This window comes from Pleuronectes platessa, chromosome 23 (assembly GCF_947347685.1).
Source record: "Pleuronectes platessa chromosome 23, fPlePla1.1, whole genome shotgun sequence".
NCBI classification, from domain to species: Eukaryota; Metazoa; Chordata; class Actinopteri; order Pleuronectiformes; family Pleuronectidae; genus Pleuronectes; species Pleuronectes platessa.
The window spans coordinates 10,482,844-10,550,613 of record NC_070648.1 but is presented as its reverse complement, the minus strand read 5'-3'; the positions used below and the strand labels follow the sequence as shown (position 1 = coordinate 10,550,613).

Below are 67,770 nucleotides of genomic sequence, written 5' to 3'. Positions count from 1 at the left end.
TGTGTGTGTGTGTGTGTGTGGGTGTGTGTGTGTGTGTGTGTGTGTGTGTGTGTGTGTCGCTAGAATCACAAAAAGTACGTGTAGTTTGAATCCTGATTATGATTTGGAAGTCATGTGGGAGTCTGCAAGGTGGTCTCAAAGCCTCATGGTGTGACTGACAACACACACACACACACACACAGTCTCTAGCTGTCTGAGCAGTCATTTCCAGGGGTATTAGAGGCCCTATAACATGGTGGGCCATTAACAGCAGAATAATATCACAAGTTGACCCTTGACATTCCCAGCAGCTTATATCTCCTTGCTGATAGATGCAGGCCCTGTGTATCGCCGTCTGTACTGGAAATGAACTGACACGGAGGGAGAGGAGGGCAAGAATCCCTCCATCTTAAGCCGCGCCGCAGCGAATAGCAGAGCAGCTTAGAGGAGGTGGGGGTCGCGGGTCGGCTAGGGAGCGAGGAGACAGAGACGCTTTGATAGAAACTGCAGAGAGAGAGAGAGAGCGAGTGATGATGGGATAATGAGAACGGAGAGCGATTTTTTTTTTTTCTTCTTCTTTCCCCCACCTCGTTTACAAGGCTGCAGTTACCCCCCCCCCCCCCACCCCCCCTCGCCGAGCTCAACCCCGTCGCCCCAAACCGGGCATGACAGTTCTGCATTCATCCACATGACATCACCTGTTGATTTAGTGGCTCAGCCAAGGTGATATATTACACCTCTCATTCTCTTTTGTTCCCTTGTTTATGCTTTTATTTTTATTACCGCCTGTGCATGCCAGTCATCTCCTCTTCATTCCTGGGACATTGCTCATCTGTTCTTTTTACCTTTTAGCGCGTTGCTTACCAGAATTTCCCACCGCTTTCATGAAGGTATCTTTTATTTGTGCTCCTGTCGTTCCCCGCGTCTCACGCACACCCACGTCTCACCAGGCTGAGTGTTTAATAAAGTGGTGACGCTGTTCATTTGAGTCTCTCACTGCTGTGCCCTCACATCGTGACCTTTCACCGTCTCCATTCCTGCCTTGCTTCTCTTTCCCACATCAGTTTGGTTTCCTCCCTCCCTGTTGGTTTGCCCTTGAGCGTCAGTGGAATCCGTTTCCCATGAGGCTGAGTGGCAGCCTGACCGACAGTCTACCCCTTCCTAACTTCATCTCATCCGCTCCCCCCTGAATTTTCCACCAATTTCCCCTCTATACACCCCCCCCCCCCCCACCCCAAACACCCCAGATGAGTCAATGCCCACCTGCCCCACAGCCATGATCTATCAGTCAATCTGAATCACACACGCGCACACACACACAATGGAGCTTTGTGTGTGCTCCATGGACACGCGCGTACAGTAACTGCTGTGAAGGACCAAAATGACAGCTTCAGCCCTCGGGGAGAGGCTGAACTTCTCCGTGCACGTGTGTGTACGTGTGCGCGCACATGCTCAAGGGTGTCCGGTGTACATGTAAATGCAGTTATCTCTATAAATATGTATGGTAATGCACGGGTGGAGGCTGTGAATAAAACATGGGAACAGGTGATGGTAGCTCCACCGTACTCTTTATGGATGTTAATCTCCGAGGCCTGGGATTGTGAGGCCTTCACAATATCCTGTTCAAATGTCACCGCAATCTCGGTTTAACTAAAGTTATTATGCACTATATGTATTTTTCTTAGTTCCATTAGAATAGGAATAACTGTATGCATATTCTGACTGTATAAGGGCGAGATGAAAACATTCCACAGTTTACAGTAATTTAACGAGCACCATAAAAGGTTTTGCAATAAAGTTTCACTATAATTAAAGGGCATGCACAAGACTTTAAAACTTTGCTTTATATGCTACCCAGCTATTTATGGTTCTGGAAACCACTCATTTTGATAGCCCGTAAACTCTTTTTTCCCCAGTTTATGAAAAAACATGATTTACATTTAGATAATATTATCTAACTTGAATATCGAGGTAAATAAAGATCATATTACTGAAACAAAGCTGGGGAATAGACTTTATCTCAACTTAGTAGCATGCTAATAGTAGAATTGATTGTCAAAAGACATGAAATTACCTATTATTAATGATTATATAGAACTAAATGCCTGATGAGTAAAGAATAGCCAAGAAAATCTCCTTAAATAATAGAAAAATTTAATTTGCTTCATATGAGATACGTGTATACCCTTAGGAAGTGAGTACCCCCATTGATATGTATGCTTATCACTCATAGTCAGTTTTCTGCTTCTGACTGATCATTTCCAGAGGGACATTTGAGGATTTTAGCATTTAGCTCAGTTGCAGATAATATGCTGATGTTTTCAACCCCTGTCCATACCTTTTGTTTTTCAGCAGAGTTTTGTAAAAGCCACAGAACAGATTTCCAGAGAAACCTGCTTGAAGGATGAGTCACGGGCCACAAAAGAACTCCGGAGAAATCGGTGGATCAAGGACTTTTTTTTTTTCAACAGTTCAAGGTGAGGTGCTTTGTTGGCTGTTGTTTTTTTATGACATTTTAACAGATTTCCCAGGGAATCGTTCATTGATCTTGATGAAAAAAAATCTAGGAGTGTGTGCCGTTTGGTGCAGATCCAAAAAAGTTTCATAAAGGGACTGTGGGGCCTTGGCGGAGGTATGCACTCTATTAAATGCCATTCTATTTCCTCATTATTTCTTGTGACTTAATGATGTCTAAGGATTTCCTATAGGGAACCAAACGGAAGCGATAACTTGCCAGGTTTGGTGTAGCAGTATTAACTTGTATTCATCTATGTTTACATGAGATTGTCCTGTATAACCGTTTGAAAATAGAGAATTATACTAGATGCTGGGATTCAAGGCCCATTTGTCTTTATCAGGCACTTGGCTTTACATAAAGAAACCACTGACCTTCATCAGTTTCTATCTATGTGGCCATTAATTCTCACAAACAATGACTCTTCTTATTACCAAGCAAATATTGTCTGGTGAGGAGACATACAGAGACACACACATGTTCAGTTTAGTTAATTATGATAGAGTACTTTAAAATCCAGATCAGAAAGAGCTCCAGGAAAACAAAGACGTCCTGTAATCTAGCGGATTGGATGAGGGATGGCGGAAACCCTCCCTGCGGACCCCACATGAGATATAGTCTAATGAGTTGCCAGGGTTTGATACAGTTTCCCCAACCGCTCAACAGACTGACAGGGGTCTTGCTAATGCATTCTGCTGTAGACACTTTACCAGCTTGCCTCCCTCCTTCCCTCGCCCCTCGTTCGGCCTCGTCTCCGTCTCTGTCTCTGTTCCAGCCTATAAGACATGACAGTACCAGCTGGCTGCTGGCAAACCCACAGCCAGAGGATACTGTTTAAGCTCTCTGTGACGAGTGTATGTGTGTGCGTGTGTTACCATATCCGTCTTTTGAAGGTGTGTGTAGTTCTCCTTCGTCTCTGGTGCGTTTGTGTGTGTGTGTGTGTGTGCGCGGTTGCATGTTGAGGCACATTTATATAGGAGTTTTGTGGGGTTCAGTGGGATGCGTCAAAAGGCGGACACGTTGATTTAATGTCATGCAGTCTGAGTGATCTGATTCACAGGTGTGTGGCGGTTTACGCTGGGTGCGGTTGGAGACCAATATTTAATTCCTATAAAGATAGTTGTCAACACTTGCTCGAAGCAGCTGTGTCCTCTGCGGGCGCTGAGCATTTGTTTTCTTTAGTCTGACTCACTGAACACATTAAAAGCCGCTTATTTGCATTTCTTGCCGCGTAGGTACGCGTACCTTCGCTTTCGTGCTCCTGTGCATTTCACTGAAATTTATATATATTTGGAATTTATAGAAATGTCTAATGGGGGGGAAAAAAAGGTGAGACCACCTATTTCTTCAACCCACCCCACCCCCGTGGCAGTTCTGTACACTTTCACAGGGCTGCAGGGAAACGTTTAAAGCTTACTGGGAACACTTGGGGCGAGCAGCAGATGTGCCTGTGATTCTGGCATGGCTCGATGTGTTCACGCCGACCCCGGCCGCCAATGCCCCTCCTTACCTTTCCCCGCTGCCCCCCCCTCTCTTCCCTCCATTGATTGAACACACATATTCCCTTCTTTTCATCTGTCCGCCCGTATACCTCCTGTTGCCGCGCAGAGTTTTGCCCTAGATTCGAAGTGGGGGGGGAAACAGCATCCCAGTGGGGGACACTCATCCCCCACTCCCCAAATCCCAGCCAAATGTGTATTTTTAGATCTTCAGCAAAGAAGATGTAAACATCCCTTTTCTGCTCTGATCAGAAATTAATGCTTTATACCTTTGTCCTATTACTTTCCCTTTAAAGCCCTTCCTTTTCCTCAACTGATTGTTATCAGTTGATTTCGATTGACCTTGATAATACAATTGTATTTTAAAGGTCAGGTGTTGGTGACTTTCAAATACTCCTGTTAGACAGATATGTTTATAAGGTTTTTCACAAGACGTCCAGCCAGATGAAGTAAGGTTAAAGGTAATGTTTGGTTTAACAGCTTTGCCAGACTTCAAGTAAGAGCTTTAATTTGAAAAGGACCACAGTGGAACTTGATAAAAACCAGCAGCACCCCGAGGACCTGTCCAGATGGGGGTCTCAACGAGCTCTCTGCTGGTTTTAAACGGGGCCGAGCTGACGACAGACACGCAGGCCAACACTGACAAGAACGGGAGCTCAAATGTTACACGCTGTTTGTTCTGTACGGACTCCAAAAGTCTGTGAGAGGCAGAGGGATGGGGTGAGATTTAAACGGCATTGGAGGAGGGAGGGAAATCGGAGGAGAGATGGGAAAGGAGTAGGAGTTGGGCGAAGTAATGAGAGGAGGTGAGAAGTGGAGAGGAAATTGGTTGGCAGGGACTGAGAGGAGGTGAGAGATGTTGCGTCAAAAGGTGGCGGTGGGGGGGGACATTTTCACATATTCATGAGGATAGTTCAAGTTTTTGTTAAAGGTACATTTTTCTGTTAAGGACTTTGTAGAAGTGTACCTTCTTTTTCACAAAAGAAAAGAGCAGGATATATATATATATATATATATATATATATATATATAAATAAAATGATATATACTGCATGTGTATGTGTGAGGATCGCCTAGAGCTGGGTGGGAACTGCGGAAACCTCAGGCGCCAGTGTCATGGTGGGATGGATACAAAAAGAGAGGGACAGAAAAGGAAATGAAGTCATGAAGTGAATTGGAGTCTACGGAAGCCGGGCTAATGTAGTATGAAGTGAAATATCTCATTGTGGGGGGGGGGGGAGAAAGGCAAAAGGGGAAGAGAAGGATAGAATAAAATAAACAGTATAATGTGTGAGCCAGTGAAGGTGGGTTGAAGCGAAACAGAGAGAAGTTGAGATCAAGAGTGGGGTATGGGGCGAGTGGATGCAGCTCGAGGCCAGTTGGCAGTGGCCATAACAGCTTTTGTTGCAAGGTGTTGATTCGTTCTGCCGAGCCCTTGAGCCACGCTTGTTTTTTCTTTACCTCGATAAGAGCCTAGACCAGCAGCTAATAGCCACATAAAGAGATAACGTGTGAGGTGAAATACAACAGTCACTGCCTAAGACAATAACATCTGGAGCTGGATCACGGGATCGGTGCTGGAGCCTCGGACGAGATGCAATGAGGCGAGGGCAAGGGGAGCAGGGTGCAGGCGGCCCGGGGGGGGCCAGGGCAAAAGGAATGACATGGAGGTTCGGGGTGGGTAAAGTGCAGTCCTTTTACAAATCCCCAGGTACACAATCCACTGAGCGAGCATCTTCTCAGGTTCCAGACCAGTTCCCCAGGGCCTCGTTTTAACCGCAGTGCGAGCCCATCTTTTTACAAACCACCTGCATTGTCGTGTGTGTCACTGCTCATTACAGAGGAGACAAACTGTGATGTAGAGCGTTGGGGGGAGGGGCCGGTGACTCCTCTGGTGAGGGTCACGCCCTCTGAGGTCGCACACGTCGACTCACCACCACTGAAATGTCCCCTCAGCTTGTGTGTGCGGCCTTTAATGAAAGTCTGCTCTCGTGTGTGCACTGTTGTCGTTTTTTTTTTTTTTTTTGCATGCCCCTGTGATGTGATTTAATGTTCGCTGTCGACGTAGTCCGACACATCCTGTTTTCATACTTCTCTTTGCAGCGTCCAGTAATTAGATGATGTGTATCTTGTTTCCACAGAAGCCTGATAACTAAGTGCCTGCTAGGTAAACGTGTGTGTGTGGGTGTGTGTGCGCTTGCAAAAGAGACAGAGAGTGAGAGTGGCAGCGAGCGCAGTGCGCAGTGTGTGTGTTTGTGCCTTCTGCTGTGAACGTGTTGCAGATAGTGCTGTAGATGGCTATCTTTCGGAGAGCGCTCTATTGATTTGACTGGGGTAAATAATTGGTTGGGTCTACAAGCTGTCATGTTCGGCCTGATTGCTGAGCATTGGTGGTCTGGAGCTGTTATCTTCCTCCATATCCCTCTCTGATCCTCCTCTAGCCTCCTTAGACTATCTCTACATGTATTGATTAGGACCCTATATGACTATTCTCCATCCTTCAATATGGGCAACAATCACAGTCCCAAATCCGCATGTGTAACAAGTTATCTTCTCTCAGCTTCTTGTTCTGCTGCAGGGAGAGGAAAGGGACAATTTAGGGAGGTGAATAAAAACCCCATAGGAAAATGAGGAGAATACAGAATGAGGACATTTGAAGGGGTCAGACGTAATACAGGCTTGCATAGTCTGCCCTACTTTTCCTTGACAGTGGACTACATTATTGCCTCTGCTGCATTGTGAAGTGAGCTTGGTGTTACCTTGGACAGGGAGTGTGTGGGGCTGTCCCCTGCATATTAAATGTCAAATAACCACAACTTAAAGAATCATTCACCTACTTATTCTACAAAGATCTGTCTGTCTGTGTGTTTTATAAGTAGAACGCATGTCTCGAACCAATCACCTACATTTGATTGGCCTGAGGAAGTACGGTCCAATACTAACAGAAATTGTATAAACAGGCAACAAGTGCAGTAGGGTGGTGGGGCAGCATGCTAACTGTGAGTCTGAAGACTGAGGTGAAGGTGTCTTTTTCTACGTCTTTGCATAAAATACGTCAGTGGGTCAAAATCAAAGCCAGATCATTTTGATAACTTGATTATTTTGATTTCATCATATCGGATTGACAAACATTCACAGTAGTCACAGTTGCCGATGTCCATCTTGGCAACAACATTCAAATAATGGCTTTTCACAATTAGTTTGCTTTGTTGCTGCAATGCTTATATATGGAGGTGAATTACAAAGCTTTTATTTTGAAGAATTGTGAACTTGGGAAATCCTCATTGCAGATAGACTAGGTAGGATGAAAGTTTTCTTACTTCCCTCTGTACCATAGACTGTTAATAAAAGCTCTGCGCACAACTTCCAGCACACAAACAATAAAAAGTAGAGCTGTGGGTTGTACATCAAGGAATAATCTTTTATAATAATAATTCATATAACCAATTAAACAGCCCATTCAGAACAGGCACTGCACAAGAGTATATAAACAGTTTGAAGACTAAAATCTTAATGAAAATAAATAAATTCAAATGGATCATGCTCCTTAACTAAACCAATCACAGTGCTGGCTCCGTGGACGTCATCCTCTTCGTCGGTGTCAAAGTTTGGGAGGCCCTGGGCCAGCGTGCTGCTCGCTGAGCTGGGGGCGAAGAGAAGAACATTAGCGACCCCCCTTGAATGGTTTGGGGAACTGCAGCCCCAGACTGCTCCATGGACAAGGGGCTTTATTATCCAGAGCTTTATTTTCAATGAGAAGTAAATCACTTCAACAGTTTGAAAGAAGTATAGATCTGCTCAGTTATAACCCCACCACATATTTAGTTGATTTTAACTAATCTGCTTTTTTCTGTGCTGATAAAAGCACAGTTGATATATTAGTATATAATAGTGAAGAGCAATTTAATCCTGTTTTAAGCTCATATTCCCGGTGTTTTTTAAGCCTGCGCCTTGGAGCTGATTCCTCCAGGGGAAGTTCCGGGTGGGCAGAGCCAGAGAGCTGCCCGGTGGTGAGTGCCGCTTTCCCGGTAAACTTCCTCCTCCGTGCGCTGCCACTTCGGAGCTCCAGCCCCCGGCCCTCACTTCCTCCGGAGCCCGCAGCCTGCAGCGGCGGACACACAGCAGCCCGAGCGACGCCCGTTAGAATTAATTCACGGTAAAATAAAATAAAAATCCAACAAACTATTTTTCCTCCTTCGCTTTCCCCTCTCTCTCTCTCTCTCTCTCGGCCGAGGAAACCGTCTCCGTGTCGGGCAACAGATGTTCCCAGTCGCCGCTGCCACCGCCTCGACGAAATCAATGAGTCGTTCGTTTTTTTTTCTCCCTCATCCTGTCGTTCAGTCCCGGATTTTAAACGAAATAAAAATAAACCGGATCTTTTTTGAAACTTTATTAAAGTGATACGTCACAGTGGGTGAGAAAATAACCAGTTATCGTGCAGGGAGGAATGTACAACTTTACTGGTGAGGGGAAGACGGGGCGTCTGTTTGCACAAAGCAGGGGTCTGACATGAACACTGCTATAACAACATGCCTGGTTACCACACTGGAAAAACATCTGCCAAAATGTTTCTAATCAATAGTCTTATGAAATCCTCTCTGGCTGTTTATCTTTATACCAATCTCTGGCAACAGATTCTGCATGTGAATATATAATGTATGATTCATTTGTCCCGAAAGCCTTCTTACTTTTCAGCATGTTTAAGATGCCTGCAGGTAAACAGTTATGTTTATTTTCTCTTTATTTGAAGAGCAGGATTTATTGATTTCCCGATCAGATAATGTCCCGCTTTCACTCGAGAACCGCGCTCACACTCGAATACACCCTGCCTGTGCTGATTCCCTGAGCTTCAGCTCTCCTACTCATTGGGCTCGCACTGCTCAGATTTGTCTTCTGTCGGACGTTTGGAATAAACCCCATGGGAGAGCAAAAGAGGCCTAATGCAAAATCTATATCAGCAATTGATTTCTTTTTATTTTACAAAAAAGTATCATTGTGTGTGTTTTGTTTGAATTGTGTGATAAAAGAATCCAGTCCGAGTGTAGACGGTGTATGGTGAATGGAAGACAGAGTTTTGCCCCCTTGTCTACACCAGTAGAACCAAAATATTGCCAGAGACTGTCTTTCTACTGACTCCCGTCCTGTGCTTCCTCCCCAGATCTGCCATGTCGCCCAGGCTTCCTGTCTATCTCCTCATCACTTTGCCAGTTCTCCTGGCGCAGGGGAGCACCACCAGTTCACCTGGGAAGAGCTCTTCTCCCCCAGCCAGTCCCCCACCCCGCCCGCCTCCTCCCCTGGGCGACCCCAGCTGGGCTCTGGGTCTGCGCCTGTATCAGGCCCTACGCTCTGAGCCCAGCTCAGTGAACACCCTGTTTTCACCTCTGCTTTTAGCCTCCTCACTTGGAGCGCTGGGTGGAGGAGCTGCAGGCTCCACCGCCAACCAGCTCAAAGACCTCCTCAAGACTCCCACCCCCTCCAAGGCCGGAGCCCAGGCAGGGGAGCTTCTGTCCGGGGCGTTGAAGAGCTTCACCAAAGACAACGCGACCGCTTTTCACCTGCGCACGTCCTCAGCCGTGTTTTCCAAGCAAGCCCCTGCGATCAGTCAGGCCTTTGTGAAGGACAGCCAGGCCAAGTTCGGGCTGCAGCATCAGCCACTGGGGAAAGGAGACTCCAAGGCTGACCTGAAGCAGCTCCATGACTGGGCTAAAGATGGGCTTGGGGGCCTGGAGGCAGCTCCTATGGAGGCAGAAATCAAGGCCAAGGCCGGAGCCTTGATACTGGCTAATGCCCTCCACTTTAAAGGTGAGTATTCATAGTGCACACTAGATACACGGGTGGTAGACTTATTTTGGTTTGTAGTTATGCGATTGTGGAAATATGACTGACTGTTTGGTAATGGGAAATGTTTTTAATTAAGAACACATGCAGTGTCCTACCAGGTTGGACCTGCACACACGAGGTAGCAGCATGGCTGCACTGAGAAGAAGCTCAGAAGACTGGTGTGCTCTGTAATTGTACAGTCATTTCAAATGATGCAATGTCTCTGTACTGTAGATGCATGCTGCTTCGGATGAGAAGTCGTAGAATATTAATACGGCGTGCACGTGTTCCATTTTCAGTGTTGGGGCTGCGCACAGAGCCTGGGCGGCAGTTTGCCCACCCCACTGTGTGTGTCAGCGTCCCCACCTGTGTGCAGAGTGCATGCGTGTCTGTGTGCATGCATGGTGGACTCCAGCTGGTGGACACAGCGGATAAAGGATGATTCCGGGGTCCATCACTGAGAGCGCATTCATCTTCCATTGGGGGGTGATGTGTCATCTTAAATAATTGAGTAACAAGTGTCCAGAGTCTCTCCCTCAGTGTCATGCCTAACATCTGTGCGTGGAGCGCTCCAAGTCTGCGGCGGCACAGCTTGGCTCGGATCAGTTCTTTGTGACGGGCTGCCGGGGCCAAAGCTAGTCAATGTTTCGATGTGTGTTCGAAGCTCCATCTGTGATTTAACAGTTGCAGCATAAAACACATCCATCTCGTCATTCTGTAAAAGGATATAGCTGGCTTCATTTCCCTTTTATTAGACTGTTAAATACTGTCAGTAGTTTCACGATGGGGTTTTTTGTTCATAATGAGTCACTGAAATAGCAAATAGCTTGTTTTTCCTTCTCATGAATGCGATGTAATGTTATTTCAGGAATGTAATCGCTCGTCTCTCTCTCGTAGCACGGCTGACGTAGAATCTCATTTTTGCTTGCAGTCGTCTCAAAAAGACGAGGATGTGTTAAACATGTCCCTCTGCTGCACTTGGTCTTTTCTTGTGTGTGCCATTTGTCTCTGTTTTTGTGCTTTTGTCATCGTTTATCGCGCGTCTAATCCACCCTGTGTCTCTCCTTCCCACGTGTGTCTCCCGTTCACATCCTTATCCGGGTCCATCTGCCTCCTTTCCTTCTGTCTCCTGCTGCAGGTGTTTTTTTCTTTTTTTTTATTAGGTGCAAAGAAGGCAAGGCAGCCGAAGTGAAAACAGGTTGCCGACAGACAGAACCCCGCAAATACCATTCCCTGACAGACTATATACATCGATAAGCCATTCAATTAATTTCCTTTGTTTCATGTTCTCACTTCATTACAAAATTAGGTTTCCTGTGATACCACCCTCGTTTTTGCGCAGTAAATATACAAATTAGATTATACGGCAGATTACAGTTTACAAATTAGATTACGTTAAATTGGATTCCTTTTGTTTGGATTCATAATTTGAAAGTGGTCGATAGTTTGCCTCGTGCTCCTACTAGCCGCTTCTGGTTTGTTGTATTTTTTGATTTTATTTGTCTTTGATTTCAGGGTCCTTAGGCGTCTCGTAGCGTGTGATAGTGTAATGGTTTCAGAGTCGCTTCCTTCCTCGCCTGTTTGTTTCATTTAGTTGATTATTCAAGGGAGGGGATTAAAAAAGCTCTTTGCTGACCCTCCTTCCCTGGGCTCAACACAGCATCCAAAGAAAGGGAAGGTCAGGGGCAATTAGTAGTGGAACATGTTTATAGTAGAGCGATGGTAAAAGCAAAGAGGGCTGGGGAGACGGAAAACAGCGCAAGGGAGTCATTTCTGGGTGGGCAGGGGACAAAGAGAGGCAGAGCCAAAGAGACGGCAGAGAAGTAAACAGCGACAACCGAGGGAAGTAAAGAAAGAGAGGGAGGCCTGCTGAGACGGTGAAAGAGATTGACAGACATAGCGGAGCGTTGTAGAAGGCCTACCTTGGGAGTTCCAGTCCACACCAGTTAATTAATTCAGGCTTTGTTCCTGTTTTAGACAAACAAACACTGGAGACGGAAGAAGAAACATAAGATTCTGAACCACAGGAAAAAAGAAAAGTACAGAGAGAGAGAACTCACACACGAGACAACGCCAACAACATGGAGAATGAGGAGAACAACAAGTCCCTTCACATTTAACCTCTATTAATAGCTCGTGGAAGTACTTGTAATGTGACTCCGGAGAAGTGGATGGAGGAGGAGAGGGAGCCGGTCGCTCCCATCGATCCTCCCGCCTGAAGTTTACAGTAAAGCCCTTTTTTCAGACATGACCTGGAGAATTGGCTACTGGGTTTACTGGGCAGTCTGCCTTTCACACATGCACAGCACAGCAGGAGGTTCTCTGCACAGGCCAATTCACAACAGCATCAAATCCTCTGCATTATTCAGGGAGAGAGGTGGAGGAGCCGAGCGCAGCAGACAGAGGCAGGAAGTGATGTAATCGACTCGGCTGTGGAGATCATGTGATTTAAATTGACAACTCACGGACGCTGGTGTCGACTCTTATCAACGCAAACTCTCCGGACATCTTCGTCTGTGTCGTCACTGTTTGCGTCACCGCTTTTTCACGGGAAGATATTTGTTTCCTCTTTTCATTTGTGCGTCTGTTGTGTGTTAGAGGCATCAACCCCCCCCACACCGGCTCATGGTGAATCCAGCGGGGGGATCCCCTGCTGTGCTCTCACATCAAACTCTCCGGGAGTTCCACAGACATTATATGAGGAGGCCAGGGGAGAGAAAGTCTATGGAAAACTGCAGAGCGTCTCATTTGGACACGGAGTAGCTGCTGAGTTCAGTGCATGTCTGAGAGCAGCTTGTGTCTTTCAGTGGTCGATGGACAGCAATGGATTCGTATTTCAAATGATCTCTCTGCCGCAGCACGGTCCTGTTAAGGAGAATAATGTAGTGCAGGCCCATCTCGTGGAGACATGAGAAACACAGAGATCAAATAGAGTCTGGTGAGCTCATCGATTTACCCCCCCCCCCCCCCCGCTGCTTGATTACGACTTCTTCGTATTTACACAGAGACTCCTCATCATCGTGACATCACACGCACAACACGGCTGCCACTTCAGGTAACCCTCAGCCGGTTGTTTTGGGATTCCAGCGCGATCATGTTTCTGGCTCTGATGTTGACAGGAAGCGGAGCGAATGTCTGTGACCTGTGCTGGCGCGCCCGGGACGGAGAATCACATGTCGCTCTGCGCTGACTTCTGATTGGCTGGGGTCCAGCTGAGGCTGGGAGGTTCTTGGGAGAGTCTGGCGCTGGAACAACAAGTAGATCAGTTGATCTGCAGAATCTGATGTGACACCAGTTTTGCTATGGTTCCCCCCCCCCCACCTATCTTTCAAGAGTGTGGTCTTTCAGTTTGAGAGCAGGACTTATTGATTTCACGTTCAGATACTGTCTCTTCATTCGTCATCACTGCAACAGATTAAGCTGATTTACATGTCTGACGGGGGATTTCATGATGTCTTTCATCCAGCACCACTGCAGGTTCGGAGTTTCAGTCTCCTGCTCAGTGATATGACAAGAATACTCAAAACATCCAAGTTCTGAAGCAACATTTTCTCAGGGTTTCCCTAAGAATTTCTCTGGAAGGCCGCGGTGAGTCCTGACTTTTGATTTTGGCCTCCAGCATGTGACATTGCTGATTCTTGAGCTGGATGGATGACCTCTGCTGGAGAAACAGATGTCCCCCTCTGGATAACTGGAATCTTCCCTCAACATCTCATCGTCACAATCATCCAGGTTTAAGCTTCTGTCTGTCCAGTCACTTGGTTTACACCTGCAAAACTAATGACCTTCCCATCAGCCTCGGTGGTGTTCAGTGCTTGTTAGCAGACATGCTGACACGCTAAAGTAAGATGTTGAACGTTGTAAACCTTGTACCTGTTAAGCCTGAACGTGTAAGCATGGGCATTGTCAGCAGTTTAGCATGCTGATGTTGGCATTTAGCCTCACCGAGCTGCTAGCATGGCTGCAATCTGCTGGACCAGTTTTTAATCTGTTGCAAGCTCCCCCATCTTGGTGGTCGTGCAGTACTTCATCCAGAGCACCTTCTTAAAATCGTCCATCAAGCAAATCACCGTCAAATGAGGCAATTTTCTGCTTTACTCTGCCTTACATCATTTTAAATAGAGTATTGTGTCGGACTGTTGTTGTGACCGAACACACAATCTGAAGATGTCACCTTGAGCGCCGGGGGGGGTTCATCATTCCCTGACATTTTATAGACAAATCAATCGTGAATACTTCAGAAAAAAAGAAGAGTGGTCACACTTTGTGTCCAGTGTGAGTTTTTAATGATAAAGCCCGAGCACTTGGTCTCCGGACTTTCAGCAGAGCAAATGAGGCATTAGATTTCTCTTTGACCTCCTTGCACCTGAGCATTGTGTCACGAGTGCATTGCTCCCTTTTGAAAATGATGAATCAATAAAATCATCATCAGCTTGAGCCCCGGCCGGCCCCGGGTGTCATTCAAGAAGTGCAACTCATAATCTGTCGACCTTCTCGCTCCATCCACTGTGTCCTGCTCTATTGAATGGGCCATCAGCTTTGGCTTTGTGTTGTGAGGTTATTACAACAGTAATTCCACTACACACAGACACCCCCCCGCACCCTTAAATGGACAGCTGTCAGGGGGTTAGCGGGGCCAAGAGGGATGTGGGGAGCACTGGAAGGCCTTAAGGATCTCATAACCGGCTGACAGTGGCACTCCAGCTCAGCCACTTTGGGGAGAGAAGACATCTTTTTAATAGGCCGTACATATTGACGATTTATGAGCAGTGTCATCGCGAATTGGGTCCCTATATGTATTTTACGAGCGGGTATTGTTTAAGCTGGTGGCCACCTTCTAACCTCTGCCAATCATTTAGCGTTTACTTACCTCCTGTCTGCGTGGTGCTCCCTGCATTCAGAACGTCTCTGTGCATGTTTGTCTGTTCAGGGCTGTGGGAGAGAGAGTTCAGCGAGGGGAGCACGGATCCTCGAACCTTCCTGGGGAAGAAATACACCAAAGTGGTGATGATGCACAGAGCAGGTAAAAACAAACCCCAACACCCCCCCCCCCCACACTGTCTTTGGCTGCTGTCCTCCTGCCAGCAATTAAATGCAGCGAAAGGGAAAAATGGCTTGAACATCTGTAAGGTCCAATACACTTCCCTCCTATTTATCACTGTGTACCTTATCATTTATTTAACATGCCTTTCATATTTTATGCATTGTCTTAAAACAACAACAAGGCAGAGTGAATTTCTGCCTTGACAGCAATAAAAGACACACCGTGCTTTATTTGATCTTATATTATGAAGTCATTTACAATTCAGGGTAAAGATAATGCCTTAGTGTGATCTCTCCGAGCGCATTAAAAGGCAAGGACACCAAATGGCTGCTTAGCTAAATAGTGTGACCCAGCTTCCGAGAGAACAGCCGTCGAGAACATCTGCTGAACCGGTGACATGATGGCGAAGATTCTCCTTCTCTCCTTGACTCTGCGCCCCGGCTCCTCCTTTGCCCTCTTCTCCAGGTTTGTACCGTCACCATGAAGACATAGGAAACATGGTGCAGGTCCTGGAGGTGCCGCTGCGGGGGGGCAAGGCCAGCATGGTGCTCCTGCTGCCCTTCCACGTCGAGAGTCTGGCTCGGCTGGACAAGCTGCTGACCCTGGAGCTGCTGTCCACGTGGCTGGAGAAGACCAGCGTCACCAGTGTGTCCATCTCTCTGCCCAAGGCCAACATTTCCAGCACGTTCAGTCTGCATGTGAGTACAACAAACGGGTTTTATTGAGGAAGACGAAAATTACATCTGTGGGAAGTTTATGATGTAACCTGAAACTTCACATTCACCCCTCGCACCCTCACACCTAATGACCGTTTGGGAAGCAGGGCTTTCACCACTACTGCATTTTAGTAGTTGTCAACTTCTTCAACCAAATTTTACAGGCGATGTGTTTTATTTAATTAGATATTTTCAGTAATCGGTAAATTAATGGGATTTTTCTTCATGAGAATAAAAGTAAAACTAAAAGCTGGCCTCCCTGGTTACACTGTTCTAACGTCCTTCCCCTTTTCTCAGATAACTGTCTACCCAATATGACAACACATAATGAACACACATAATTACTCATAGCAACTTTAGCTCATTGAACTGGGGTAATCTGCAGAATTAAATACATGTAGTCGACCTCATGAATTACAATTTAACGTAAAATACAACTCACTGTCTTTTATGGTGTGCTGAATATTCTTCTCTAAAACCGTGAGTTGTAAGTATGGAACATTATATTTTTTTATTTTGGCCTTTAGGAAGAATGTAACCTAGATATCACCATTTATTTTTGGTCCAATTTAGTATTTTCTTAGTTTTTCTTCTTGCCAAACAAATGTATTGGCGGGACATTCCCTTTCTCTGCACTTTACTATTAAATATCTTTGTTGCCTCTCAAGGATTTTTATAGTAATATTTCAATATGAGCAAGTTATGTGTGCCATATGGAAAAAGAAGCCAACTTTGCTTTTAATTTTCTGTGAAACCCCTGGTGGGTAGTATTTAGTCTGAATGATTGTGTCAGAGAATTGAGGTTAACAGTATTAGAAGTACTGTCACTACTTTGTGTAAGCTTGTGGTTTTGAGTGTTTTAGTATTCAATCATATCTTATTCTCTTTTCTTTCACCGCACCGAGTTGTGAGTGTGTGTAAGTGTGCATGTGTGTCAGGGTTACACTTTTCTCTTTGAAGGGGGCTCTTTAGAACCAAAGCAGGAGGGTGAGTTGCTCTTTAAATGAGGGGCTGATCTTCTTAGGTTAAGTGTTTGTAATTTTACGTTACACCAGGATACACTCTAGTTCTATATGAATAGTATTTAAATGTTTTACAATCACTGTTGAGTCTATTTCAGGCTAATGCATTCGGATATGCATGTGTACAAAGGCAGGAAGGGTTGTCTGGGTAATAGCCTTGGCTGATGTTGTGTTCTTCAAGTGATGAACTCATCCGTGTTTCCACGGTGGTGGACATGAAAAGGAAAGAACCCAAATATGTATGTGGCTTCTTCATGCTTTCCCAAAATCCTCGGGTGATGATCATGATTCTTCATCTCCACCAAATCCAGCCCACCCTGAATGAGTCCAATTTCCAGCTGCCTTGGCAGGGACGATTCTTGTCTTTCCTTTCTGAGGGAGGTTGCAGAAGTAGTGCTGGATTCTTCTTATGACTTTGTCTTTTGATCCATGTTATCGGAATTTGCCCCGAGCACAGTAGACCTAAGGTGATTTGCTCATACAGTACAATGCAAGGCATGTGCGCCAGAGAGGAGGTCGCTCTGTTTTTCTTTTTTATAACACTGCAGTGCAATTTAAAAGAGTGGATCCCTGCATTCAGCCACACTTGTTGTTTGTTCTCTTAGTTTCTGTTTTTCATTAATTTCCTCTACCCACACACACCGCATCATTTTTCACCTCACCTGATATAGTTTTTCATATCTGAAGTGTGTTCATCATTCTAATTGTTCCTTTGTCGCCTTCATTCTCGTGTTTGTGTTTTCCATGTCTCTCTTCGTCTCGGTTCTTTTCATCTGCTTTGGTCACCTCCTCTTCCTGACATGCGTTTCTTTTTCTTCCCTTTCAAGTTATTTTTTTCTCCATTCATACTTTCTCTCCTCTTCACTTGGCTCTGCTCGTCCTCTCTCTCTCTCTGTCTGTGCTCTGCCTGCATGTTGTGCCGTGTGTCTCCCTCGTCATGTATTCCTCATCTTCCTCCAAATATTCTTCACCCTGCGACCTCTATCTCTTGCTTGCTTTTCTGTCCTCTTCTTCCCCTGACTCATTGGTGCCTTTAGTAACTGAGGCAGTGGCCTGGCTTAGCCTTTCCAGCTCAATGCAGACTCTGACTCAGGTAAGTTCAAATGTCACCCCTTCCCTCTCCTCTCCTCACTTCCTTGAGGTGATAGCTGTACTTACAGCTGCGGACTGCAACAACCTTCAGCAGGGAATCGAACCCTGGCTGCTAAGAGGATAGAAGGGCCTGAGGACGACCACGGCGCGCAGCTCTCTGGTGGGCTCCCGATACCTCCCACAGAACTCTTTTTGCAAGGTCGTGCCCTAGCCCAGGTGGTGGTCCGGATCTCTGCCCCTGTTCCTCCCAGAAGCAGCATGAATCAGGAGAGAGGAGACTGCAGAGAGTTTGGGAAGCGCTGCCGGCCCTGTTTCAATTTAAAAACCCACGGGTTGTGTCTTCGTGTGAACAGGCTGAGAATGGAGACTTAAGGGTAATATGACTCAGTCTCCATGGATAGCAGGATTCCAACTTCTGACCTTATTCAGGATAAGAGCGTTCTATTATGACGTTTACATGAGTTCCTCATAGAAATTCCATCTGTATTCCTGTTCACATGTTACAGAGCATATGGTCCTGTAGGAATCTATACAAATGGGTCTGAATCTCAAAAATCAAAGCTCGAAGTGCTATACCACTTCTGACCAGGCATGTTGATAAGTGGCAGCAAACAGCCACAGATCACTGGCTGCCTCTGCGGCTGATATGTAATGATTTTTGACTTGCAGTGTTTTAAATATATATTGTAAGGCAGGATCTTGATACACATGAGGCATGTGTTGTCAAGCAGTTGGTAACCGCTATACAAAGACTGATGTGTATGTGTTTACGTCAGAGTAACTGTGTCAGCTGGCGGCGGCGGGATATGAAGCCTCGCCTCCTTGGAGACTGCCGCCTTAATCCAGCGCCTCCACCACTCAGCCACACAACCAGTAAAGCTATGATTTGAGCAGTAATAATTCTGGATCTGGACAAATGAAGAAGGCTATATTACTTTCAGTTTCCCAGTAACACCTCATTTGGTCACTATGCCATAACAAAAACAGATAACCCCCTGAATAACTGTTACATTAACATGGAAAGCAATATTTTTGAATTATTGACCTTATACATTGAATAGTTAACTATTAAGATGATTACATGAGATAAACCAGGCAGACAGGCAGCAGGTTAGTGGCTGCTGATGCTAATGCGAGTGCATGGGGGTTGTTCGGGTTCACACAGGCCAAACCGACGGCTGTGTCAGGCTGCTGACTGGGAGATCAGAGAGTTGTCAGGCCGGTGGAAGAGCACGTATCTGACCAGGCCACAGGGTCCGCAGCGCAGGCAAGGGCACAGAGAGAATCACACCAGATCAGTCTGCTGATGGGGGGGCAGAGTGCAGAGAGTTAACCTTTTTTTCATTTCCAGTTGCCATAGAATGTACTTACTAAAGATTTCAGGTCTCCCTTTTTTAAGAGCCTATTATTCATGGGCTACATGAGATAGGACGTAAAACTTTGGTGGAACTACAGAAACACTTGTGATCTGACGGGGGTGTTTACAGAGTGGAGGTTCCTCCCTCATAAACAATCCCTGGCGGAGTTCAGACACCTGCCTACAGCACACAAACCTGACCTGAATCCAGTTTTAATTTTAGTCTCTTATCAAGTTGCTTTTCCAGAATGAATGTAAATTCACCCTCCAAGGTCACTTTGATGCAATTTAAACGGGCAACAGAGATGTTCAGCGACAGCTCCAAATTAAAAGCTGCTCCATTTATGTTTTTGATGATGGATGACAGAAATGACTGAAACAAGATTTGTTAGCTCATTCCCATACGCAAGCAAAGTGGTCACACCGAGGAGCTATAGTTGTAATCAAGTTAAGGAGGCTGAGGTGAACGTAACACGGTTAACAAAGAATTGAAATTCAAGGCCATATACTTTTAGATTAGATTTAAACTTTATTGTCATTGCACAGCACAAGTACATATACAACGAAATGCATTTAAGCATCTAACCAGAAGTGCAAAAAAAAAGGCATTAAAAGTGCAGAGTATTGTGCAAAGTGGAATATGTAAATACTACATATACTGAAGTATTCCCAAACTCTTGGAGGACAAAAGCTCAACCTGGAGCTCAGCAAATCTGTCCCAGCGACAACATTTCTGAGTGTTAGCGCAGAGTTTGAGCACAAGCGGGGGCTATTCGAGTGTGAGTGCAGGATTTTGAGTGAAAGCATTCCAAAATTGAATCTGAAAGACCAAACTTAAGTGGAGATAAGAACAAAATTAAGCTGGGCTCATCTTCAGTGCTCACAGTTACTCATTCTGAATCCATGCAGTGCAGATGATAGCTGGATTGTTTTTGCAGAATGTGTCTATTCACCCTAAATTGCCTGTGCACTGCACGGCAGCTACTTGTGACTTGTTGCACACACCGACTGCTATGTGGAGAGTGTCTTTGTGCATGTTAATGTGTCCGCTCTTCTTCTCCATTGTCTCTCTGTATGATGAGGTTGACTCCTACAACCTTGGGATTAGCATAATTTTTTTGCATCGAGTTAAAACATTTTCAGATGGCACGGATGCATCTTCACCTCGGCTCCCACGGCCCAGAGGGAACACACAACTCTTTGAATCCTCTTGTATCTTCCCACTGACTTTGTACAAAGTCGCTCCGCTTCTCAAATTTGCTTTGTGCTCAGCCTGAACACACACTTAGAGGGATACAGTAGTCGCTGGTACAACAGTTGTGGATGACTGAGAAAGAAAGACGAAGAGAGAGAGAGAGAGAGTGAGAGAGAGGGGTTAGTTGAACCTGACAGATACAGAGGGCATGCAAGAAAAACCCATTTCCCCAGGGCATGCTACGCTGACTGGAACGTATTACCATGTCCTCTTTAGATGTACATTGTAACCTCATCATGGACTGATGAAATCCACTTTGGCCTCTTTCTCGTTCAACAATCCTCTCTGCAGAGTTGTGCTGCCATGTTATTTGGGTAGCTTTACCCTGAAGAGCCAACGTTTGACATGAACATTGTCAGGACTCTCTGGGGAGGAGGCTGTAATCTACGACTAAAGCTTGAAACAACTGCTTTTGATGTGACTGTGACTTTTCCGGTGAAAGGGAAACCATTCTGTTGCATGAATCCTTTTATCTCTGCAAGAGTCTGAACAACTCACTCTTGTAAATACCCAAAAGAAGCTCTATGCTGCTCTCATTATTCACATAATTATGGATAAACACTTAAATGTTTTGACGTCCGATAACGTCCTCTGACTCCTCACTCAGTTTGCCCTCTCAAGAAACATAAGTGCATTTGAGGAATCATTACGAGAGGGCTCAAGCTCTGAACAAACCCTCGGCCCGATCCAGTCTCATTTCATTTGTCACTCCAGCCCCTCTGGCCGGTGATAGCCAGCCATGTCTCCTCTGACGACCATTTTTTCCAATTGGGTCGGGCAAATAATTGCTTGTCGCCGTGCGTTAATACTGTTTACTGCGCTATCTGTCAGGACCTCGGCCCACCATGGACTCCTGAGACTAGAGGGCAGCATCTGGACAAACAGAGGATCATGGCAGTGCGTGTGTGCGTGTCAACTGTAACACTCATGTCCTCTCTGCGAGGCAAATGAGATCAAACCAAATCACGCACCTCTCCGTCACGTTGCACGGATTTGCCACATCCAAATGCAGCTATTCCCTCCTTCACCTCTGTCCCCTCTCTCTCTCCGTCATATCAGGCCCAGCGATCTAATTCCCTTTTTGTAGGTCTCACATGTGCCTCTAATACGCCATCACTCAGCAGCCGTACCTTGGCACCGCCGACCTAAATAGGAGTGACACTCGGCGGGGCGGGTGAACTGGAGAGGTGGAGGAGGACGAGGGGGGGGTCAATGATTGCTCGGGGACATGGTGGAAAGTGTCACAGGGAACTATAAATACCTGCAGAACTCTACCTTTTTTCCCTCCGTCTGTCTGCCTATTTGTGGTGTTCTCCTCTGTTGAAGGGCACACCGAGATGGAGAGCCCTCTAACTAACCTGGTCCGGGGGTTACCGAATAAACCCCCCCCTCACCGCTCTCTCCCTCCCTCTCTCTCTCTCTCTCTCTCTCTCTCTCTGATCCAGTGCTGACCAGGCCACACACACACATCCAGACTAATGGCCGAGCTTGAGCTCCATCCTGGCGGTATCTCCAGTCGCTGACTAAGACATATGAGTGTGCACCGGAGAGCTCACTCAATCATGGCTAATGAGGTCAAAAGGCCATCAAATATTTACAAGAGCACACTCGGCAGTGTACAGGGGCGGCTGCAGCAGCCCTGCATCACATGAAATGATCAGATGCATTTCATGGTCATTTGTGAAATATATTCTCGCTAACAGCTCAGGCTTTTTTTCCCTCCTTTTTATGTTTGTGGTAAAATGTCCTTGTGGGATAAAAACCCAGCTCACATATGTAAGCAAGTGAATGGGTTGCCGAGTCTATTGACCGTGCTAAAGAGGTGAAAGCCCATGTAAATAAGATACCAGCCGGAGTGTTGCTGATGAGGCTCCATAAAGAGATGGAGATGCTTTGAAGCCTTAAGAGCCGATGTGGAGAGAGAGAAAGAGATGTGTGTTTTTTCTTCTCTTTGTTAAGCCTGTATTGAATGGGTTTGTGAAAGGGAGCTCTGATGATGCCAGTGCCAAATACTGCACGCTCGAAACCACCCACACACGATGTTAGGGGGCAGTATTGAATTCGGCGGATCATGACTGGGGTTGTTTAATTTGTCAACGGCTTAGAAGAACCATTTTGTGGCTTGTATTGGGAGGGGATGGGGACTGTAGGTGGGAGGGAGATTTTACCTCTTACCGTTACTGTTGGACAGTTTTAGCTTGTGTTTTGTCGGGATTCGAGCGTCACAGCAAGTTGGACCAAGTTTGCTATAGGTTGTTTAACTTGTGCCAGAGGATTCAATCATACAGTGTTCAGCATTTAAAGTTGCCCTTTAAAAAATATCTAACTTTTGTGATAAACATCTGCATCTGCATTGAATCAGTAACCTTTTTTTCCACTGGTCAAAAACCCACTAACACCCACTGTTAGTGCATTTGTCTGCAATGGAAACGGATTCTATCGGCGTTCACTCCCGGGTCCAATCCACAGTGATGACCCCCCCCCTCCCCCCCCCCCCCCCCTCCCGTGGGGACGTACAGGGGTACTCCATGCCTGAAGTGACCCGGGGCATCAAAGAAAACTTGTCGTCCCAGGCGAGACAGGGTTGAAAGTTAAAATCCGAAAGAGCAGTTTCCCCCTGTTTTTCATTGGGGTTAAATTGAATCATTTGTGTCCTGATGCAGCTCAATATATTTCATTGAAACTCCTTTTGATTCTGGCCTCCAACAAAGTGTTTGTTTGTTGATTAGCAACACATTGTGAAAAGATGTGTTATGATTCAGGGAAGACCTCATTAAGTCGTGGTCCAGATCTGGATATGGGAGCCGAGCCAGGATCTTTTTTTCAGATTTTGTTTTATTTCTTCCAATTTCCCAGAGAATAATAATTCATGTTCTTTATCAGACATATTTAAGGAACTGATGTCTTTGAGTACTTGCGGCTTGATGGAATTTAAGAGGACTGTTGACTCTTCAGCCTTTGCAGAGCAATGCACTGTACTGATTGCTTTTCTAGTTAAAACTGAAATTTTAGCCTCTTGAACCACATTACAGCCCGTAAGTGTTGAGTGATATTTTCAAATTAGAGATAAAACAATTTATTGAATAATCAGTTATCCACTCAACACTTAAGTTTGTTGAAATTTTATTCTCAGCTTCTCAACTATGAATGCTCTACATTTTTCACGACTGAATAAGATTTTGGATTTGTACTTTTGGTTCTTTGAGCTCTCAAAGCTCATTTCTTTTGGACAGTTTAAAACTTTTAAGAGAAATGAATTCAGGAATGAATCTTTATATTAATTAATAATGAAAATGGGGTTGCCAGTCTCAGTTACTCCTCGGAGACGGAGCTGTGACATGTCCACATGTGACCGGCTGCCCCCACGTACGCCTTTAAAAGCCCCCACAGTTCAACAAGCCACTTAGTGAGCTCAACCATCAAGCTGAAATAATGTGATGCAGAGTGCTGCACGCCTCGGGGTTGATGCCATCCTTCCTCAGGTCTGGTTAGATTGCACTGCTGTAGGCCAAGTAAGCTACACTCTCACACACACACCCACACACACACAGAGGAAACCACCGGCTGACAATGCCTGTGGCTCCCACTCTCAGACAAATAGCTCATTGATGCTGTGTGTGAGGCATCGGCAAAGTCGGCCCAGTGCTGTTCCATCTAAGATTCATGCGGTGCTTCAGAGAGAAAGGGCAGCCAAAGAGCACCTCCCCGAGGTTTCTCTTTCCACATAATGCAGTGCCACACCTCTGCAGTGCACTAGTCCTTCCTGGGCTTCTCTAACACCCCTGGCCCGTTTCCCGGCACGCTGCCACGGGGTCCCTTCATTTTTAAACACTTTACAGCTTAAAAGATATAATTAAACAAATGCTTTCGCCTCCTCATGCATAGCGGGTGATCCAGAGAGGAAGGCTGGGTCACGTGGGGGTTGGTTGTTGGTTTTTCATATGCATCACGGTGGCACATGCAACACTGCAGACCAAATGAACCCGAATGAAAACAGATGGACGTGTTCTCAGACTTGTATTCTGGAAAACCTAAGAGTTTGTCTTTCACATATGAAGAGGGCAACAGGAAATTGTCTGGATCCGGTGAACGCTCAGGCGGGGGGGGGCGACAGCCGGGTAGAGCATGCAGGAGGCAGGACACGATGCATAATGTCCGCTCTGGAAATCATGTGTTTTTGTTTACGGCATATCAACAACACGGTCGGCTGTTATTACCAAGAGCTCATGGGTCTGGTTGTCTTTCCAGTTTGACATCTTTGTCTGGGTCGTCTGCGTGTACGGCACCTCCTTTTAATTTAAATTTTTTTCAGTTTTACATTTGTCACGTGTATGAAATGCTATGAGCACGCCCGTTTTGAAGTTGTTGAAAAAGTCTTGAGCAACTGACGCAGACATTTACATTCTCACAACAGCCCCTCACCTCAGTGTATGACTGAAAGCGGCTATATAATAGAGAAATAGAAAAGGCTTATTTTTTGTCTTTAACCATTTGAGGAACCGGTAAGTTTAAGCCTGTCTCTGTTTCCTCTTCAGATAAGGAGCGAGAAACCTTGAAAACCACCGCCGGCGGTGACGGAGAGGTCGAGAGAGAGCGGCGTATAGCGAGGCGCGTTGGCCTGTCGAAGAAAGAGAAGGATGGGGGCGTGAGGGAAAAAGACAGAGTTAGGAGCGAAAAAAGCGAGTGAGCGTGTGCGAGAGAGATGAGATAAAATAAAGGCACGTGGGGCTGATGAAGGATGGGGATGCCAGGCGAGTGGCAGAGCGGCAGTGGGAGACAGTGATGCAGTGGTAGCAGGTGGAAGAAGAGTGGAGGAATAATGGATGAGGACAATAGAAGTGCATTAGAGCAGGAGGTGGCGTGTGTGGGGAGAGGGGAGGGGGCGCTGCGTGGAAACATTAGAATGGGAGTGACAGATGCCTACAACTGTATATACATCTACTTATATCATGTTTGGCTGTAAGCCGACATGATCCAGTTCAACTTCCTCTTGCATGCACAAGCGCAAAAGCGGACGTTCCACAGGGATTATTACAATTGTCCATTAGCAGAAACCCAAAAGTCAGGCGAGGCAGCACCCAGACGACTCATCCGAATGATTTAGTGTTCTTTCTCCTGCCGTCGGAAGATATCTCCTTTTAAAAAAAGTCTAATCAGCTCAAGTTTGGACAGCGCTACAGTAGAAAACAATATTGTCACCCGCTCGTCTGTCTCCGTGGCCTCCTGCAGATCCACACACGAGCCGGCACACGCTCTCCTCTGGCCCCGGGAGAAGCCTGTCACTGTGAGAGGCCCTCTTGCCACGGGAGGATAAACTACCTGTCATGACGACGCCTTCCCGCGGAATTCATATCAGGCAAAACAAAGGGGGGGGTGGGGGGTGGGGGGGTGCTGAGGTCATGGGGCATCACTCTTAAATTATTCATCCTCTGCTTCCTCCTTCCGTCTCCTCTCCGCCTGTCGCCCACTTTGTTCTGCCAGCTCGCAGCAAGGGCAACTCTCAGCCCCCCCCCCCCCCCCCCCCCTTCTGTGATTCCTGCCATAGAAAGTAAATAAACATGGTGGGGGATAAACTCCCCTCCCTAAAAAGTTAATGATTGCCTGTTTGAGGGGGTGTGCGCTTATGTTTACGTTAATCATGTGGCGAGGTCCCGGAAGGCCAGAGCATGTCTCACACTTTTTGAACACCACAGCATCATGACATTTTGAAATGTGCCTTTCCTCCATTGGGTTGTTTGGTCTCTTTGTGTGCATAATTGACCGGTGCTCCAGCAGTTGTGCGTTTGCATACGCTTACGGGACAGCCTCAAGAACCGGGAGATTCCCCATTAGCCCTCTAAATTCCTCCCCTCTCTTTTTTTTCTGTTCCAGAAACCTCTGCTCGCTCTGGGCTTGACCGACGCCTGGGACCAGAAGGTGGCCGATTTCTCCGGCATGTCCGCCAAGAGCAAAGGGAAGCTTCATCTGGGCGGGGTCCTCCACTGGGCGTCCCTGGAGCTGGCTGCTCAGGCCGGGACAGGGGAAGCAGATCTAGAGGAGGAGATTGTAAAAAAGCCCAAGATGTTCTACGCCGATCACCCCTTCATCCTCTTCGTTCGAGACAACGCTACCGGAGCCCTGCTGCTGATGGGAGCTCTGGATCACGCAGACGGGGAGGCCCTCCATGATGAACTGTAGCGCCCTCTACCATCTTTCCCTTTCACTGTTTTAAAAATCTCCCTCACAAACTTTCTTCGTCAAGACATTGCCCTTCACCATGGCACAGTATCACATCAAACTACGTCTGTCTGTCATACACTGACACTGCATAGTCTGGAACTTACTGACTGACACTGACACTGACACTGACATTGCCATACCTGACGCCTACTGACACAGTTTCACACACACACACACACACACACACACACACACACGGAGTGACACCTACATGGCATACATAAATGACAAATCTGTGTAAGACAATACGAAAGTTGACAGTTGCAGCAAAAACACTAACTTTGAGAGACGGGTTGCTTTTTCTCTCACATGCACACACACACACACTCTCAATGATCAAGCCTACACAAAAGACAAGAGTGCACTGACAAACACCAACATGCTGACAAGCGAAAGTGGCTGCACTGACACGACACTCACAGCAGCAGCTTTTTTAGCGGACACAAGCTCACACTGACACCAGGACAGGTGAGAGTGTGTGTATGTGCTGTGTCTGTGTGTCTGTGTGTCTGTGTGTGTGTGTGTTTGTGTGTGCGTGGTGACCAGCATGTTAAGGACGCCCATGCAGCCTGTCTCAGAGCTGGCAGGGACCTGTGGCGGGGTCTCCTGGGCAAGATCTGAGGAAGACTGATGGATCGGCCAAGTGCTTATTGATGAGCCAGCTTAATGCTAATGGCCGTAATGAGTCAGGACGCGTGTCCACAACACGGAGAGGACAGGGAACCTTTTAATCTCTTAATACCAGCGGAGATCAATTTCACCGCGATGCCGTTGGAAACAAACATGACTGACATCGCTTGACTTAAATGTAACGGCTTAATATTTAGGACGATTACATCAGAGGTATTGATTGTCGCTTGTGTTTTTGTCCTTTATATCGAGCTCCATGATGGATGGAGGAGTGAGTCGACTGAACAGTGTGCAAAACGATTTTTAAAAAATATTCTAAAGATACATATTCCTGGGCGGGTTTCTCCTGGCTTCTATTCTTTTCACTTCACCTTCACTTTATTCATCAATGTCTCCGCTGATCTCGATACAAACCGATCAATCAATGCTGTGCTATTAGTTTATAATACACGAGGCGCTGCCACAGCTCCATCTTTCGTGACAGCACTTTCTTTTTCCTTTTTTTTCTTGTGGGTTACTTTTCCCCCTGAACTAAATTGGCTGACATTGAGCCTCAAGGGTGTATGGAAGCAGATTTAAAGCCCTGAACCAGCGTCATTTATTGGATTTTAAGGGCAACACATGATAGACTCACAGTGCCTGGAAAGTGCAGCAGCAACTTTGTCACCTCGCTCACCCAAGGCTTCCAAACAAGCAAAGGTAGGATGTGTTCCTACTGTTTCTAGTGGTTAATGAGAAGTAAAACAGAAAAAGGAATTAGTCTTTTTTCTATCCCTCTTGAAACAGTGTTACCTTGGCTGTCCATGTGTTTTTCTTCTCTATGTGGGACAGAAGTGGTGCGCTGAAGGTAAAATGGAGACGTGTGCTCCATCAGCCCTGTTATAGAGCTAACTAACACAGTCTAGACACACAGCTGGTGTGTCACACAGTAGCTTTGTTCCTAATTTAGCCCTCTGCACAGGTCTGCTCGGCAACAGCGTGTGTTGTGCATGTGTGTCGGCGTGTGCGTTCGTGTGCGACTAAAGCTCCTACGCTGACCTCTCCGGAGCGGCCTCCTGTGCAGCAGAGGCTTGTAAAGGGCGCCATGCTGCAGGTCTCCCCCTACGCCGAGCAGAGCCCAGGCCAGACAAGCCGATGATGGAGCCGGGGCCGTCCGCTGTGAGCACATCAATCCAGCTCGTCCCGACACCAGCCCCCCCGCTGCCTCCCCTTCACATTGTGTTCAGTCCAGAACACTGATCAGCACACGCACGCCCACATCCGCTCGCAGGAAGCCAGACAGAACCTGACAAGGAGATCGCGAGCCAGCCACCTCTGTGATGTGGAGCAGCTGCATGTGCAGTGTACCCGACAACGTGGGGTAAATAACACAACAATGTGTGTTATCTTTTTCTCAGAGGATGAGAACTTTCTCTGCACAAATGGCGAGTTTGCCAGATGATTGTTTGACAAGTTTGGGAAAGGGTTTCTTTTTAATACGCACTAAAACTTTAACATATAGTTTAAAATAAAATAGACTAAATTGATCCCGCACTGGGGAATTTCACTTGCTGCAGCAGCCCATGGTCAGTTGGACCACGTGAAAGTGTAAAAAATAGACTTACAAAGGCATTTAAATCAAATAATCTAAAAACTAGAATATATACATAATATACAGCTTTTACTACAAAGTGAAATTTGTAGAGAGTTTTACTTCAGTAAAGTGTAGTGACAGGATGTTTGGGCGAAGATGTAAACTGAACTTGTGCATAATATGAGGAGATATTGAAATAAATGTATACATTTGTTCACATACTGACGGTTGAAAGGAAGTTATGGTACATAGTATGAATATGAGTATAAAATACAGTGTGCTGTAAATTCAGCATTGTATTCTAAATAGAATACTATATATAGTGCAGTATAAACGGGTAAATTTCCCAATAGGAGGCATACATTTAGGAATAATAGAATGGGTATACGTTCTACAGATATAAACTCAATTATTGTGTACAAGGACACTACTGTGCCAAATTACTTTTTAATCAAAATAGTGCAAGTAATGGTGAGAAGATGTGATATGTAAACAATGAAGCATTCATTTTACATTCTGAATAGTGTTGTGGAGCTTTCTAATTTGCAGCCATTGTTCAGAGCGGTACGGTGCTAACTCACTGCCTAAGTCTTTAGAACTCATGTGATCAGCGTTAAAATAAACACCAACCTTGTATTGGAGGCAAGTTTCTCTGGTTCTTAATGTGTTTCTTTCAGAGGAACACAAGGCTGTTTATTAGATTTCTTAATTGTGAATTGCAGTAGAGGAAATGGGTTTTCTCGGTGATAGAATTTTTGAAAATCAATTAATTACGATAAATAACCAAAGTAGCAAGACTACAGGTTTAAGAATATAGTTATCCACAATAATACATTTAATTTGTTTTCACAGGAAGTGACACAGTGTCACCACAATTCATTACTTTATAAGCGGGAAGTTGTACTCACTGTGCTTTTGGAGAATGCCTTTTTTTATATATTTTTGTGTATTTGGGTTTTTCAGTAGACTGTGTCTGGAAGTGCTCTTTGGCAACAGCCGGCAATAATATTTTGAAAAGGTAATTGAGGTGAAATGTTCTATATGAGCTGCGAGGACCAGCAGAGCTTCTCCTCAGCCTCTCGCAGGAAAAAAAGGTGTGAAGGAAATTTTAGGTTTCATCTCTGTTTTCAGTGAAAAGATGCTGCTGAACCTCGCCGTCCTCTCTGCCGCTCTCCGTGGTCGGTTCAACCGCCGGACACACTGAGCGGCTGAAAAGAGTGCGAGGCAGCAAAAGAGCACTCGGGGCAGGGTCATCCCGGTTGCACTGCAGCACCTCCAGAGGAAATGATAAAAGTGGCTGTGCTCAACCTGGGGGTCAACCTGCTGATGGGGCCGCTCCAGGGGCCCCGCCGTTCTCACCCTGATCTTTTTTAAGCTTGTTCAAATAGTAAGAAACGGCCGCGTCATACATGAAGCACAGCAGCGTGTCATGCTTGTGTTCGACCACAGGGAGCACTTCACTGACCAACTGATGAAGCCACATGAACACCCGGTCTTCTCCACGCCGCTTTCACTCAAACCAACAAGGAGAACAGACGAGGAGCATTTGACTCGATTTTAATGGAGATGCACTTCCCCAGCTATTTAAATAACAAAATGGCCTTCAGACATAAATTTAACTAACAAGTGTTTACATGGCTGTAGCAGGAGTTCGCATCGGGCTATATCTCACAAGGCTGCGATGTGCTTCCCTGGGACTGCTGATGACTCGGCAGCTAATTAGCTAATTAAAACAAACCACGTTAATTTTGCATGACTGTATAATTTTAGGCAAATATGTAGCGCTGAATTTAGAGCCTTGCATAAAAAGATAAGATATAGGAAAAGTAAACCAGTGCTGAGTGAGAGAGCGTTAGCATTGACTTAATGAGCATTGCCTGAAAAAGAAGGTTTACATAAACAGCCTAAAATAATGATGGTCTTACAATGTAAACACTATCAATCTCAGATGACATTTTTATTAACTAATAAAAAATGAAGCGCAGTCATAATCTACCAATAACAAACCTGTGTGCCGGAGCCACAACGTGAGAATACTGAACTATTATACAGAATTTTTCTTTGCTTTATTATTTAGCATGTGAAGTTCTTATTTTTCTTTTTGTTGAAAACAAATTATAGAGTTAAATGAAGTATAAAAAGATTAAAATCCCACCCTAAACGAGTTGAAATCAAGCAAAACTATATATTTCAAACAAATTTAACAAATTTCTACAGTTCTTTGCTTTACTATTCTTCCATCCATGTAATGTTTTAATATTGTGTCTGATTTCTATTTTGTGTTATTGTTCGCGTGGTTTCTTTTTCGTCCATGTGCATTTGTGAACATAGCATATCCTATACAAAATGAAAAGTGTCCAAATAAAGAGACTACAAACATTGTGATTTTTGTCATAAGAAATATATTTCTTATTTTTTTCCTGAAATAATTATTGAACCCGTCAATTTCTTCTCAAAATCTGAATGTAGAAAACATTTGATTTACAGGAAAAATCCAAAGTATTAAGTTGGTAACACAACATGTTATAAAAAGCCCATGATCTGTGTTTTCATCTTCGAGAAAAACTCAAAGGGCCTCTGAGCTCAAACCAGTGTGTGTGTGTTTGTCCCCTCTGGGCTACTGTACAAACATGCTGGGGCAATATGGCGGACTCCATCGACTCAGGAGCTCCTGGAATGAAGACATGAAGCTCTCACTCAAAGGTAACACAACGATAATCATTTTCACTTTATCATAACTACTGAAAAGATCATTATGAACATCACATTTAACGTTTCCCACTCAGAATCAGACAGTTGGTTTAGAAATGTCCATTTCAAAGACATGACGCTAACATTTCATGCTGAAACTGTGTTAGGTGCTAGGCAGACATTTTGGCTCCTGGTGCACAGGTGTAACTAATTGAAATATTGATTATGCCAATTAAAATAATACCCAGCATGCACTGCTACACCTTTTAATAGCGGCCATTTTGTGTCACTGTAAGAAAGGCTCCTGTGTAGTGATAATAATCTTCTGTGGGGGTGTGCCACTAGCAGGGAGTTGGTATTTAGCATGCTAGCTAACTCGGACACTTCCCTTTAGCTTCCTTGCTAGCTTCATCTGTGCTGCGGAAAGTGAAAGTCCCTGCTGGTAGAAGTGCAGCCATTGTTACTGTGTCAGTGCAGCTGCCGGTTAAACATCCAAGAGAAGGTAATGTAGAGGGGCTGCTGCAGAAAGTTCTTCCTCCATGTTGTTAACTTCAAAGAGGAGGTCAATATTTAACTCAATTCAATTTTATTTGTACCATGGCACACTAATGAGAGAGATATTTATAGCTGTAATGATGTTATTCATGATAGCACCTCCAGTTAGATAATATTAATATACGCAATAATAATAAGTTTAGAAAGTGCTTCACAAAAAATGAATGAACCAAAATTAAAGTTTCAATTTTAGGGGGCAAATCATAACATATTATGGTGGAGAATTTAAAATGTTTAAAGAAACCCACCAGTTCCCACTATGAGCAGCACTGTGGAGAGAACAAACTCCCTCTTTAACTGGAAGGAACCTCCGGCTGGTTGTTATAATGAAAATAATCATTTTCAGTTGTACATCAGGTGTTTCGGCCTTTTAATAGCCAGCAGTGTCAGATCTGGACCCTGTAGCTCTATGAGAGAGAGAGATCAACTTTATAGAGAGAGAGAGAAAACCCCCACAAAGTTAGTGATTAATGTGATATTAAATACGTGGGGAGAGAGAGAGAGGTCGTGCTCAGTGCATGATGGGAGTTCCCCCACCAGTCTAGGCATGGAGCAGCATAACTTAGGGATGGGACTAAAACAAGAACCTGTGTTTGGTATAACTCTTTTCACACATATACAGTGGCTAACGTTACTTATCTTGGATTGAGCAGCGTCAACACATTTCTCATGGTTAATACAATTTGCTCCATTATGTTTGCTAATTTTTGGGGAAACCACAATATTTCCATGAGCGTAAACCGGAGGCTTCTGGTTTGTTTTTACAGTATCAGTGACCGGCCGAGCCAAGCTGACCCTCCTGGTTTGGCTTACTGTCAGCACAATTCCTTCATAAAGTGTCAGGAGCAATTTGCACCTGTAAATCAAGGGTTTCTTTTTTTTTCTCCATGTGACACAGTATGAAGTGTTTGGTGTGTATAAAGGTGTGTAACGTGGTAATTAAAAAAGCGGGATCTCTCTGCATAAGAGGAACCTACAGAAACTATTGAAGGCTTAATATCGCACAGTAGCTTTGATTTGTCGCTACTGTCTTTTCCAGAAGCTGATAGTTGCTCTGCCTGAAGCAGGCTGTCTGCAGCAGCCCATATTAATGTTATTGATCATTGTCAACTTTTGTGCTTCTTCCTCCACTCCTAGTATGGAGTTTATTTGCTTCTTTTTTTCCCTGGCTAGTAAAGGTTTCTTTTTTCATTAGTCCCTCTCCTTCTTTTCCCCAATAACCCGTCTCCTTTATTGCACACAGCCCTTAGAAAGTGACGACTTGGGAAACTGAATCAAAGTTTCAATAAAGCCTGGACTGCTGTGGGCTTTGACAAGTGAGGTGGCTGAAGTGGAACAGTACAGCAAGAGACTGAAGGAAGACATATCGGTTCCAGAAAGATAAATAGTTCATGAAGCTGTTGACTTCACCATTTTATTACTTTTGTCTCCGAATTTTCCGCCTGCCTGCAGCTCTTTGCTGCCCGCAAATTATTCATGGTGCTCCCCACAGGCCCGAGCTGTCAATCGCTGCATCAGGAGTTGGTAGGGTAGATGGGAGTGATACGTTTGTCATGAGCTCAGGTGCTTGCATAGTTGCTAGGCTATTTAACATTAAAACAGCTGCCATGATCCCATGCAACCGTTTAAGCTTTACTTAAAAAAACACAAAGCTGTGGCAGTGAAGAGTCTGAAGTTAGACAAGCCTTCTACGTACTTTTTTATTTTCTTTGACCTTTTTCTACTTCCATGAGTTTGAGTTTTTTGTATCTGCTGTGTTTTTTTAATCTGATCCAGGTGCTGTGGTCAGGATAATGTATGCTGCAGCCACAGGAGGCCCAACCTGAAGGTAAACACTAATGATGGCTACACATACAGACATGCATGGTCCATTTGTGAAAACATTACACACACACCTCGTAGTTCAAAAAGTGACTGTTTTTATTTAAGCATTAAGCTTTCAGTTAATGTTGACCACTGAGTTTTGAAGTTCCAATAAACTAGATATGTTATGCTCATAGTCAGGTTCATGATATTCATTTGGGTTATTACTCTTACATGGTCTAACACATTTCTGTCCTCCTACTGCCCAGTGCTGCAGCTCCTCTTTCCAGTCTGTCTTAAAAGCTTGGTTTTAGCTCCTGTCTCTTTAATACAGTGGATTCTCACACAAGCGCTTTAACAGAAAACATGAATGCAAAAGACACAACACAACCACAACAGAAGTGAGGGACAACGGACATGGACCATAAAATGAGCAGTTAATAACTCCGGTCCAGTGAGCCGGCATTTGTGAAAACCTGGACAAAGCAGTTGCCACTTGACTTTTGATTCTTGTCTTTTTGGGTTGTCACACTACAGGTGCTTGGAGCACCCAAAAAGGAAAAACCCAACCTGTACCGTGGCCCCTCAAAAAGACAAGCATCACATTTCCTGACCGGTTTTCACAAATGTCGGCTCACATAACTGCAGCAAGAAACAAAATAAATTTGCTTCAGAAAGTAAGACCTGCTGCTGCTCACTTCCTGTATGACTATGTGTCTGTTGTCTGTAAGGAACTCTCTTTACCACTGACTTTGGGCTTTTTAACATTGCAGAACTTTAGCAGACACAAAAATACATCAGAGGAAAGTACCACTTTGACTTCAGCCATTGGTTTGTGAGCTGCTGTCTTGAAACCTCAAGTCTGGTATTTTATCCAGCACCATCTTGGTATTTTTAAACCAGAAGTAACCATAATTGGAAGACCTGGGGTGCAGCCATTGGACAATACTAGCTTTCAATCGTATCCACGACCCAATGTATACCTAGCTTTATTGTGTATTTGACTCTAAATGAATAGAAAAATATCATCACGATATATTGAAGACTTGACACTAGAAATTGACATAATAAACTACTTAAGAAAATGTTTACTGACTTTATAAATCAATTGAGAATTGGAGATTTGTAAAGAAAAACAATTGTGTATGCCCTCTGTTGGTCATTCAAAAGAATACAGTTTCATTGGCACTTCACATTGCCTTGACAAACAAATAAAAACAATTGTCTCCTTTAGGAGAATTTGACATGATTGGATATAAGGGTATTGCACATATTTAAACCACGAGTGAATGCTCTTGGTGTATTGAAATGAACGTTAATACAATTATGTCATTTAAGATTATGTCATCGTGCAATTACAAGGTGATGCCTCTTCTACACTTTAACATTCCATGAACATTATTTCTATTTGATGTGGTGTCCAGTGATTCTTTAAATTGACTAAGACCTCAGGTAATTATTCTGTATCGTTCACTTCTAAAATGCCTAATTATATAATTATGTGATTTCCTCAGGGAGGAAGAAACCTTGTGAATTATTGTTTTTTTCCTCCTGAGGAGTTTGACGTGCATATTTCCATTAATACAATAGTGGGTCTCAGCACAATTACATGAACCATGAAGTCCAGACTACTGTCAAAAGTAATGACAGTGCTCAAAGTAACCAAAGGGGGAATAGTGGGGTGAGATTATTCTGACAATGTGAACCAGATGTAATTATGAAAATTGGTGTCCTTCAACATATTACTGTATTTCAAATGTCTGTTTAATGTTTTGTGCATATGTCATTGCATATACAGTACTATGTGTGCTCACATGCTGTACGAAATGGTTGATAGCTGTGAGAAGGCTTTGGTGGAACAAGAAGTGCCAGACTCTGCCTGTGCACCAGTAACCTGCTAAAGTCATCAGTTGAATGGAAACCCTGTCAGCAGTGAAGAATTGATGGTCATAGTTTCCCAACCACCGAGAGCACTCTGCAGGGTTAGAACTACATTATCCACGTCGCAGACGTAAATTAAACTGGTATATCGTTCAATTGAGGGTCATGTTATCCTTATGTTCTACAACGACCATGTTTGTGAACATGCACTGCTCTCATCTGAAGCCAAAGAAAAGACTCCCAGGACTCCGCTGCCATGTCGTTCAGACTGTCTCAGAAGAATGAAGAACGTTTTTTTGAGCTACCCCGTGTTTGTTTAAGCTTCTGGACCGAGATATTTTGTAGTTCTGTAGTGATGATAGCAGAACCAGAACATCTGGCCAGAGGCCTGGGCCACACTGGATACAAGTGTGTCACGGAACGTCATTCTTTTCATTTCGGCGAGCCATGCTATCATCTCAGAGCGGCCATAATGTCTGCGTGAGCTTTCTACAGTGTCCGGGTCTTGCCTATTTTCCGCCCCATGCGGTTCACAGCTAAGCATACATGAGCTTTTACCACAGTTTCAATGTCTATATCTCTATCTACCAAACATAAATAAATGCAAAACTTCCTGTCCCCAATTCAAATTTAAAGCACTATGGTCTGTTGAATGAATATCCATTTGTTTTAACAAGGACTTTATTTTTATTATCGCAGAACCAGAAGATGTACAGCTTCATACTATGGAGTCCTGGCTTTTACTCAGTATATAGGTCTAGTTTTATTTGAAGAAATACAGTAGTCATGCCAGAAACCTCACGTAGCAGCAGGACATGCTGTGAGAAACACGCTGCACATGCTCCCAGTGTGTTCCAGGTGTTATTACTTGACCTGTCAAAGATAATTCTTTTCTCTCCTCTCCCAATAGAGTTTTTCCATTTGTCACCTGACCTCTAAGTGAGACAGTCTAAACCTTTCTGTTGCATAGGACCAACATATGTGTTGAATCTTGACACGAAAGAAATTCCTGCCTTGGAGATTGATTCCTTTGCTCTGGCCTGGTTTCAGTGTGACACCAGGTTATTGGGTCGAGGCTGGGAGTCGGAGAAAGCATTAATATGTAACAGCAGCTACCCAGCTACGATTTGTTTAATGGTTAAACTTTATATTTAATAAAATGAGATTCAACACAGATGCCTTTTTAGTTTCAGTGGGATTTTTGACTATCAGAAATCCAAATGACACTGTGCCCCCAGCACAATAGCTTTACAACCTGAAGTTAAGAGTTAAGTGTATACAATTATATTATTAGGTGTCTGTTCCCACTGTGCTAACTTGGGTCTCCTTTATCTTTTAATCTGATGAAGGAAACTAGGTTTTTCTTTTCCCATGCTGCTTTAGATGTTTGGCGACAGCTGAACGCTTGGACAAATCTGTTTACTGAAGAACAGTCACTGCCTTACAACAACGTGGCAAAGTAGTTTTCTTTCAACCGTTTCTCTGTCGTTCTTCCTTTTAATCTAATTCCATTTAACTCTCTTTCTTACAAAGGCATCAGTGCTAACGAATGTCAACGCAGGAAAAAGGCAGATTTTGTAGAACATGGCGAGCAGGTTGAGATTGCCGGTGTGCACTCGGCTAACCTGCACCGTCACTGTCATCTCATCAATTGAATTACTAGAATTAATTACCGCTCTCTGCCTGGGAACACACTGCTGACATTTACATGCGGTGACCCATACTCTGTTCTCTGCAGTGTTTATGTAAGTGTGTGTGTGTGTGTGTGTGTGCATGAGTGTGTGCGCGTTCACACACTCCCTCCTGAAAATAACAGCTGCTGAGTGTGGGACATGATCACACACACACACGCACAGAGACACACACCTACTATCACACACATTTTGCTGTACCTGCCTGTTTGCATTATTCGACAAGACAGCTCCCGGTCTAATTTGCATAGTGATATCATTTGGGTAATATTGGAGGTAACTCAGGCACCACCTGCTTGTGTGTTTTAAATTGCTGGTGAGGAATGGCGCCAGGTGGGCTGGGGGATGGAGAGGGGGGGTCAAAGAGTTAGAACACAGCCTTCTCCAATTATGATATACATCGTTATAATTGGGGGATACATGTCATTGGGTGTAATTGCACTAACTATTCTCCCCATTTCTCTTGGGTGTGGCGTGCCCAGCAGCACGGCGACACTCTGGCACTGAATCACCACCTCGCTCTCTCTCACCCGTCCTCGCACCCACCATCCAGCTGAAGTTATTAGTTCTATGGCTCATTCCTCGTGTAACCAAGGACTTTCGGATGGAGGACACAAAGAGGAACCCGTATAATTCCCACGAGGACACCTCCATCACAACCACGGCAGCGGGAGGAGTCCTCTTGCCCTCGCAGGTGCAAGCGACCTCTCCCCACTCCCCTCCCCTCAACCCAATGTAGCTGCAGTGGGGTGCTGCACCAACAGATAATGATTGAGCCCCAGTGAGACATATGTTATGGAGCCCTTAATGAAAGAGTTGTGCCCCATTGAGCCCTATAATGAATGTTCTGACATTGAAACTCCCAGGGAGGGCTGCTTAATTCCTTTGAGTGGGTTCATGCAGTTAACACATTTTAAAAGTGAAAATAGTAGCTTGAAGTAATGAAGGACCAGATTATGTTTTTCTTCTTTTTTTTAATAGGTCTTGTGTAGTGAGCTGAGTGTGCGTGTAGCTGCATGGCCCCATCAGAGAGAGGTGTTGGGGTGCCTTTGTTCAGGCTGTTTGTGCAGCCTGGTCCAGCTTGTCTGATACCTGCTTAGCTTTCATTCGGACTAATGGAAAAGTCAAAAAACCCTGTGAAAAAGCTGGGCTGCCCATTCTCCTCAGAAGCCAAGAGATGTGAGGCAGAGATCACTGCTAACCACACACACACACACACACACACACACACACACACACACACACACACACACACGCTCTGTGCTTTGCAGCATTATAACTGATAAGAGCTTTTGTAGATTTTGGTAATGATGTCCCTGAATACCAAGTGAGCTGCATCCAAAGAGGCCCACAGGAATTAATAAAAACATCTACCATTCCGTGGCTGCAGTGGTTTCCTGCCTTCGAGAGATCACAAAAGAGAATCTCTGAATGCCACAATGTAATTATGCATTTCAGGGTGTGTATTGTTCTGCGTGTGCTGCGCCTTTTTGAAATTTTGTATCCCCATTATGGTCCTGCCCTTTGTCCTTTCCCGGTCTCGCTTCTCCACTCCACTCCTTTCATTTCTCTCTTTTGCTTTCTCCTTCTCTCGACACACATTCCCATTTCTGCCCCTTTTCTCATTTCAAATGTCTTTTTTCATCCAGTCCTTTCACCCCTTTCCTGTAATCCCCATGTCCTCTTTTATATCTCTCCCTCTCTCCGCTGCCATCACCACTCTGATTAATTTTCTCGTCCGCTTCATTCTAATACACGGACAGGTGGCAGAGCAGCTGGCCTACTACGTCCATGTGAAGGGGACAGTAATCACAGAGGAGACGTTTGATGTGGCCGAGCAGTTTGGCTCTAGTGCGGGCCGACCTCACCCAGAGCCGGGCGGGATGACCTGTTGGCTTGCCCCCTTTGGTCGACCCCAGCACCTACTGGGAAAAGACCATCAAGGACGACTACAGCGCCAACATGTGCTATTACCTCGCCGGCCTCACAGGTGGGTACTCGAGTCAAAGAGAAGGAGACCATTGACCGTCAGAAAACACTACACAACGCCTTGTGACTCCCGTAACGAGGACGTGTGGGGGTCTCCACTGTGCACATTAACTAACAACAGAAATCCATCACCTCCATTAACATTTGCTCAGCTCCTCCTGATGTTTTGCTCTTTCCTGCAGTCTTGTCCACCTCTCGCTTTCCACTGTCTGGCTTTTTCTATGATGCACTGCTATGCAAAATGACTTCATGATTTTTCAGAGATACCCTAGTTTTAAGTTAAATGTTAAGTTGGAGCTCCATTTTACCCCCAGCCCTGGTTGGTTCCAAACCCGTAATGCTAGCCGAGGTTCACCGTTTTACATTTTTCTTTGTCACAGTTCTTCAGAAGATTCCATGTCTTAGCCATGACCTCCTGTAAAGGCAGCACATTTAATCAGTTTCCCTAAAGCTACCTAAAAATGATCCTGTCGTAAGTGCCGAATGTTTCCGCTTGAAAGACGAGCGTGCGTCACAATAAAGGTTATGGCGCTTTCCTCTCTGACAAAATGTCGGTTTGACAGCCAGCCATTGATCTGCTTCATGAGGAACAACAAGCGCCTCTACATTTTGGACTAGTTCTTTCATGTGGCAGCCAAAGAGATGCTCTCTGTTTGCAAAGGCAGAAAGGTAAATGCTGACAGACGAGTTGAATTGAAAGATACACAACGGTAATCATACAGCGTACTAGTGCATTGTGATGGTTCGATTCTCATGCTAATTATCTCAATCAGCGTACAAAATACCACTGCTTTTCAAAGGAGCAACACACACTCACGCACAGGCACACTTTTGGCATGTGCACACACTCACACTGGTTGTAAACAGAAACTGCGCACCCACAATTACAACCTCCTCTACCTGACACAGCTCCATGTTTCCCCGGATAATCAGACAAAGATTGGATAATCCTGACAGAAATCCTTTTCATTCCCTCTGCCCCCTCTGCAAATTCACATTTTTGCAATATCGTTCTCAGTCAATACCCCAACAATCAAATGCATTTCAAGGATTTAAAAATCCCTAGAACCTAAAATCTCGCCTGTGCTTTTTTCTCTTTTTTAACTTTGCCCCTAAACTTGCCAGATTCAGTAACAATGAGGTCCCAATGATCGGCTCCTTCGTGACTGTAGGTGGGAGGTTTATAGCATAAATGTGCATGTTAATTCAGATGACACACATCGAGGTTGTATATTATGTGCTCGGATGTCTCGCTCACCTTCTCTGCCGCTGAGTCGCCTCATTATTTCTCTGTTTTCCTCCCATCGTCTTCGGTCCTTGTCCCGTTTAGCTCTCCTGTTTAGAGGCTAATGGAGAGCTGCATGTTACAGCCGTTGGGTATGACAGTTTCCTTTGATGACGCACAGCTCTCTTTTTCATCCAGAGTCCATAGCATAGCAAATGGCTTCACACATGAACTCCAGAAGATGTTTACACAACTGGGTCTGGACTTTTCTCCAGAGTTTCAAATATGAAGAACACGGTAAGAGATTATCTAGTCAGACGCATTCACAACGCAGAAACACAGAAATGACCGGAGCGTTCAGGTGAGGGGTGGGGAAGCAGGAAGAGGGAGGATGCAACATATCAGTTCGGCTGTGGAGATCATCAATACGACCAATTTTATTTGTATAGCCCATATTCACAAATCACAATTTGTCTCATAGGGCTTCACAAGGTGTGACATCCTCTGGCCTAAACCATCAACAAGGGTAAGGAAAAACTACCATGAAACCCTTTTAACAGGGGAAATACGTAGAATCCTCAGAGAGAGCCACATGTGAGGGACCCCTCTCCTGGGGACGGACAGAAGTGCTGTAGATGCCACGTGTCACTGAGAACATCAGCAAAATAACATTATAAACAAGTTTACCTGTTAACGACACATCGACACTGCCGTCTGCCCTTATCATTAAAAACTCTCTTGACCTCTTTTTCTCTACTCGGGGGTGTGGCAGGGAAAACTCTCCGGAGTCTCTCACTCGGACATTTGCGTTCTCACATGCAGCCCCTCCGGAGAATGTCCAGGGACTCTTCAGAGTTCAGTGCTTGTCTGAAAGCAGCTTTCTGTTCCATCAGCGAGAAGCTGTGGTCTCACCATAACCTAATAAGGCCCTTATTATTCATCATAGTCTTGCACAGTATACCGTCTGTTTTCATTCATGTGCTTGTTTTTCCATGTCACTATATGATGTTATTTTCCACCTTGTGCTTTTTTATTTATCAAATCCCCAGTGGTGCCTGCTGCACTTTGGAGGGAAGTATTTTCTTGTTGGTTCTCTCTAGTCCGTTGCTGCTGGAGTTGTAAACACATATGATTGATATCCATTTGATCTCGGTGCAAAGAGCGAGTTGCATATTTCATTCCATGTATCTTAACAGTGAGGAAAGCACGACTGTTTTCTTGCTTTGTAGAAGCAGAAAACCTAAAAGTGTGCTACTCTCTTGATACTCGTCACTCTTTTATGCAGTTCCTATTCTTGCACTTTGTCGGCATAAAAACCTCAAAGAGCAGTTCTCTCTTGAGCTGATATTTACTGCATCTGCTGTGTTTTTACAGCAAGTCCAATCGTGGGTTTTTCTGCACAATCCGCGCTTTCTCACTCAAAGGTGGTTCAGTGTGGTTGCCTGATTTGTTATGTTTTCCATCATGCCGTTTTTGAACAGATAATGTTTGCAAGAAGGTGGCCAACATAGTGCTGTACATCCCAAATGAAAGGCCGGCAGCGCAGCCCTGAGGAGGCCAGCGAGGACAAGACGCCAGTACAGAGGATGGAGAGTAAGCCTAAAGGGTTGTGTGTGTGTTTGTGTGTGTGCGTGTGTCTCTCCATTTGTATCTCCGGGGATGCTGCCTAAAAGGTCACACAGACTTTATCTTTTGATCTGTGATTCTCTGTTCAAACCACCATTGAAGCCCCAGCACCTGCTTCCTGACTCTGACTCTTGAGAGTTTTTATTTAATGAGGCACCGGGCTCTCAGCCTCTCACCCTCACCTATCCACATCCTTTGTCCTTTATTTTTGTCCTCGCCTCCTTGTACCGCTTCCATCTCTCCCCGTCCATTTCCAAATAATCTCTTCCATTCCTTATTTCTATTTGAACCTGTCGTGTCCTGTTTTTATATAATTTTTGGCTTTTCCGTAGCTCCCTTTATTATGTTTTCTACTAATGTATCTTCTCTTCCCTCCATCACTTCAGACCAAAGAGCTACTGAATGCACACGATGGGATTGAAAGATTCCGGCAGCAGGCTTTCTGTAAGAGATGGGCTTTCTGGAGAAGCTGCTGTGCCCATGTGTTGGGCACATCAGCCAGCAGCTGGAGCAGCCAGAGGTGAAGCAGATGGAGAGAACACATGCAGATCTCTTTTCTGGAGGTACAGGTACGGAAAGTCTGCAGAGCCATGAATAATTTAACTGTGTCTTTGTTGTAAGGACGGTTTCAGAGCTAAAGAACTAAATCGTTTAAATCTATGCATAATCATTTTGTTGTAAGTTTCACATTTAGATTAAATGGAGCATGTATAAACATGCAAATACACTTATATCATACTACATAAACAAAGTGGAGTGCAGGTGGTTGTTTAGATGTTTGTGCAAAAATGCATCTGTCATGTATTGTATGACTCATATCTGCACTGTGCAGTGTGACTCGCTCGTAGCTTAGGCCAATGCAGTGGGCTGGCTGCTATAAAGCCGCCGGAGAGGTACAGTATGATGACTAATGGGCAAACAGAGAATATTGAGGCTTTATCCACTGCGCTTTACAGCTCAGGGTCGGCTTAGCCTGCTAAACAATCCATTTAACACTGTAGGGCCAACTCTGCCCAACAGAACAACTTGTGTGGACTTCAGGCACTGCATGACTGATGACATTGGCTAATGGTCAAATCACGCACAGTCCCCTTGCTGTACACCTAAAGAGTGAAACCTGTGTTTCCATTGTTTTAACTCTCATATTTAGATGGTAAATGAAGGATCTGCGGTGAAGTCTCAGTATGTGATCATACGGGAGCCTGAGCAGGTTGTGGGGCAGTGTTTCTCCTGCCACCAGAAGTACAGCACAAAATGTTAGTGTATGCCAGGGCTGGGCAGTAAACCAGTATCATAGTCATCACCGCTATGAAAAAGCACCCTGACCTGGATTGTGCGATACCGTCATCACCCTGATAAATCAACGGCCTTATCATATTAACAAGTAAATCGCTGTCAGTTACAGCCTCGGTGCAAGGTGCGCCGTAACAAGCGAGCGGCCCGTCTGATCAGAGTGATCTTCATGCAGATTATCTCACAACACAGTGTATATCAATACAATCCTAAATATAAAGATCAGATCAATGTGTGAGTGATTAGAAAAGAACAGAGGAGCAGAATTGCCCCTCAATGCAGTGGCCAGGGGTGATCAGGTTAAAGTAATACTGTCACTGATATGTGTGTGTCTTATCGCCTCCAGTGTATCGCCTGTAACTGTCCATAGGAAAGAGTGTGCTGAAAATCGTAATGTTGATGGAAATGGATTGTTTTCCTGTTGACTCTTACCTCCTGGTGTGTAGGCAAACACTCAGCTTTTAATGCTTTTCTCTGCTATCCCCAGAACTGCCCAGTCAGACACATCCTACCCATATTGAAGAGGTCAGGTGACAGGCTGCTGCATCATCTGAATCTACTCCCACCACTACAACTGTACAGGTATCAACGATCACGGTTTCTTCCCCTTGATTTGTTTTGTTTTGTTCAGTTTGTCTTTAGCTCTTACACAGATGTTCAAACCTACGACTACACAGCCTCGTTCAATGATCCAGCATTTCTATTTCAAGCATCTACTTCGCAGATAATTAAATCATGTGCCATCGCAAAGTCATTTACACAAGCAATCATGTATTCAGAAGATAAGTCAGCGGAGCAATGTGAGCGGATACAGTCTGAAACCTTTCCCTGTCAGAGTGTCCTTTCATTGGTTGATCAGCTCTCCACATGGATCAGTTTGGTTTTGTCTTGCTCTGATAAGGCATTGTCATCCCTGAAGCCCGCTCCCACTCATCGAGGCTGTTCAGCCATCAGAGCTACAATTCCCCTTAAAACTTGAATGACGAATGAAAGTAGCCATCACTGTTTTCATTACCCCAAGTCTTTTCATTTCAATTGATAGCTCCACAGACCAAAGGAAAATGTTTAACCTCAAATGATTAATTTCTGAACCTCTCATTTTTACAGTGGTTCGCTGCCCTGTTGCTTGACTTCACTTTTACTCTTGGTCTTTTATGTCTGCTTCCATTCCTTCCACATCTTCATCCCCTCTGCCCCGTCTCTTTCTCTCTTTTTTCTTTGATAATACATCAAGGCCTACTGGCTCAAACGAAACATTAGGTATAATTATTTTCAGGCTGCAATGATCCGACAGTCCAAGCACTCTGAGGGTGATGCCATTAAACATTTTCTACTTACTAAATGTGCAACTTTAACAATGGAAGTTCTGCCACCATGCACGTCAGAACCAGTGGAGTTGGATGGGTTGTAGTTAAAAAAAAAAAAAGGGTAAATAAGCTGAGTGCTGTTATGGTTTGGAACCTGTGCCAGGACCTCACATCTGGTTACATCTCCATGATCGGACTTGTTCTCACATTTTCCGGTGCTCCTCAGTCTGTTCTATGTCCCCTGAGTCCTTTTACTCACTTATTTATTATTTCTCATACCTGAGGTAGAGGAAAGCCATTTTACAGCCACTGAGTTGCCCTGCTCAGACTGTGCTGCCAGATAAAAGCATCCTGTCTGGATGGATCAGTGCATGTATGTGTGTAAACTTGTGGGTGTGGGCACAAATGGGCAAGGTTAGGAATAAGGTTTTGGTTAGGCTCTCCACAATGAATGCAAGTCAATGTAAGGTCCTATTAAGGATAGCTGCGTAAACTTGTGTGCGTGTGAAAGAGAGAGACATGTTTAGTTTAACTGTTTCTACTTGTGTGTCCCATGCACTGCTGCAGTTGCTCCCTGCAGCAGTGCATGGGAGAGATGTGCATGTTGTCATTGGCCGTGGAGGAAGTCGGACACCTGTGGTTCACGATGTTTTATTCAGCTTCGATGGCTGCAGCCTTTACTGCAGAGCTGCTCGCCTAATGGTTTCCATCTCCTCTCATGGTTCGGAGGCTTTCTTCTCCCTCCAGTTGTATGAAATAATATTGACGGAATACGTCTTGTTTATTTTCTGCAGAAAAAAGGGATTCGGTCAGACCGCGGTGGCCCTCTCCTCCTCTTCTGGAGCAGAACCAGATCACTGATGTGGTTTCCATTTGTGTCTGATGTTCTTTGGCTAATAATTTCTAATCAGAGTCCATTTATGTCATGGGGGCATGTGTGGTTGTCTGCCTCCTTTTTCATGTGCGTGATGTGTAATCCCTGCACTTTGTGTGTTCCGTGTGTGTTTCACATCTGCGACTGTGCGAGCCTGCATTGTACTCCAAGTTTGTGTGTTTGACTTGCCACTGCCCCCACTCTTCCCTGCAGGGCCTCAACCATTTTCCTCATTTGTTGCAGCTTTGTGTTTCTTTTCTTTTCCCCCCCTCCTCTTCTCTTTTTGCACTGGGGAACACAATGTCTGGTTTAATATCATTTTCCAATCACTGAAGGCTGCAGGGCAAGAGCTTTTGACTTGGCTGTTTCGTTCCAGCTAATACCAAAGAGAGGGGAGAGAAAATAATAACGCTAGTGGTTGATAATAGCTGCAGTGATCATTCTGCAGTCATTTGCTTCTGGTGCTCTCGGTGGCTGCAGCTGATGTTGTCTTTGTTGTGTCGCTGCCCGCTACATGGAGCTACACCACTATTACAAGCTGTCCAATGCTCTTCTTCCCTCGCTTGTCCATGTGAGATATAATCAGCACCATCTGGTTGTTGTCTTTTTTACAAAGGGGAAAACAAAAATGGGAGAGGTTTGCAGTGAGAAAAGAAAGGAGAACAAAAGTCCAGTGGACGTGTATTCTTAATTCAATACTGCCTGTCGTTATGCACGTCTCTTTTTAAAGAGGTCCAGATTCTGAGGAAACTGATTATACAAGAGCTTAGGGAAAGATCTCTGGCGAGTTGACATTCAGGGACATATGTTGTCTTCATCTTTACCCTCCTCCCTCTCCTGCCCATCCTTCTTTTCTGAGAGAGAGGGAGGGAGTCAGACTGAAAGGGGAAAAAAAGGGAGGGAGGAAAAAAAAAATCATTATTAACTCATAAGCTGGTTAATGCTGTAGCACTCTCAACCTTCAGCTCAAATGAGAATTTCCGTCATTTACATATCAATTTAATTTCCTGTGTTTCCCGCTCCTCTCTCCCCCTCCTTCATTAAAAGCAGCATTTGCCTGCCACTGCAATCAGCCTGTTCAACACATTTTCCTGGGCGGTGAGCACTTGCACACACTCACGCATTGTGCACACACACACACACTGGGCACACAATTACACACACACAAAAACAAACAGAAAAACACATAGGCACACGTGAGATCCAGTGGTGCCTTGACACAGGCAAATGCAGAGATGCGCACACTTACATATATTTTGTGTCATCCTGTCACAAGCACACACAAGCACACACATATGTACACACATCACACTCACACAGACATTGAGGCAGTGTGTCTGAGCCCAGGCAGACAGAGCAGCTCCGTGGCCTGCTGTAGCTCTGTCAGGATTAAACCAGTGATCAGAGAAATGAAAGGGAAGCTGTCATTCCTCATAGGCCTCTATACACATCATCCTCAATAATTACACCCTCTCCTTCCTTCGCCTCGCTTCCTCCCCGCTTACAACCTCCTACCTGTGTGTGTGTGTGTGTGTGCGTCACAGGCAGCATGCGTGACTGACACCCTGTACATAAAATAGGAGCTTTTATGAAATGTGTGCCTGCTTGAATTACACTCACTTTAAGCCTTATTTTTCCCCCTCTGTGGTACACCTGTGCGTGCGTGTGTGCGTGTGTGTGCCCCCACACGAGCATGCGTGTGTGAGCGTCCCCCCCCTGAATTGATACAGATGTGCCTACCCCTGCTCGGCCCACATCTGGCAGTTAGACTGAACCTGCAGGGGATATACGCAGCTAACTGCTTCAATCTGGGACTCGAAGCTTATGAATGTGATCAAATATTCAGTTCAAGCAAAGTGTTACACAGCAAGGTCTCCAGTGTAAAGTAAGTATAAGGTCTGTCATTTTAAGTCAGGGCCATATGTGACCTTAGGTGTGAAAGTCAAGAGGTACCAGATCCAAGCTGTCATAGAATGATCCCTTTCATTTTTTATGACTATGTTTTTATGGAATTTCCACTTTCAAAGGAATTACAGCAAACACACTGAGGCCAAAGACTTGATTCAAACTGTGACACTTTTCAGATACAGTAGATGAATGGAAAGCTAAAGAAAAATAAATGTAGTTGAGCTTGGGACACGTGCCTTTTTATAAAACTGACATTCTCTATTGCAGTTTTTCTTTGTTGGTTTTTGTTGTTGGATTATGTTTTATTTTGGTTAACTGTTAAGTTGTAGTGTCATCTGTAATTAGTTTGTTGAACTTTTTAATATTAGTTGTGGTGAAACCTTTAAGTACAGATGATTTCTGGTTGTTTGTCCGTTTGTCCCTTTTACACAATGGTGATAACCTGAAGAACCCCTATGTGAACCCATTCACGTAGACTCACGCTTGAACTGATTAGATTTCGGTGGTCAAAGGTCAAGATCACTCGGACCTCACAAGCATAAGATGCCCTACCCTCAATGTGACTAAATCCACTAAAGAACTTTATATTCAGTTCCTTCTATGGTTTCACTATATGAGTCTGAGCTGACATGGATGTAAGCTGTAACCCGACTGGTTTGCAAAGCAACACAAACGCAAGGCGGTAATTCTGCTTTATATTATTGCTAACAGACGGCAACCTCTCTTTGACATTTGTGTTTGTTTTCGGTTGAGAGGAGTTTGTGAAAACTCTCCTTCGTCCTTTTCCATTACACTCGACTCTCAGCGGAAATTACTCAAACAAATGTTGCAGTGGTGCTACAACGCGGCCAATTTAAAGGCTGTACGTTTCCCTCCGTGTAAATTATTCATTTTTTGCTTTGCTGTCCTTATGTTCTATGCGTATTAGTTTAAATTGTTTGGCCAACCTGAAGAGCTCGGATCAATTACGAAGTGAGCTTTACGAGGCCCTGACCCAGATTCTACAACGAAACCAGTCCACTCTACCCAGTGTAATATTCCTCTCTTCAGCTGAATATTATTAAAACCAAAACGTGTGCTCTGGAGCAAGTAATGAATAAGCTAATACCTTGGTTTTGCTCACTGTTTGTCCTCTTTTGTCGGGCTAATGACTTTGTACTGTAAGACTACTTCGTATCCAGGGTTTCGTATAACAGTGACTTGTTATTATAGCTCAGCACTTGAGCGTGTAATAAATGTAAATCTCAGTGTCTGTAACTTGGTCCCCCGAAGCTCATTATTTGTGACAAGTGTGTGAGACAGTGTTTGCTTTCTGCTGTGTTGCAGATGAGTAATGAGATCATTCGCCTGTACTCCCAAAGCATCTCAGTGGACAAGATGTTTAAGGGCTACGTGATCTCCAGCAGGCGAAAACTCTGCGTCTGACTGTGTGCCAGAAGGTACCTGCATGTGCACCGGGCAGATTTACTACAAGTAAGACAAATGTAACCATTATAGGGTGTTAATATTTTTCTTTCTCTGTAAAATGTTCAATTTAATTCATGGAATTTAAAGACATATTTTGGTATTAAATGCAGTAATTAGAGGTCTTCATTTTTTCCACGGCGTTGTGCGGATTTATCTTTAATTTAATTTTCTCGCAACTGTAAAATTAAATGGATGGTTGAAGCGGAGTTGGGAAGTGAGCCAAATATAAACCCAGCTGAATCCATGGTAAATCAATAGGACTGGCTGTAGTGTGGATTTATCATCTTATGCTCAAGTATAGTTTATCTTGCCGGAAATACACGAGACTTTTACAACCCCAATCAACTGGGAACATCACATTTTATGTCTGTCCTTTGCAATTTACAGTGTTGGACAAAGAAAGGTAAGTGTACACGCTAAATTTGTCAATTTGTGTGCGAGTTACCATAACTTTTTTTGATTTAAGAATTATGGCTTCATCCTCAGGAGCATTCACAATATCCAGCTAGTTTATTCAACTGCCACCTGAGCAGGCTTTATTTAAAAATGACACATTTAACAGGTGGACAAATATCTGATATAATATTAGAGCAAATTGAGTTTTTTAAATATTCAGGATTTTTTCCCAGCAGTTTCACAGTGGGCACATGTCCGAATAATGCAGGAGTAAAGTGGTTCTGTAAAAGACAAAACCTTGGTGAGCTTTTATGAACTATTACATTTGTATAAAGTGTATCTGCTGATTAGACAGACTCCTACACCACTTGAGAAACCCCTTTACAAAACAATGTGGGAGGTGGGTTACGCCCTGGGCCTCAGTTGGTCGTGTTGATGTGTGCTGACTGCCCTTGACCTTGTTTGTGCAGGCCAGCAGTGCCTCTATAATCCAGAAAATCTAAATAGCCAAATTGGGGTAACAGTGGGATTTGAAACAGTTTCTGTGTGTTCCCAGCTGCCCTGCTTTTCCAGTTGATCACGTTAACTTTCACACGCAAATCCCGTCCACAAAGCCCGTCCAGTCTTAGATTGTCTCAGACAGGGTAACCTTTTTTTGTTTGGTTGATTTATTGTTTCAATACGTTCATCAGCTCTGTTTATTCCTAAATAATTAGATTTAGCTTGTTTTCATGTGTGCTCTGAAAGTTCGAAGCTATCGGATCGTCTATGAGATCAGTTTACCATCGGTACACGAGGTGCCACAGGGAGTATACTTTGTGTTGGATTAGCCAGCTTCAACTTATTATCTAGAACAAATTCGAGTGTAATTTACAACATGAGACACAATCATGTTTTTCTCATTAGAATCTAATTCTCTTCTGAGGGCAAATGCAAGATGAAGCTGGAGTAGAATACATGTCAAGATACTTTTTATTAATTGTGTCTTTAATATGCTTTTAAAATTAAGATTACTTTAACTACTTCTTTCATCATCAGACATAAACACAACAGCAGCTGCTATTTCTCTTGTTTGTTAGTTTTATATAAATCTGCTCTATGGAAAATGTGAAAGTGGCGGATATCACTGCACTTCCTCTGCTATTGATGCCGTCGCCAGTAATGAGGATTTCTTCTCCCTAAATGCCAACATAACTGAACAGTTGTGTATAATAATAAAAGATGCACACTTCAAAGATATACCACATGCATGCGGTGACAGCAGATCACTGCAAACATCTGCTTTTCCTGTCAGCGAGTAACTTTCCCCGCTCCGTCTTTGCATGAATTTACATCGTCTCAGGCTGTTCCAGTACAAACTGTTCGCCCTTATGTAACATCTCCGATTATTCCCAGCAAAACATGAGCATGCACCAAAAGGAACAGTGTATTTGAATTTGGTCAGTGGGAGGGACGGGCAAGAAACTGTGCTTCAAGTTGTTTGTTTCCTTCAGTTGTCAGTTAATCATCGGGTCAGTGCTTTTCTGAACTGCAGATTTTCACTTCATTACTATGATTGCCCTAAGAGAGAGTCTGAAGGGCTCCCAGTGTTTTCACTGGCCGGCACACACACACTCACACATACACACACATTCCAGACTCTCCAATAACCCTTCGGGCCTCTCGCTGTCTGAGCGGGCAATCGACCTCGTCCAACCAATTAAAGACAGCGCTTAGTTCCTGATCGATGGCTGAGGTTGGGGTGGGGCAGGATGAGGACGGCAGGAAAGGAGGGGGAGCTGCTCTGGAAGATCCACTCCATGACCCAAAGAGAGTTTTTTTTTTTATCCTTGGCGCCTCTGACTAAAGCCCTTCATGCTAAGGTTATGTCCAAGTTATGTTATCACATGGTCCCTGTGTCATTGACTTGTGCAGATGGTTTGTTGCAACATACAGCAGTGTGACCAATAGTCATCCCACGCTTTATTTGGTGCTTGTACGCGGAGGAATCCAGAGATTATCATATATCACTTGTTGTTTCACAGTTCGTACATAGGAGAGCCTGCTAGATGCTGTGTGTAATTATACGTAGGAGAGTTTCTTAAGTTTTAAGGAGGGAGACAGAGTCGTCATTTTCAAACAGTCAAACATGAATTATTTTCTACTAAATCAGTTTTAGTTCTCTGTGGAATTTTCAAGGGACCTTGAACTCAAACAGGCTCTTGGAGAAAGATAGCCACCTCTTGAAAAAGAAATGAATAACATTCCCTGCTATCTCCCGTCAGTCCTTCCTTCATCAGCGGCTGGTGAAGGAGAGAGGGTGTTAAGTAAAGAGACGCTGATCTGTTTTTCTCTCCCTCAGATATCACACCAGTGAGCCTGTCACCCACACAGCCAATATCACAGTCAGTCCACACGTCGGGTTCAGTCACAGGGCAGGGAGAGAAAGCAGAAGGGAGGGAGGATGGAGAAGAAGAAGAAGAAGGGAGAAGTCAACCGGGATAGAAATGTGCGACTGTAGCGGGTCCTGGCGGCACAGAGCAATAGGGCACATGGCGTGTGCTGACAATGCAGCGCGTTGTAGCCCCTTCCCCCAGCGCTCCTGTCCCCCCTCCTCTGCATTATGTTGCAAAAACCTGGAAAATAAATAAATAGACGAGTCGTTGATGCCACATCGCCGACGGACAGAGGAAGGGAGCTGTGAAATGAAAAGAGCTGAATAGGAGAAGAGAGGGGGAGAGTCGGGAGAAATGCAATTGTGTTGAATAGATGAGAGGAGTAGTGCAGCAGTGTTGGATTTGCTATAGAAGATGGCATCATAGGGAGTCAGTATGAATAAGCTAAAGATGACTTTTATATGAGAACAAACCCCACTAGCTCTGATGCCGGAGAAACCCGCGCGTATTTGCTATATGTGAAAAGCACGATCCAGGGAAATTGGTGAAGTGCTGCGAGATGCAATGTCAACACAACAATACCGACAGCTTGGAAACCCATTTATTAGTCCCCCAAGGATTCCACTATCTCTGAATTTGTCACGGAATTAGGTGTCAGCCAGGGAATTCGGCCTCCTCTGTGGCAAATGGAATGAGCTGCGGAATAAAGTCATAAATTGAAAGTCTGCTGGTAAATTGTCACCCGCGCCGCAGTCGGCAGCCTGTTGCTCTTTGTGTCCTTCTCCCCTGCCTGCTCCTGACGCTCAGCTCCGACTCACACGCACATAATTCCTCACATGTTCCCGTGGTGATAAATTGGTCACTCCCACACAGCATTAAGTGCAACACATTACCGCTGCAGAACGGCCTGTAACTACAGCCGAGTAAATCTTTTTGACGTCTGAATGCTCATTTCATAAGAACTGACATTTGAGCTCACTTTAGTCACTTTTCATTTCACCGGTGTGTGATCACAGATGCAAACTGAATAAGCTTGGTAATGGGCGCTAATGTGTTTATTAGGATCATCGCGGGACAATCAGGAGCCGCACTGATGATCCCTCTCCAGCCAGGTTCCTGATGTGCAGGCTGTCGAACAAAAGCTTTCAGCCTCATCACACAGCACCTTGCCTTCACAAGGTAATAAACCAGGTGTTGAGCCCTCCATCTGGCCCGAGCTAATTCTCCTCCTCATTTCCTCCTTTTTCTTTCTTTATTTTCCTTTTGTTTCTTCTGCCTCCACCCCTCCTCGCGTCCTCCACCTTCGTCCTCTCGCTCTCACTCAGCCAATTTAGCAGCTCAAGGAGACACAGGAGTGCAAAACACATTCGCAGCTCGATCAAAGTTGAGACTTCACTGCATATTCTCCTATGAGTCACAGTTAGCGTCTCCTCTCTCCAACCTCTTCTTTACTGTTGGAACATATCTTTTGTGTGTGTGCAGCAACACTGGGCAGTGTAATCTGTTTATATAACCCTCAGGTGTATGTGTGGTTGTGTGTGTGTGAGATACTACATCTATCTCGTATGCGAGGCTTGTGTGAGCATGGCGTGGTGACACATGATGCATGTGAGGTTGGCCACACGCTGCCCTCCCTCCTCTCTGTCCTCTCTGTGGCCTCTCTGTTTCCCTCTGTCTCTCTTTTCCTCACGCTGTTGTTCTCTTCATCACTGTCCCTCTCATTCTCAACATGCTTCATTTACCCCCTCGCCCCTCTTTTCTTTTAGAGCATTTCCAAGCACTGGCTATTCACTGTGGTCTCTGCATGAGCGTCCAGGCAAGACCAGCACGCAGATACAGTCATGCACCCACACCTCTCTGTCTTTATTTAATCATTGGCTCTATTACAGGGGATATTTTCCCAGACAATGCCTCTGAAGGCGCTGAGCCAGGCAGGCCGAATGAGAGGGGCAGATCTCTCTATCCCTGATCACATGGAAGCCACAGTGCTGGCACTCCCACTGACTGAGATGAATGAATTTAATATATCTCCCTTTTGAAGCACAGATGACCTCCTGATATGGCGTTCTGTCTCTGTATCACAGGAGGCCTTTATTTTTTCGCTGTGCCCGTGAAATGTGGAAATACACAGGAAGACATCTGAAGGGATTCTGACAGAGACTAATTTGTTTTGTGGCCTGACGTGACTCATGTGTATCTTTGTCCACGCAGAGGCAGGCCCATTTTTCGCACCAGCCCTTTTATGATCGGGAGATAGCGTTTATCACGGGACTTTACGTTTGTGTGCGACCTCCACTGTTTACAGCCATATTGAAAAGCTGTGCTTTTATGCCTTTGAGAAAGATTTTATGAAATTCATTTTAATAGATGCTGCAGCTTACGGTGTGATAATGTGGAGTGATAAGAAAATAGGAGGGGAGGGTTGGGATTCTAATTCTTGAGAAGGAGATCATAATTGCACCCTCTGCTCAGGGTTAAGGGTCATTCAGCTGCTGTGATGCCTGTGGAGTTGGTCAAGAAGTTCTTGAAAAATCCCTCAGCGCAGCTTTAATCCTGCAGCTCTGACTTGCTCAAAGGTCTGTCAACATCTCTCCTTTTTCTTTGCCATATGGCGTCGTGCCTGTTTCTTTGCTAGTGCCTATGCAGGCAGGCTGTACATGTGTGTGTGCCTGTCAGTTAGTTCAGATGATTTGCCCCCATACTAAAGTAAGCCACAGTGACCTCTCTTATTTCCATCCTTATTGGATCTAGTGCTCCCCGGAGACTGCACAGACGTTGATGCCTCTGGTCATTTGTCTGTCTCTTATAACCAACTGTCCCTGAGTGCAATGTAAGTCCCACTTAATTAGGCCCCAAATTGGATGGATTTACACTCATCCAGACGCCAAAATGTCTTTTTATTGGGCATTTATCCCATGAGGTTAGGGCCACACTGATCAAATTACACTGATTCAGACTTCTGCATAGCTAACTACTCAACTAAGCACTGTATGTTCTGTGAGCAGGGGCAAATGTAAAGTCCTCACACATTCTACACATAAATACTGAAACCTCAGCTCCTTACATTGCTATCGTTTGGTAGAATTGGAAATGTGTTATTTAATCAAACTAGAGTAAGAGCCTTAAAACCCCACTAGAGACCCCTATAGGCCAGGCTTCTTTTTACACCAAACCTAATCATACTAGCCATTTAATATCTCTTCTGCTGGATTCAACTACACACTGAGCCTCTCAATGCTTTGAGCGACGTTTAAAATAGCTGAAAATAGTTTATATATATATATATTCAAAAAAAAATGTATATACTTCAGATTAACCTATATTTATTTATATAGCTGGCTGGAAAATTGGTTGTCTAATGGTTCAAATGGAAATATGTTTCCCAGTTTATATTTATATTTTTTCCAGTGATTTGCAGTTTAATAGCTTTGTTTTACAGTAGCATGACTCTCTCTATACACACACACACACCCGTGCTATTTAGAATGATGATGAAAACCCATGCAGGAAGTCATTTTATTTCACTCTAACAACGTTAACATTTTTCATTAGCATCATCTGTCATTTAAATTAAAATCTACCTGGTAAATGAATGATTCATCAAAATGTTTTAATAGCTGAATATAAGATTCTTCTGGTGAGTGAGTCTGATGAGTTCACAAGCCACCATTTTAAAAAAAAAAAAAAAAAAAAAGCATCATCCTATGTCCCCGAAGTGTAAAAGAGTTGTGGAAGCAATGAAAAACATATCGTTTATATACCCCAAACACCTACAGGTCTTTGTGTGTGTGCAGTATTGGGCGTTTCTGTGTGTGCATGGGTATGTGTGCGTGTGTGTGTGTGCGTGTGTGAGTGAGGGAGCAGGTTTTGTGCACACGCGCAGGGCACCAGAGAGCTGTTAATTTCCGCCCGAGCAGGGGAACGGCCACTAAAAGTATCACAGACGTGATGAATGTGCTGCTCGGCATGGGCATCAGTGTTTAATCGGAGTCATTGGAGAAATAGCGCCACATCAACTTCAAACGACTTCCTTTCATGTGCTGTTAGAGACGGAGAGCCACAGATGTGGACACACTCGCCACCTCCTTGTTTCCTTTCTCCTGCACATTACTTTAATACTGCATGTAAAAAAGGAATGCTAGACCCCATCCTTCATATGTCGAGTTTTAATGTATGTGCACCACTCCTGCCTGTGCATATAGATTAGACATATAGGAGGGAATAGTATAAGCAAATGGCATGTTTATTATTTGTTGGCTAATAAAGCTGCTTCCACAGAAATACTTATCTTAAGTTAATCTAAAATTAATCATAAGGCCCTGCTGAGCAAACTTAACATACTGTTGCAGGTACTTATATTAGACTAACTTCAGTCATTTGTTTCCTGCTACATCTCCTGACGTCTGGTGTTAAGAGTAGCATCCACTTCAAGGGAACAACGTGTATAGTTTGGTTTTTATTTTATGTTTTCACACGTTTACTAAATCGAGTAAAGATAATTACTTCAATCATCTGTCAGGAGCCCTCTGGCGAACACTAGCTTCGGGGCTGTTGTTCCCATGGACTCCCAAGTCCTCTCACTCTGCACATATGTTCTCCGCCTTGCCTCTTTCTTTCTCTGTGGCCAAAGTGAGAAAACAATTTACTTCTAGCTGCAGACAGCTCCAGCCCACAGCAGTAATTGCTTAGTTTCAATAAACCTGTGGAATGGAATCAAAAAGAAAGGAGGAAGGCAGAGGCAGAAAGTGAGTGGGAAAGACAGCAGAGACCCGCACAACAGCCAGATGACCATGGTGACTCCCCACCATGGTGACAGATAATGGAAAAGATTACAACAGCCAACGATGAGGATGGTGACCATGACAACGATAATGGTCACAGCAGCGTACATGGAGAGTGACAAGGAAGGAAAGCCCACACGGGAAGATGTGTGAGGAGCAGAGGAAGTCACATGACCACAGCCGGCTGGGAGGTAAAGCGGTTTGTTTTGACAGCTTAAGGAACCGGTGACCAGCCCAAGGGAGATCTGAAGGCTGACCCAGAGGAGACCTCTTTAATGCATCGAGATTTACTACAGATATGTATAAAAGGTTCCATATTTTGCGTACTTGATTTCTAGAACATTTGACACACAGTTGGCCTCAGCAACTCGGCTGCCTGCTCCCACCACAGCACTGATCAGCCAAGCACAGCAACCACCAGAGAGGCAACCTGGCAAAAGGCTTAAGCCGTGTGGTGGGAGGAACCGGGGGGTGCTCATCTTGGATTTGGAACACCAGCTAAATTAGCTTCCATACAAGCGAGACAAGTCTGCCCTCGCTAATCCTCCTGAGTTTGGGTTTTGTGGATATTTTAATCACTGGGGCTGTGCCATTTATGAGGGCTCTCCTTTGGTGTATTTACAAGTTCTGTATTCACATTTTTTTATTGTATGGTAGCCCGCTGGCCTCGGAGCAAGGAGGTCCTGGTTTCAGTCAGGTCTGGGCGAGGTCTTTCTGTGTGGCGTTTGCATGTTCTGCCCGTGTCTGAGTGGGTTTTCTCCGGCTTCCTCCCACAGTCCAAAGACATGAGGTCCGCTAGGTTGATTGTGAATGGTTGTTTGTCTGTGTTGTATGATGGCCCTTTAATACGCTGGCGACCTCTCCAGAGTGTACCCTACCTTTTCTCATGTTCAGCTGGGATTGGCTCCAACCCCCTCCCCTTGAGAACTTCAAAGGATAAGCACCCTAGATAACGGATGGATGGATGATTAATGTTGTATGTATTTAAAACATTTATATCATTTTTTGTTGCCTGTCTGATCTCAATAAGTAAACGTATATTTTACTTCAGTGTCATGACAATGCATTTGGCCCAATCCCCTTACGGGATTACAAAAAATTTAATTTTCTAAATGGAATTATGTGGAATACTTTTGAGCACAGTAAAGGGATATTTCTACTACTTTTCAGACATATCTGGTGAAGCACGACGTAGCTTTTCCACTTTCTGAGGTCATGTACCTTTCCCGTTTACCTGTTGTTGCCATGGCTTCACTTGGCACCCACCTCCCTCCTCCTTCAGCTTTCCATTTCCACTGTGAGCCGCAACTATAAACTTTATAGTTTTCTTTATAGCTCCCCTTCCCATCAAGGGAAGAACAAAGTGTGAGAAAGGAATCTGAGAAACGTCAGGCCACGAAATACACAACCTCAGAGGATGCAATTATGCCACTGACGGATCGTTTTTGACCTTTATCCTCCAGCCTGTATGGATGGCGGTTTGCCACTGTGACAGACGCTTTTTGTTTTCGTGCACTTTAGAATTTCGTGACAGCTGGAGACGTGGCGCTAAAATGCTGAGGTCCTCATCTGTTTGAAAGACAACTTGACTTTTTGCCGCTCCTTCTCCTTCACTCTTTATTTACTTTTGTAGTATCTCTCAGTCAATGTAACGTTCTCATTATCTTTCAGCCTCTCTGCTCCCTCCTCTTTTCTCTCTCCTTCTCTGGGTCTTTTTTTTTGTGTCTCTTTCTCTCCCGCCACCATCTCTATTTCTCTCAGGTATTTTCCAAAGGCTAGACGCTGGTCTAAACCTTTAGTTTTTGTTCTGGCTGATGCTTTCCCTCAAAGGCTGAGAGACCTGCTTGAGGTGAATTGCCCTCTCACAGAAACACAGGCATGAGCACACATTCAAGGGTGAAAAAAACCTGCAAAAGTCCTTTTCACAACTCTACAGGCTCCTGATGAAATAGATGTTGGCTTTTTCTCTCAATTCTTTTCTCAGCATGAACTTTCTTCCTTTCTCAACTTTTCTCAACATCTTTACGTTTGTTTTTTATACCTCAAAGCCGATTACAGCCGATGGCCGGAGGCATCCTGTTTTCAGGTTGTCAGTCCGCCCGTTCCATTGTTTTGAACATAAACATGACATCTCAAGAAAATGCCCTGAGGGAATTTATCCTGAATTGGTACAAATGTTTACTTGGAAAGATGAAGTGAGTAGAATTTGAAGCTCAAAAGTCAGAGATGTATTTCTGGTGAACACAACATCCCAGGAACACCTTGAGTGAATTTCTTCAAAGTTGGTACACGCGTTCACTTGGACTCGGGGTGAAATGATTCGATTTTGGTGGCCCAAGGTCAAAGTGACCTCCTGCTCTATCATGACATATCTGAAACAATCCCAAAGGGAATTTAGTTACAGATAAAATTCACCTTGACTCTAGGATGACTTGATTAGCATTTGGTCAAAGGTCAAAGTCACTGTGACCTCACGAAAACCTTTTTTAATCCTGAAGGTGCTAGTTTAAGAATGCGTTGAAAGAATCTCATCAAATTTGGCACAAATGTAGACTTAGACTCCCAGATTAGCAGATTTGGGTGGTAAATGGTCAAGGTCATAGTTTCAACACAAAACACAGTGTCTCTGTCCTCTTGAACATGATATCTCAAGTCTGCCTTCAGGGAATCTCTTCAAACTCTGATAATTTGTCATTTGGACTCAAAGATGAACTGAGATGTTTGCTCACTCAGTCTTGCTTTTTATAAGTCAGAATCTCCATACAGTTTGAGCTGAGGTGTCAAAACACACTGGTTTGTAGCCTTTGTAAATGATATGAGCAAACAAATAATCTTTTGACTGAATTGATTGCATGGTTATAATGCAGCTCCATTCACCAACCACCCGCACAAATTGCCATGTCTATGACCTTTGACATGTTTTAGCTTAATCTTTAGTTGCCGTTTCCGCATTTCATTTTCCCATTCTATTCATTTATTTTACATCTCCTCTCTATCCCTGCAACTGTTGACCAAGCCTCTCTGTGGACTTTGGCTGAAGATATACTTGAATGCAGATTTCCTCTTTAGCAAATCCATGGGATGTGACCTTGAATACATTGAGTCCGGAGACCGTACAGTGTTTTCTCACATACAGATATTCTCCTTGCAGTATGTATTTTTTATTTTTTTTTACCTTCACATTTAATCCACCTTGCTTTTTCTCCCTCCTACTTCATTTGTATGACCCTCCCGCTACTACTTTGCATAGATTATAGTTCAGGCCATGCAGAGCATTATAGCTACGTAACATCTTCTTCATACTTGTCCTTATCTCAACCTGTCTCTCCGTAACAGCTTTGTCATGCGTGAGACCGTTCTCTCTTGACCTTGTGACTGCCAGTAGCAGCTTGCCTGTTGGGAGGAGGAGGGTCGGCAGCGGGTCTTGCCAGGCTTTGGTGGGCGCCATGAGCCAGAGGTCATCCACTGCCTGTTGGAAATACAGTGTGTCACTGCTTACAGCTCGTGCACATTATTGGCACAGGCATCCTGGAACGTCAAAAAACCACCTGGCTCCATGATTAAAACAGGTACTGCTGTTTACATTTAAAGTACAATGTTTCATTTTTCCTGTTATGTTTTTCTTTCTTGTGTCTTAACATATGGCCTCTAGTGACCTTGTTGACCTGGCGAGTGTCAGGTCTATTTTTAGATTGGTAAAAGTTCTCAGAGTTAATATAGATGCTTCTTCCATCAAAGTGATAATGTCTGAAAGTGATAAAATAACTTTCAGACATAGTAACTTTCATTAATGAAAAAATAAATGAATGCATTAATAACAAATGCTTCTTATTTCTGAATGTGTAGTTATAGCACCACAATATAAAATCAATCCAATTGCAAAGCTTGAGTTTATAATTAGATGCCTACGCGTATATATAAAAGCACAAGGCAGGGATGGGTGCATTTAACGACTACCTCAAGCATACCTTCTCATTAAAGCAGGAAGAATTGAAAAACACTCATCTTAAAGTGTTAAACAGAACAACGAGCTCTCGCTGGGCCAAGGGCAATGTGCAATTAGCTGGGAATTAAACATAATGGTTGACGCTGAGGTGTAGGGTTGCTGCGATGAGGTTCGTGTTGATTATTCTGTACGTGATGTGTATGTCAGATATAGTTATGTAAATGAACCATATTCATGTTTTTGTCCTTTTAAATCACAGTGTGTGTACTTACTCTTTATTTTCTCCTGTTCTGTCGTTGCACTTCCTTAAAAGGTTGCAGATAAAACATCTATGGCTTCAGTGGGGTTTAGGAAGGCCTAGTTTGTTATACACATGTTTTTGAGGTGTATGAGTGTATAAGGTCATTGAGAATTCTGAGCACAACCAAGAAGGACTCAAGTGTACATCACTGCGAATTGTGGGAGTTAATAAGGCTGTCTCGTCTGCAATTTTTTAAGGAATAGGTTTAAAGACCGTCTCCTCCTTTCTGTCCATGCTGTTGAAAAAAATAACTAACTTTGACATGAGAGGATGAGGCTGATAACTGGTGTAAAAATCCCCCCCGGCTCTGATCGGCGGAATTTAGATGTTTGGTGTTGCTGGAAATAATAGAGATAAATGCACCATGTCTGAGAATCTATCTTGTTTCTTCCCTTCGAGTCAGTGGCTTGCCCAGTAAGCCAGGATAAAATATCTCCTTCATTATGCTAGTTCACACACATCCAGACATGGTGCTTTGTCATTTTTGGGGGTCATTTTTCAAGTAATAACGGGTTGCTGTAAACACTTGTCAGACAGGACGGCAATCGTTCTTATTCCCTGTCATGGATATGTTTGCAAAACATCTCACCGAGCCGAAATTAGCCACATCTATATCGTTCATTAACTCTTTTTTTCGCATAAAAGCACAGTTGATAAATTGACAGTTTTATCTGTTTTGACTAATTGTTGTCTTAAACATGCAGTTTGTTATTGTATTCGATAATGTCTTTTTCAAAACGTAATTTGTTATACAACAGACGTGTTCTGGCCATGAATTGAACCATGGATGTGTTAGTTGGATGGTTGGAGCCTTCACCATTAGGGTTCCTGGCTCCCTGTGTCAGGAAAGACACAGGTTTACATTGTATGCCCATTTTACCACAGTTGATATGGTTCCTTGGGGTCCTAATGAAATGTCTATAACATATTTTGGTCAATATACCACAAGGATAAAATTAAAAACCGCACCCTTTTTACCTTGTCTAAAACAGCCCTCCTCAGATTGACCTGTTTTGAGTGCCCCGCCCCCCTCTCCCCCTCACCCCTCCTTCATGAGTTACAGATTTTTAAGAGCCCAGATTTTTGGCTATCCATTACCTCTGTAGAAATATGGCTACTGGAGACGAAGATACAATCTTGCAACCATATCGTTTTGAACCAGAGTCAGATGGGCCGAAGCCTGGACGGAGAGCCCAAGCGCCCCAGTTCCCCAGCGCAGCCCCGCAGTGGGAGACGGTGAGATGATGGTGGGGGGTGGTCCAAGGCCATGTAGCGAGACTCCCTACATGGGCATGGTTGGAATATGTGGTATTTTTCGGTCGTAATCCCACTCGACGCCATCTAGCATATTGTTTCGGATATGGAATTGTTTTTTTCCAGAGTTTTTTGGACGGTAGACACGCCAGATACCCAAATTAATATGTAGAAGCACTACAAAAATGGAATTTTCATAATATGTCCCCTTTAATGCTTGACGGTGGGCATCCCTCACCTGCTCCTGGAATGATCCTCATAATGGCAACAGCCAATCAAAGTTTCGTCCTTGGGCATAGCCAGTTGTCATACTAACGTGCCCTGCTGGCTGTCCTGCAATGCTAAAGGGAAGCACATGCTAAATAAACTCCAGAACCAGATGAACACACACCGGGTTCCCTAGCTGCCTCTGCCTCCTCTCCCCAGGTTCAGTCTGATGTTTGATTTCAGGCTGGACTTGTACTTGCAGTCATGTGATTTGATTGGTTAGCGCCTGAATTTGAACGCGTGTTTTTTTATCTATTTGATTGGCTAGTGCCGAGGCTTTCACCTGAAAAGTTAAGCCTGAAAAAACTAGCTTTCTATCACACTTACGGGGCAAAGCAAATCGAAGCAGTGGAACCGATATGCCACTTGTGTTGAAGCATCAAACACAAAGAGGCCTTGCAGACATTGACAGAAATTTTCTGAAAATAAACTAATGTTAACATTTTAGTTAGGTTAACAATTGATAAATTGTAAAAAATAACATATTCAGTAGGCTACAAAATTCACTTAGCTCTGAATGGCACACATATTTCTATAGAGCACACAAACACATTGCCCTGAAATTTTTCGGCCCCTCCATATGGACTAATGGCTGCTGTCCATTGCTTGAAACCAAAGTGCATCAAATTAGCGTTGTGTCTAGACAGCCTGTCCACACGAATGTCTGTGTCCATAAAGTTGACATTTAATGCATTGTTAGTAAATTGCTGAAAGATAAATGATCCAAGAGTGCCACTCATTTGTGTGTTAGTTTGTGTGTGTGTGTGTGTGCATGCATGGAAATGTGTAATTTATCTCTGTTTGGGTCTATGGTCTCCCATTCCCACTGATGTGAAGAAATGTCCCTTCATTGTCACGCAGAGCCGCCATGACAGCAGGACATTTGGCTTCTTATCTGCGCAACATGATAAAAGATGGATAAGTCACTTGTGTGACATCCATATTGGGTTTGAGTGTATTAATAAACAGACATCATAACCTGTGTGTGTGTGACTCTGTCTGCATTCTCCTTATGTTCCACTAAGTATGGATGTATGTAGGCAAGCTGTATGTATGTGAATTCATATTTTTAGAGATAGGTCATTAAGGTGCAGACCTGACCCTCCAGAGCTCAGACCCTGTCCTTCCCCAAGTCATCTGACACATCACTAACAGTCTTGGGAAGGGTGTCCGTCGGCAGTGTGTGTGTGTCTGTTTGTGTGTGTGTGTGTGTGTGTGTGTGTGTGCACAGTGTGGATGATGGATTGGGGTCAGGGGGGGTTGCAGGGTTGCAATGTTGTTGCCAAGACAAACAGCTGCGCTTGTGTCTGGGGCAGGTGTTTCATAGCGACTCAGCACATTGAAATTAGTCAAATCAATACTCCTCTTCCCCTTCTTTGCATATTTGTGTGTCGATTGTGTGTATGTGCGGGTATTCCTGCTTTGGATGTGTGCTTTTTGATCTATTTAATCACCTCCTCGACTGAACTTATCATTGTCCTTTTTTTTTCTCTGCTGTGTGCTTATGTGAATGCAAATGGTTGTTAAAGAGGCTGGATCGTCTCCAACACTTGAATCACTTACTCCCTATCTCTCTCTCTCCACCTCTCTCTCTCTTGATCTGTGGTATTTCAAGTTACCTGGCTATAAATAATAGAATGCCTATTGTCTCTGTACTTTGCTGTGACCCATCTGCACCCAGAGTGCAACCCCCCCAATCCCAAATGGACCATAGAGAACTGCCCAGTCTATCACTTTAATGCACAGAGAGCAAAAGCACTTTTCCCACAATAGTCTTGGTGTGTAGATTATCCACCCTCCGTTGATTTCTGAGCTTTCTGAGAGCCCCGAGGTGTGTCTCAGCTTCCCAGTGTGTGCTGCATTCACTGCGAGCCTCTTTCTCACGCTCAACCAACTTTATGTATTCACTCATAGATATAAACACCACTCTCCTGAGTAAAAACCGCTTTTTCCATTGTCTCGCACTTATTTCCTCTCTGTGTTACCATCCTTAACACTCGCTCATACTCTTTCATTCTCGTTTGGTCCCATGTCTTTTTCTGCCTCTTTCCCACAAACCCATCCTTTGAGTATTGCCCGTTCCAAACTCTCCATCCTTGCCCGTCAAACGCCACAGAGGGAGAGGGTGGATTGTTAGTACAGCTCTAAAATAATGGTCACTCTAAAGCGGCAGCATGGGGCCGTGGTCCTTGTCTCAGAAAGGAGACCAGAAGAAGATGAGTCATAAAACAATGAGCGGCTCCTCACTGCTTGTCCTCACCTCCTCATTCCTGCTCTCATCACAGCTGTAGAGGGGTAACACCTTTGCTTGTGTCCTCACGCGTCCAGAGGTCGACTCTGCTCGGTCAATTTAATAACCGACTGACAATATCTGTGTTTCTTGATCTGCTGTAGTAAAACACAAAGTAATGCCATAGCAGTAAGTATAGAGGAGACGGACAGATGGCTTCTTAATGTGCCGAGAGCGAGCAGAGGTACGTCAGCTAGATTTGTGTTTACCTCATGTGTGAAGGGAACAAACCAAATTCATGGCAGAAGGCAAATCGGTATTAGTTAGTAACTAGTTCCTAAACATTAACATCCACTCATCAATCATACTGAGAAGGTTGCAAAACTATCATTGATATCTATGCTTTATCTAGTTTAAGAGACATGGTAGCAGATCTGCAGTAGAATTTCATTTATTTCAAATCTACATATTTGTGTCAAGGGTGTTGGTATATTTCTATTAGATGCAAATACAAGTGCCGTGTCAATAACCTAACTCAACGAATCTAGGTATTTATGGCAACATATGGACCATAGAGCTCAGTGTAAACTTATCAGAGGAACTTCAGAGCCTGAGTGTTTGACCAGCTTATGCACCACATGCATATCCACATCATAGAGAATGGCTCAACAAAATGTGTGTAAATATTCCAGTGTTGAGCGATTGGACATGTATCTACATATTCATTCATTCATTCAATCCCTCTTGACTCTGCTCGCTCACTCTTACCTCACTGTCACTCTCTCGCTTGCTCGCTCACGCCTACTTGAAGAAACACACATCAACACACAAAATGGTATGTGATGCATCTGTAAACTCAGAATGGGTAAAAACATCATTATGTCTTCATGGACACTGTGAAGGATTGTGTGAACGATTATTTACATAGCGCTGGGAAGTGGGATGTGATCACAAGTGGTCACAGGAGACACTTTCAGGAAGCGACCACATCAGGTGTGAACACACGTACTTAACGCTCTCCACTTGTGATGAAATCTCACAGGGCGAATGTTAATACCAGGTCTGAACAGTGATCGTGCACATTCATCTTGTTAGAATATTTTACCGCAAATGTTTTGACGGAAAATTACTTTACTTAGGTCCTTCAGCTTCATGGTCGTGTCCAATTTAAGGCGTAAAGTGTGTATTATAGATGGTTGTGGAGATTGAGGTATGTCACATGATGTATGTCACGTGATGTATGTCACGTGATTGGCGCAGCGCAGCTCGAGTTGCCTGCCAGAACTAGCTCGCAGGCGTCGCCATATTCGATGCTAATAGATCAGTCACTAGTTGTTGGACACTGGCTGATTGTAAAACTTTAGCATTTCGCCAAACCCTGTGTGTGGGGGGCACCAACAAACTGTCCAAAAACCAAAATCACTGCTACTAAATGTGTTAATAGTATGGTATTAGATAAAGCTACAAACAATAAAAAACATTTTTTGAATATAATCAGCTCCACAAAATTCCAACCATTTAGCTACCATGCGGTGTCCCACCCTAAAGCCTTTTACCTCTCCATTTTGTTTTATATCCAGTTCTGGCTACAACGCATGCTGCATATTAACAATGTTTTTTCCTCCCGGCTTTGAATAAATTCTTCGGCATTTTTATATTCACATCAACAGGTTTCTCCTTGAATAGTCCTTGCACTGTTTCTTGAAGACAGCAAGTTTCCTTGTCTCAAATATAACAAGCTAACAAGAATAATTAGCTGTCGATTATTATCAAAAAATGCCATGTGATGCCCAGAATAATTCAATTCATAGTTTGATTGTTGAAAACCCGACTTCTGAACCACGACATGAAGATCATAGCCTGGAGGTTTTTAATAAGAGAAGCAGGTACACGGCTTCTTACACGTTTTCTTTTAAACTATTTAACAGGAGTCTTTTTACACAGGTCACTTTTACAACACGTGAACTTCACATTTGAATAGAACATCAAAGCTGTGCAGTCATATTTCGGAACATCGAAAGAGAGGAAATGCTTTTACTCACACATAGCAGTTGAATCTGATTTCTGTTTACTCATGCAGAGAATGGAATGTGCTGATTGCTCGCAGTTTGAAAGGCCAATAAGAGGCCAGCTCTCACCTGCTCTTTGTTAGCCAGGTCCGCCCTCAGACCATCACAGAGCTGTTCTGGTTTCCAAAACCGGTGCCTGCCCATACTAAACCCAGACCTGAGCCAGGTCAGGCCAAACCCCTCCCCCCCTCCGATTCCCCGACAGCAGCGTTCACTATCTGTGGCTTCAGTCCAGCTGTGGCCTTTGCCGCTCCGTCACTATTAAACACAGCTGTTGCTTCCTTGCCTCTGGTAACACACACACAAATTGTACATAAGTACAAAACCAGCGAGAGCTCATTGTCTGTTTAACATTATTATCTCCATCCCGATGCATAACAAAAATGATCAACAGTAGTAGAGCAGCTTTATTGTGCACAGATATGGTCATGATGCCCTCCATTTTATTCTCTGAATACTATTTAGATATATATATATATATTGTTCATTTTTTTTCTCCCAGTCTTTATTTTGTGCATCAGTCTCCTCCTCTTCCTCTGTTCTTTCTCTTCCATCCCTCCCTTCAAATTGATGCTGATGTTCCTCTCTTAAAAGGAAATGCTCTGTGACATTTTCTGACCCCAGCCGAATTAAGACGTGAAATCAAGAACGGAGAAATGTTAAAATGTTAATCTTTGCTGCAAGGCTGCTGTTGTCTCTTCTGAGAGTCATGTGTCGACACGCACACATAATGAGCCTGAGAGAGATACTAGCTTAGGGACCTGAATTCAGGGTTGGCCCTGGTAACATTCTAATATGCTGCTGTGTTGTACTGTGAAGCTTGAATATATAATACTTTGTAGCTCTCTGTTGTTGAGGATGTAACTGAGAACCACCCTCTCATGATAAAGAAAGCTTCAGGCGATGATTCTCTCTCAGATGGTACTGCACAGCTCTGCATTTGTTTCTCACTTGAGGGTCATTATATTGTACACACAGAGAGGACTGTTACTGGCATTGAGTGACATTATATTATCTTAAGTGGTAACGGGATCATTTAATCTAATAGATTTACATCAGTTTAACTCCCTTACATGACACTTGTGGGAATAAGTGATGATAACATACAAAATCTGACCAC

The 67,770-nt window shown here is 44.2% G+C and overlaps 1 protein-coding gene and 1 long non-coding RNA gene across 2 annotated transcripts; one reads left to right on the top strand and one right to left on the bottom strand.

The window, feature by feature from the left end:
• Window positions 1-7,139: 7,139 nt before the first annotated feature.
• LOC128430430 (uncharacterized) lies at window positions 7,140-11,889 on the bottom strand. The gene is made up of 3 exons (XR_008334022.1): window positions 11,874-11,889; window positions 11,736-11,801; window positions 7,140-7,636 (listed from the first exon to the last, which is right to left on the bottom strand). It is a non-coding gene; the product is annotated as an uncharacterized LOC128430430 (long non-coding RNA).
• On the top strand, window positions 7,844-31,103 carry serpinh2 (serine (or cysteine) peptidase inhibitor, clade H, member 2). The gene is made up of 5 exons (XM_053416477.1): window positions 7,844-8,149; window positions 9,152-9,795; window positions 14,744-14,836; window positions 15,323-15,555; window positions 26,171-31,103. The coding sequence occupies exons 2-5, from the start codon at window positions 9,159-9,161 to the stop codon at window positions 26,474-26,476; spliced, it is 1,269 nt and encodes a 422-aa protein (XP_053272452.1). The 5' UTR covers window positions 7,844-8,149; window positions 9,152-9,158; the 3' UTR covers window positions 26,477-31,103.
• Window positions 31,104-67,770: the final 36,667 nt, after the last annotated feature.

Coding starts and splice junctions, on each gene's coding strand:
- serpinh2 (XM_053416477.1), top strand. CDS start 9,159: ATGTCGCCCAGGCTTCCTGTCTATCTCCTCATCACTTTGCCAGTTCTC. Junction 14,837..15,322: donor GGTGATGATGCACAGAGCAG/GTAAAAACAAAC, acceptor CCTCTTCTCCAG/GTTTGTACCGTCACCATGAA. Junction 15,556..26,170: donor CCAGCACGTTCAGTCTGCAT/GTGAGTACAACA, acceptor TTTCTGTTCCAG/AAACCTCTGCTCGCTCTGGG.